Genomic DNA, 72,089 nt, shown 5'->3' with positions numbered 1-72,089 from the left:
GTCACACATGTAATCACGCAATGTTTGAACTTCTCGACCTCTCATTCGCTCACACTTCTTGATAATTCAGGCACTTATCTGTAATGCCTCTAGACGTCAAGCAAAGAGTTCACAGGGAGGTTATTAAGATAAAGACAGTCTTCAATGACACTGGGATGATTTGCGGGCACAATCTGTTTGAGTTCCACAATACACCAATATCACTCGCAGTCACGTTGTATTGTCGCAAACTCCAAGAACTACTTTAAGTAATATCCAGCTATACATCACGCTTTCTTGAGTAGAGTAATAGCATATAGGGAACAAGGTCAACAGAGAAAGTACTCACGATGTATGCAGGAATCCGTTTGAAGAATAATTCAATTAGCTTGTAATGGGTACTTGCTTTATTCCTTTAGTAGAGAATTCATCCGGGGTGGAGGTATTGGTTATCTGCCCCTGCGCAGATCAAGACCAGTAAGTACAGGTACCTCCAGCTCAGCTTCACAGCTCTCAGTAATTGCAATCCCTTTCAAAGAATAACATTGCAACCTAGCAACATAGTCAACATTCTAACATAAACAGAAAACTCCACAAAGAGCAGGATGCTGTAGCAGAAAACTGCCAGTCTGCCTGTTCCTTTGTTGTGCAGGTTCTTCTGTCCTGGGAGTGAAAATACTGGATTTTGTTTTCTGTATCCTGCTTCCAAGGTTCTCAAAGGGCTTGCATGTTCTTGCGTCCTGATATAAAGTCTCAGGGACATCAAAGACTTCACCTACCAGTGCCTGGACTCTTATGCTGAGAGTCCTGACTTACCAAGTGGTGCAAAATCCAGTTCCTGGGCCCTTGAAAGTAAAATCTGGTGATCTAAGAAGAAAATCCACGCATCGGCTCCCAGCGCCTCTTTTATAGACGCACCGCGACCCAAGATTGACGCATCGCCGCTGCCTGAACAAAGCAAGGTTCCTAATTGGCGCATCACCCACGGCTTCACCGCAGGCCCCAGTTTGTCATCACACTGCATCAGAAAAATCGTGGCAGCGTGAGTCCTGAGCCCTGTGTAAACGACGTCCGTGGCACCCACTCCGATTCCGACGCATCCCCTGTTTGCAGCTGTGAAAATGATGCAGCGCCTACTTGGCGGCTGCTGCATCGACGCAGCGCATCCAGATTTTGAACAGATCGTCTCTGGGCACCAATTCTTCATCGACACGACAGTAAGGAACTGAGGCTGCATGTCTGGACCCACACGTATCACCTCCCCTACCAACAAGAAGTCAACGCATCACCTCCCCTATAAGCAAGGAGTCAACGCATCACCTCCCCTATAAGCAAGGAATCAACGCATCACCCCCACCCTACCTAGCAGCAAGGAACTAATGCAACACCTCCTCTGCCAGTAAGAAATCAACGCATAACCTCATCTGCCAGTAAGGAATCAGCGCATCACCTCCTCTGTGTAGTAAGGAACCATGCATTACTGTGTTTTCCGGCGTCTCACCTACCCTGTATGCTGCATCTTCTTCGTTTTTGAAGCATCTGTGCTAAAACACCCACATCTATTGATTTCTATGGATTAAGACTTATGGAACAGTTTGTAAGTGATATCTTTACTCATTTATGTTGGATTTTTTGTAGTTTTGTTCTCGTTTCATTCAGATAAAAATTGCCTATTTTTCTAAACTGGTGTGGACTAATTTTGTAGTGTTTTCACAGTGTTACTGTGCGTGTATGTACAAATGCTTTACACAGTGCCTCTGAGATAAGCCTCACTGCTCGTGCCAAGCTACCAAGGGGGTGAGAAGGGGATATCTTAGCTGTGTGACTCCCTTACCCAGACTAGAGTGAGGTTCTCTACTTCGACAGGGTGCATACGGACTGCCAATTAGAGACCCCATTTCTAACACCCCTATATTCTCTTCTTTCATGCGTTCATTGTCATGCTTGTGCCAAGTCAAACCCTAACAAATTAAGGAACAAATAACTGGGTCTATTTTTAACATCTCTACTTTTCAACAAGTATATTCCTCTGCTCAGATTTTTTCAGTTTATGTGTCGGCACAGACAGTGAACTAACCCCCTTGAATTACCATCCCACACATCCACAAGGCCCACAATTCATGGTGGTTTCTCCATTCGTGCCTATCAGTTCTTGTGAGAAAGCAGATTATTAGATATTTCTAAGTCTCCAGCCTTGTAGTTTTTGATGGGGAAACACCAGCCAAAAGTCCTGGGCTTTTTTGTCAGAATGTGTTTATTGAAACGTTTATCACAAAGTACAAACAGTGCTTAATGATTACATCTCACAATGCGTTTCAAAAGATTCAACGGGTACAAATACCATGTTATAGGTGGGTAAAGTTAAGAGCACAGTTTCTAAATAACTTGGTAAGTTCGTCCCCCGCCATGGCATCTCAGGAATCGGCACAGTATAACAAGAAGGAGCAACCAAAGGCCCGGTAGCTGCCGGGCCCAATTTTACATATAGCGCCAATACAGGTGTACGCCCTTCAGAGATGAATAATGCGCATCCAATGCAAACGTGCTGGATGCCTGCTGCAAGCAATCTTCGGCTTGTAGTAAAGCGAAAAACATAGTGCAAGAACAAAAGGAAAAGTAAAAAAAAAAAAGAAAAATGACAAATAAGAACAGCCAAACTGTGGTGATACCTAGGGAAGTTAGTGCTGTGACATTATGTGCTGTGGAGAGGGGGGAAAGGGGAGGGGAGGCAAAGCCCCGATGAGGGCCACCCAGCATCCGAACAGGTCGTTGTCGCCGTTATGCCCACGTCATCAGTGCTGTTGTCCCGATGAGGGGCAGCACCCAACTAAATCAAAAAGAGGTGAAGCGCCCTCAATCTAAGACTACACGCAAAAAGGGGAAGGCCCTCTGAAAGGTAGCTAACCAGGGGGGGACCAGATATAGTCAAATCCCTTCCTGGAATCTTCTGCTATGTCAGCGAGTCTTTCCATTGCTATGGCCTTCCACAGTCGGGCATGCTATTGAGAGGCCTCAGGTTTTTTCCAGGCTCCTGCTATGGCCATTTTCGCAGCCCCCAGGCATACCCACAACATAGATTTATCAGCATGTGTTTGATATTTGAGCAGTGGGTCGCGGAGACCTAGTAGCACCTGTTCCATGGAGTAACCAATAGGATAGCCCACTATGATCTTAATTTGGGATAGAACCTCCTTCCAAAGATTTTAATGACCGGACAGTCCCACCAGATATGTTTAAAATCACCCAGTGACCCACAACCCTGCCAACAACGATTGGAGGTGCTTGGGAAGATAGAGTGTAGTTTGTGGGGGTGAAGGTACCAGTCATATAGCGTTTTGGAATGGGCTTCCCTGAGGTGCATGGATCGATTGAATTTTGCGATGTCCCTATAGAGGTATTCCCAGTGCTTGTCCAAGGGCGGTGTCCGGAGCATATCTCCCCAAATACTCTGACGCTGGGTACGCTGTGGCGATAGTGTGAGAAGTAGATTATAGAGGAAGGAGATACATCCCTTGCCCGTGCTGCCAATCTGTACACATTTCTCTATTGGGGAATAGTCTCTGGTGGCAGCTTGGCGTATCTGTGGCTGCTGGACCCAGTGTATTAGCTGTGTATAGTGGTAGCGTTCAGTAAGTGGAAGGCGAAACTTGTTCATACAGTCATGGAAGGACCATATCTTGGTACCTTGAATGAGGTCACAGATCATGAGGCACCCCCTCTCCCTCCATAAGTCAAAGGGCCCCTCTAGGTGTGCAGGAGGGAAGGGGAGGGGAATGTAGTCAATGGCAACGATTTGGTTATTGCATCCCACACGTGGAGGGTGGTGGAGGTAGGGACACTGAGGTAAGCATTGGGAGACCTGTCCTCTCTGGCCCGCCAGGGTAAGTTCCAAATCGTCCTCCCCGTCACCTGTCTGTCTATATGGAGCCATAATTTGTCAAATTCTCGTAGTGACCATTCGCTCAGTACCCTTAATTAGGCCGCCCTATAATATGTCAGGAAGTCGGGCAGGGCCAGGCCACCTTTCAACCGCAAAAACAACAGTGGCCTTGTTAGTAAAGGATAGGAAAGCTGTGCGCGTTTCCCTTGCCACACAAATTTAAGTAGCAAGGTTTTAAGTTCGCGGAAGAGTGTCCTGTCTGGTTGGATAGGGAGACCTTGAAAGGGGTAAAGCAGGCAAGGTAGTACGTTCATTGATCCTCCCGATCCATGAGATATAGGATATGCTCCATTGTTTGCAGTCTGCTCCTAGTCGACGGAGAAGGGGTGGGAAATTGGCCTTGTAGATGTCCGTGAGTTTGGGAGTAATTTGAACTCCGAGATAGGTAATATCCCTACGGGCCCACTGGAAGGGGGATGTCTCCTCCAGAGTGGTTTGAGTGTCTAAGGGTAGGGTAAGATTTAAAATGGATCATTTAGATTTTGACTGATTCACTTTAAAGCCGGAGACAGCCTCAAATTGCTCAAGTTCCTGACAAATGGCAGGTAGGGAGGTAGACGGGTTGGTGACTGGTAGAAGGATGTCATCTGCGAACAGAGCGATCTTATGGTCATCCTGTCCAAAGCGGATTCCCGTAATCTGTTGGTTAGCGCGAATCCGGGCAGCAAAAGGTTAAATTCTGAGAGCAAAAAGGAGCAGAGACAGGGGACATCCCCGTCTAGTCCCTCTCGCCAAGTTGAAAATTTTTGAGGCCACCCCATTCACCAGTACCCGGGACTTAGGGGCACTGAAGTTAGCACAAACCATCCCGATAAAGGCGTCACAGAGGCCGAATCGGCGCAGAGAAAGCTCCAGAAACTTCCAGTCAACACGGTCAAAAGCTTTCTTCGCGTCAAGCGATAAGAGTGCGGCCGGGATCTTCTTCTTTTGGGATTGGTCTATTAAATGAAAGATGTGTCTGAGATTGTCGTGAGTTTGTCGCCCTTTGATAAACCCCGACTGATCGGGATGGATAAGATCGGGGAGAAATTTCTCAAGTCAGGTAGCCAGGATTTTGGAATATAATTTGGTGTCGAGGTTAAGAAGGGCAATGGGGCGATATGATGAGCATTTCTGTGGGTCTTGCCTAGGCTTCGGAATGATAGAAATCAGGGCTTCGCCCATGGAGGGTGTCACTGCTTGTCGGGTGGCAATGACGTTGACTAGTGTGGTAAGGTGTGGACCTAAGTCAGCCGAGAAGGTGCGATAAAATTTAGCGGTAAAGCCATTAGGCCCTGGGGCCTTGTGACGTTTTAGGGAGTCAATTGCGGCCTGTACCTCCTCCAGAGTAATATTCCCCCCTAGGCTATCATTGGCAGAAGCCAGAGGTTGGGGTAAGTCGAGGGTAGCTAGATATTGTTCTTGGTCAGATTCCCTAAGAGCATCAGCTCGGTATAGGTGTTGGTTAAAGTCATGAACCTGTGCTTTCTCTTTCTCTTGGACGTGGGTCGTGCCCTGGTCATCTATGATTTGTTTTACAAAAGCTTTTTCCTGCTTGATCCTCAGCTGTTTGGCTAGTAAGGTACCCACCTTATCTTTCCCTTTGTAACCTCTAGCCTGAAGTCTCAGGACTGTCTTCTCCGCTCTATTTGTATATATTGCGTTAAGTTTCCCTTTGAGGGTTGTAACTTTCCACAGTGATGGGGCTGAGGGAGCAGTCTTATGCGGTCCCTACGCCACCACCAACTCTCGCTCCAAATCCAGACGTTCCTTGGTCTGGAGTCTTTTAAGGGAGGAGGCAAGGGAGATACAGTGACCCCTAATGTGTGCTTTAAATGTGTCCCAATTGTTTGCTAAAGAAGTGTCAGTAGGGTCATTAAGGAGAAAGAAATCACGGATCGCCTTACGAAGGTCATCTCGGTGTAGGCGATCCCTGTAGAGGAACTCCGGGAAATACCATCTTGTAAGTTTAGAGTGTGGGACCTGCCAGTCCAAAAGGCAAGTCAGAGGAGCATGGTCAGAGAGTGCAATAGGGAGAATGAGTGAAGTCGTGGCTGCGGGAGTGAGCGATTGACTAATAAAAATATGGTCAATACGGGAGTACGATTTGTGGACATGAGAAAAGAAGGTCAAATCCCTCGTGGTCGGGTTAAGGTGGTGCCAAACATCTATGAGCCCCGATAGTTGTAATGCTTGCTTAAGTGATGTGGAAAATAAACCCCCTCCTGTTCTGTGGGTGTGCGAGGAATCCAATTGAGGGTCCCAGACGAGGTTGAAGTCCCCCATGATAATAAGGTTCCTGTTGCAAAGCCCATTAGGGAATCTAGGAAGGAAGAAATAAATTCAGCCTGGCCAGTATTGGGCGCGTATATAGAGGCAATAGTGCAGGGTCTACCCAGCAGGGACCCTTTAACCATGACGAATCTACCCTCCCTATCCTTTTGTGTAGCCTCATGAATAAAATGGGCGGAGGAGTGAAATATCAGGGCGACCCCATTTTGCTTTTTTGTACTAGTGGCTTGGTAAATCTGGGGATAGCACCTGTGCTTGAGACTGGTTTCTACTATACGTTTTATGTGGGTTTCCTGAATTGCCACAAGCAGCGGACCCTGATCTCCGATGTATTTCCAGAATTTATGCCTTTTACTAGGGGAGTTGAGGCCCCTAACTTTACAAGATAAGAGCTTAGCCCCCATCCCCTCTGTAGAAATTGGACCGGCAGTTATAGGAGCCTCCCTCCACCCCCATCGTGTCCCCCCCAATCCCTGTATAGTCGTCCCTGAGTAGAGCACCTAAGAAGAAAAAAACGCAAACAAACAATAGAACCTGATTAGAAGTCATCGCAAACCTCCGGGTCTGCATTGTCGAGAGTCCATTTTCGCATCAAATAGCCCGTAGATTGTGGCGAGTGTCCCTTGCTAGAGAGTCTCATAACTGGTTGCAGAGTTAAAGGGTTGTCGCTGTATCATCTGAGGGACTAGAGGAAGCCCCGTAGGGCCTCTTCTAGTGAGTAGATGTGAATGTCCATTCCACTCGCAAAGGCAAGGCATCCCCGGTAATCTCTGGATCTCGCATGGCAAAGAGTGGTCAGGGGGTCTTCCTAACGTTAGCCGGAACCTTGTGCCATCCTCCATCGGTGTCAGTGCCTCCTCCCTGCACCCAGGGACCTTCTGAGGGGGTAGGGTGTGCCTGTGTCGAAGCACCATCGAGGTCAAGTAGAGTCACGGCGCCTTCAACCTCGGTGAAATGGTATTGTTTGTTGTTGAGAGTAAAGGCAAGGCCGAAGTGGTAGGTCCTCCTGTATTGAATTGGCTGGTCTCGAAGGATGGTGGTGACGAGGCGGAACTGTTGTCGCCTCATTAGTGTGGCCTGAGCAACATCTTGATACAGCGTGCACGTCCCCCCTTGATAGTTAATCGATTCTTGTCCTCATGCCTTCCTTAGCACCCGTTCTTTTGTCCTGAAGGAGGCAAACTTGGCTAGAAGGTCTCGAGGCCGCTGATGCTTCCCCTGCTGGGCCGGGCCCACTCTGTGAACATGTTTCAGCTGGACAGGCGGGCTGACATCTCCTATTATGTTAGTGAAAAGACCAACTATGAACTGCTCCAGATCAGCCCCTTCTCGTCCTTCCTCCAGGCCCGCGCTCTAATGTTTTCCCGTCTAGAGTGATTCGCTAGATCTTCGCACTTGAGCAGCGCTGAATTCAGTTGTGCTGTGAGGGCTTCGGCACCATCTTCTAGTGGCTGAACGCGTTTTTCTAGCATCTGACATTTCGTCTCCAAGTCAAGAGTGCGGGTTCCCACAGAGTCCACATCGGTGTGCAGGTCGCAAATTTTAGAAGCCGTATCTGACTTGAAGGCGTCGAGAGAGGCAGTGATGGCTGCCTTAATGTCGTCACGTAATTCACGTTTAAAGTCTCGGAGCGTGGCAAGGAGTTATTCTCGGGATAATGCCATAGTGAGCTCCGTCTGGTTGTGCGCTGCTTCTGACCCTCTCCTCGTGGTGGGGGTACCAAAGAAATTGGAGACCTTATTAGATTGCGTTTTCTTGGGAGGCATATGGGCTATGTCAAGGTCAGGTCGCCCGTTTGGGCACTTGTGTGGTTTCTGCCCTCTTAGCCACGTGGGCTGATCTCGTGAAACCCCAGGTATGTTGCAGGATAGGGTGCCTCTGTTCCACTATTGATCTTGCCTCTCAGGGCTACCAAGCAGCGTCTCGTGTAGGATCACAGAATATCATTGCACGAGGGAGCGGGCGCCATCGTCAGACCTCTCTCCCACACACCAACCTCGGCCTCCAGCCCCGTCGTAGTTGGGCCCATTCAGCGCTATGCGCCGGGGAACAGAAGTTGTGCAACTCAAGGAGTTTGGGGACGAGTCTCGGGGCAGCAAGGAAGTAGCACCGCTGCTCACCTTCGGGTAACAGCGTAGCGGTCTCCGCGATCCGAGGTGCTGTGGAATCGGATGCACCACTGGTGGTGGCAGACACTCAGGGCACCCCTCCTCGTGCTCGTCCCAAGTAGGCTCATGCATCCGCACTGATCGGTCATGTCACGCAGATTCTCCCCTCCTCGCCAGCCGCCATCTTATCACCGCTGCCGGAATCTGTCACCAATCCGCTCCAAAGTGAGCGCTATACCTGCCGTTGGTGAGCCATTAGATTAGCGCCACTTCAGCAGGGGGCAATCACCGCAGTGGCAGCTTCGTCTGCATCAGAGAGCGCAGCCCAGCCCCGAGGACACATCCGCAGCAGAGCCCGGTCGCCATTTTGAACAAGCAGCCGCGCTCAGTCACGCTTGCGGATTCACGGCTAGGGCACCCCCAGGGCTCAGCTAGGACTTCAAAGTATTCTCTGCGTGTTAATTAGTCATCATCTGCTTCCTTCCTATAGTTTTGGCGAGAGTAAAGTCCCGATGCAAGCTATGGATCGGACTTTTAAGCGGGAGCCGAGCAGGATCACGTCCGCGCGGCCATGATGGTTGGCCACGCCCCCCTGTCCTGGGCCTTTTGAGTTCCACTTGGGGGTTAAGACTCAATCTTCCAGGAGCCACCAGTAGTATCCAGGGTAAATTCAGTTGGAACCGGTCTGCTGGACTCAGCAGAGACGTGGGCTTCTTGCTCCTTTTGGGTTAATGGAGCTGAACAGGAGGTTCCGTGGATACCGAAGTACCCAAGTTACCTATCCCGGGGAAGCCGGGTGCATAGGGATGAAGTGGTGTCGAAACTGCCGTCAAACTCAATGGAGGACTTCGAGAAAGCGCTGCTGCTGGAAGGGAGAAGAATGTCCGGTGGAATCCAAACGTGGATTCTTGTCAAAGAGTACCTGAAAGCAGAGGCGACAGAGTCTGGGTCACTTAGGAGTGACCAGGGGCTCGATCGACGAATGCCCACCGATGTCGGGTGCTTCAGGTTAGTTGACGGTGCTCTTGACTCTGCAGCTGAGGGGACCAGGTGATGCTGAGGACGACCAGGAGCCGGATGTGAGCTGTCCCACAAAGGATGTCAAGTGCTGAGGGGGTCGGTGTCCGGCGGGAGCACCAACAAGCCTTGGCAACAGCAACCCATGCAGAAAGTCAGGAAAGTGTACGGTTCAGACCAGCAAGATCCAGGAGACTCACCACAGCAAGGGGAGTCAGGGCAGGCTAGAGCAACCAGGGGAGACCAAGCAAAGTTGACCCTCAAATGGACTCACAGGCCGGAGGCACAGGAGTCGTGAGAGGACCTCAAGCAGCTTCACAAAACAGGAAGCCACAGAGCACTCTGTGCGAGGTGGATGAAGATCTTTGTGGAGAAAGTCGCCAGAGGTTGGGGCTACTCAGAAATACACGCGCTGCACATGGGTTTGGGTATTGCAACCCCCACGAGTGATACTGGCCTCAAACTTGGTGAGAGGGCCGCTCGGAGCTGGAGAGACGTAGAAACCCACCTCCTGTGTTGCTGGACCTTTCGTAGTCCGTAGGAGCTTGGGATCAGCAGACCGGTCAGCAGTGTTGAGGTGCCTGAAAATGCAGGGGAGTGACTCCTTCACTCCAAGGAAGATTATCTTTAGTTGGCTTTGATGCTCCACAGGTCCTGCATGGATCCTATATGGTGCACAGGCAAAGAAAATGCAGGCAGCAGACTGAGACAAAATCAGGCCCAAACGAAGTCCAGATTGCCCAGATATTCGAAGTGCAGTGGTTTCAGTTCTGAATCTTGACCACGATGAATCTGAGGTCCTACAGCCAGGTAGGCACTTAAGTACCCACGGGAGAGGATTGGAAGGATTCAGGGGACCCTCCCAGGGGAGGATCTAGACAGGGGGAGGTTACTCCCATGTCCTTTGTCCAGTTTTGCACCAGAGCGGGAGCCAACGGCTCTCAGGAGTGTTTTGAACTGGACTATGCACAGGGACACCAAATGTGCCCCTCATGCAGACTTACAGTCGCTGGCAAGTGCACCCACCCTGCCCTAATACACTAAATCTGGTCTGGGAGGTGGTCACACCTCCCTGTGACAGGATGCCTACTGCCTTCCCCTGCTCAAGCTTGGCTCAGGAGCAGGAGGGCAGAAATGTGTCTCTGGTTGGCAGCAATAATTTTGAGTTGTTAGGAGTTAGAAGACTGGTACCGAGAACACCAAAGACCCCACCACGTTCGCGTCTGAGGGGTAGAATCATACCTCCCACATCAGTTACCAGTGGGGGGTATGATTCCAACTTGTTTGACACCAAACACGATGGGGTTTGTTTCAGACATTTTAAAGTTGTGTCATCACGTGGTCTGGTAATGCCCCTCTATATATTGTATATGGCTGCTTCACTGACAGCCCGAGAGAGTGGACTCTGTAGGCTGCAGGGGTGTCCTGCTTATGCAGGGGCACCCTCTCACTTAGAACCAAGCACCCTGCCTTCAGTATTGTAAAGTGCTATGCAGACAAATGATGGATGGAATGCTGAATAAATCATACATTCACCCCCAGTCAAGAGATCTGGGTTAAATCCATCATTGTTTTGCTCACCATGCCACCCCAGCAAATCAGTCTTGGCCCTGTGCCTCATGGGAACAGGCCAGACTGAACTGCCAAGCCAGGTCCTCCTTGGACCGGAAACATGCATCCTGGGACCGGTTTCTGGGTATTACCCTTCATCAGCCAAGCTAGCTTGAATCCAGTGGCACAGTGAGCAAGGGACCCACATCTGGGCATACCCATACCACTTAGGGTGAACAGTGCCACGCAAACAAATGATGGACGGAATGCTGAATAAATCATACAGTCACCCCCAGTCAAGAGATCTGGGTTAAATCCATCTTTCTTTTGCTCACCATGCCACCCCAGTTTAGACCCAGCCATATGCAAATCAGTCGACCCTGTGCCTCATGGGAACAGTCCAGACCGAACTGCCAAGCCAGGACCGGAAACAAGTATCCTGGGACCGGATTCTGGGTATTACGCTTCATCAGCCAAGCTAGCTTGAATCCAGTGGCACAGTGAGCAAGGGACCCATGTCTGGGCAGGGTCAAGACTGATTTGCATATGGCTGGGTCCAAACTGGAATGGCATGGTGAGCAATAAAACGATAGATTTAGGCCCAGATCTCTGTACTGGGGTGAATGTATGACATTGTTCTGCATTCTGTATTGTAAAGGCCTGCTTTAGGGGTGACTTATAGGTTTTAAGTGCAGTGACCCTTAGATATAGTAAACCTATATCGTTAGTAAGTGGTGCATGCACAAACTTACACAGGCTGCAATGGCAGGCTTGTAGTTCCATTTCGCATGTCCTCTCATGGGTGGCATAATACATGTTTCAGCCATGGGAAGCCTCTCGGGTACCTATGCCCTGGGTACATGTATACAATATACTAGGGACTGACAAGGGTACCCCAGTATCCAATCTGATGTGTATCTAAGTACATAACAGTTTAGGGAGAAAGCAGATAGACTGGGGTCCTGATTAGAGGGATCCCAGTCGGACTTGTAAAAAATAGTGTTACATCAAACAAAAAGTGGGGGTAATTATAAGAAGCAGATCCTACTTTCCTACATGGCATTTAAAAAAATGTGATTTACAATCCGATTTGATTATCAGATTGGATTTTAAATTACTATTAATTTGAGCCATTGAACCATGGTTGTAGCTATTCCCAAACTGAAGGCATGCACTATAAGGTGTCATAATGTAACCCAGTGCTTTTCCATGGGAGAGCCACCCTTGCCACAGTGAAAAACAATTTTGGGTATCTTCCACTGCCAGGACATGTAAAACCTAAATAAGTTAATTTTTTACCATGCACCCTGCCCTTTGGCATTTAGGGGACTACCTTAGGGGTGACTAATTATTAAAAAAGAATGTTTAGGCCTGGCAAAATGTTTATTTTGCCAGGTGGAATTTTCCAGTTCTGACACTGCACAATCAAACTGCAGGGGCATATCTGAAAAGACATGATTGGCCTTGTTGCTCTAGTGGTGGCACAATAGGTGCCGCAGGCCACTAGTGACATTTAACTTACAGGCCCTGGGTACCATATAGTATGGGCTTTTAAATGTGCCAATTAGGATTTTGAACCAATTCGACACGTTTTGTTGGGGCCAGAGTACATACACTGGGACATGGTTAGCAGGATTCCAGTGTACAGAGTCTAAAATCCAATAGCATCAGATTAGAAAAATGAGGGTGTAAATGCAAAAAGATGTCATCCCATGCTTAAGGCTTCACCTATATTTTATACCCCTTTTTGGCTTCCCAAGCGCTCCTGCCCTATGCGGACAGGTTACTACCCCTGCCAGCCGGGCTTACATGGTCAGCTTGCTGGCCCTGCACTAGCCCCCTCCACCCTGCCCTTCATTCTCTGTGTGCAAGCCCTTAACCCCTCCCTCTCTTCTTCCATGGTCTGTTGTGCTGCCCCCACCAAAGCAGCCCTTTCCTTCAGGGTCAACTTGCTGCCTCTGCCCTCCATTGCCTAGGTCCATGCCCCTTCCCCCCGGCCCCATAAAGATCTTTTGCTGCCGCTGCCCTTCCAGCCTGTCCTGGATGGTTAGCTTGCAGCCCCTATTCACCTCCTCCCTGCCCTATGTGTTAAAGTCCATACCCCTGGCCCCTCACTCCTGCATGGTCTTATGTGCTGCCACTGCCCCACCCGCTTGACATTCGTGGTTGGCCTGCTGTCCCTGCCCCCTCCTTTCCATTGTCAGAGTCTATGCCCACTACCAATGCCATCCGGTTTGGCCTCTGTTCTTAACTTTCTACCACTACCTTGCTTCACTCTGCCCTCTATGTCCATGTTCATGTTCATGCACCTGCCCCTCCCGCCCTCCATGTTCCATTGAGCTACCCTTCCTGCCTGCCTAGCATAGTCAGCTTGCTGCCCCTGCCTTCCATTGTCCAAATCCCTATCCTCCTGCCCTCCAAAGTCCATTGTGCTGCTCTCCCTTCATGGGCTATTATGCTGCCAATTCCCACCCTGCATGGTCTGTTGTGCTGTCACTGCTTCCCCCTTCCCCTCTGTTGTCTGAGCCCAGCCCCTACCTTCTGCCCTCCATGGTCCTTTGTACATGCTCCTGTCCCTCCCTCTTGCTTACCATAGTCAGCTGTGCTAATAACCATCTCACCTGCCATGCATGGTCCGTTGTGCTTCCACTGAACCTCCTGGGAGCTGTGCATGGTCAACTTGCAGGTCCTGACTTGCACCCTCTGTCCTGCCCTCCCCTCCATGGTCATTGTGCCGATACTGGCCCTTTTGCTCGCTCTGTATTGTCAGCTTGCTGTCCTTGTCCCCTCCCCCACCATGTGTTGTTCAAGTCCATCCCTCTACCCTCCATTGTCCACTGTATTGCCACTGCCCCTCCCTCCTGCTCTGCATGATCCGTTGACTGTTGCTGCACTTCCTACCTTCGCTGTGGGGCTAACTTGTTGCCCCTACTGCCCTCCATTTTCTGAGTTAGTGCCCCAATTCCCTCACTCTTGCCTTCAATGGTCTGTTGGTCTCTGCATCCTCCGCCGACCCTCCATGGTCCATTGTGCTGCCACTGCCGCTCATGCATGGTCCGCTTGCATCTCTCATCTATCTCTCCCCTACGCTCTGTTAGTGTGCGTGCCCGTCCCCTCGTTATTGCTCTCCATGTCCCATTGTGCTGCAACTGCCCCTTCCACTTGCCTTGCTTGGTTCGCTTGCTGCTCCTGCCCCCTCACCATGCCCCGTCCTCTTGCCATAAATGGTGGTTTGTGCTGCCACTGCCCTCTTACATGCCCCGTTAGGTCATTTTTGCTGCCATTACCTTTACCGCCTGCCCTGCACGGACCACTTGCTGTCCTTGCCACATCCCTCCTGTCCCCCATTGTCCGGGTCTGTTCCCTTACCCCATTCCTTCGGACCTGTATGGTCCATTGTGCTCCTCCTGCACCCTTCCCTCCATGGTCAGTTGTGCTACCACAGCCTCTCTCACCTGTCTTGCCCCTTTTCTGCCTGTCCTCCGTGGTCTGTTTTTCTGCCATTGCCCCTCCCACCTTCCCAGTGTGGTCTGTTGTGTTGCCACTGCCTGCCCACCTGCCTGGCATGGTCAAGTTACTGCCTCTACCCCTACTCCCTCCCCTCAACTGTTTGAGTTTGTGTCTTTGCGCCCTCTCTCACCAGTGTTCTAAAGACCATACAGAATGCTAACATTCATTATTTATTACAAAAGCATGGCACACCTGGCGTCATCTTGATGGAATCAAAACTGTGAAACCTAAAGCATTTCCTTTAGAAATGAACAAAATCAGTTGGGGAGTTCTCGTAGAAATAATGGTTATTGCTGTAAAAATCTAGAGGAGACATTTTCTGAGTTCTAAAATAGCGACAATGGAATTTTAAACTAGTTGCTATTTATATGTTTTTTTTTATCTAATTGATCATTTGTTGCACAAGTAACGTTTCGCAAACTCTGCCACTGGGCTACATTGGGGGTGTTATATTTGGGCTTCTTTTTCACTGGCAGCTACTTTCAGAGACTTTTTTTGTTTGTAATCAAGCTCCCTCGTTTACTGCAGTATCCTCTGTAGGAAATTACCTCAGTTTTACAGCTTTGATTTCATCAAGATTGTATTTAGGTGTGCCAGACTTTTGTCATAAATTCAGAATGCTAATCACTCTTCTGCTGTTGATCACCAGGGAGTTAACTGGTAGGCTGCTGCTGAAAGTACGTTTCAGTCTGCAAGTCCGAATGTTTTACTGAAATGGATGAATAAGATATTGGAGAACTCTTACAAAATATGTCATCATTTTGCTTTCTATAGCACTAACCATAATTTCTCTTAGAAAACTTCCCCACCCCATTTTGTTAATTTCTAGTACGTTTAAGGAACTGGTTTAAGTTTTATAGCTTTGTTTCAATCAAGATGGCTTCAGGTCTGCCACACTGGTCATAAGTAAGAACGTTAGTGATCTGGTTGTTCATCACAACACTTTGGGAGGCTGCAGGAGAAAACAGGGGAATAGACCGACAGGCTGCTTTTAGTACATGTTCCACTCAGTACGTCAAACCTTATTCTCACATTGGCTGAGGAAGACGGTGTGAATTTACTGAAAATATGCTTTCATTTTAGATTCTGTAACACCTTTAATAACCTCTAAGAGGTTATAATGACAAAAAACTGTTTTCTCTCAGACATGGTTCATCAAATGCCAGCAAAGGATCAGCATTTTACATAGAATCACCTCAGAATACACCACAATTCCAAAACATTAATATGGTACCTCCAACATATGATTTATAATGTGATTAAACTCTTCTTATCACACTTCATATGTGCTTTTTTTTGTGAACCTCAAAACCTGGCATTCACCACAATGCATTTCAATAGAAACCGTGTCCGAGTCTAGTAATGACTGACATCTTGTCCATGTTGCTGCTAGCCAATGCTGCGGGGGGTCCTCTCTGGACACCCCGCCTCTTCTGCCTCCCCAGTGCTGTTTGGGGGTCAAGGTATGCTTACACTTACATATTTTATTAATTCATTTCCAGGACAAATCAGACCATGTCACCAAGTCCTGTAATGGCTGCCACAACATATTGTACAGGTGGTGACCAGCCAATCAAGACTGACTAGTCTCCCTTAAATTAGTCAATAAGAGCATACACAGACACCAATAGTGTAGATATCCATATATTTTGAACAGTAACTTCTATTTAAAAAAAAAAACTAGAGATTTACACCAAATTAATGAAAGCACAGGGTAAAAATCTTGACTTTTGCTAAATTTGGTATAATTCCATTTAGCCTGTAGCGCTGTTCAAATTTCCAGAAGGAAATTGCATTTTGGGGCACCCCTTTTTCCTTAGCTCCCACTTAATGGATCACTCCAAAGGTTTCCAGGAAAGAGCTGAGCTAGATGATTTTTTTTTAAAGTTTTGTGAAGATTCGTCAAACAGCCCCAAAATTATCAGCAAAACAATAAATCAATTTCCTATGGTAACGTGGTCCTAAGTAGAACTACACATTTTAAGACTAGGATAAGTCCACTATCATCTTCGTTGAGCAAGAAAATTTACAAAAGTGTATTTTATACATATATATAAATGGATATATTTATTTAATGTAAGGCAGTGAAAATAAATGTGGTCCAATAACATGTTTAGAGCAACTTTACTAATAAAAGAACATACATTCAATACTTTACAACATAACAAACATGAGTAAAACACTTTGTACTGCCTCACTGGTTGTTGCATGTAATTACTTTTATATGGGGAAACACCTCTTAATAGTCGTAATGTCTCTTCAGTGTGGTTTACCATACAGCACATATTTTACCTCTTACATCCCAATTTTTGGGGGGGAAACAATGGTATAAACTATATATGCAAAGTGCAATATGCTTCCCACACTCAACAATAGTGATAAATAGCAAACTATACTGTTCGTATGCGGTTGCCAGTGGGTAGTGTTTCTTTTTTTGAAAATTCTTTTTAGCTATATAAACGTACATTTATCACGTTTCACATCAATGGCTGCAACATATACGCAGCGGGGTAGACCAGCCAGTGGGTAGTGTTTCTATAGGAAATGCCTTTTCTGTGTTGCTAATAAATTCAACACTGTTTGATAAAGCTGAACAAAACTTACCAAAAAGTGCTACTATACTAGTTTGCGCATGGATTAGTCAAGCAAGAGACGAAAAAGGGGGATGGAGGTGGTCCTAAAACGGGTTTTCCCCATTTATTTTTCCATAGGAAATTTAGATGCAACTACAGCTACAGCCACAACCGCTGTACAGATGTTCACCAAATTTCGCACAAAGCTAGATCTTGGTCCAGAAAGAGTGTTTTATTTTGGCCTAAATCCAGTCAGTAGTTTTAGAGCAATTAAGGTTAAAAAAAAAAAATTGTACAGAAAAAAAAAAAATATATATATATATATATATATATATATATATATATCTATATCCAAAAACCACCTTCTTCAGTCGAAGTAGATCAGGAGACACAGCGGGGCTTGTGAAGACCATTTATTTAAACAGGCATGACGCGTTTCGGTATTACACCTTTCTCAAATGCCTTTCGTTTTAAAAGTGCCTCTGGTGCTGACAGTTCCTGAGTGAGTCTGTTATATAGCCCCAATGCCTAAAGTTGTATGGAGCACACCTGAGTCACGTTATACGGAATCACTCGAGCAATGCATTGTTATGAGACTACAATACCCAGAATGCAGTTTGTCCATCGTGCTGGTGAGTGGTTCCGTTTAGCCGGTATTTTCTTTGCGTTCTGAAGTAGGAAACTGACTTAAAACGTGACCAGGTAGGATCTGTGGCGCTGTGCTGGGCAAGAACAGTCTTTACATTATATATATATATATAAGGGGTATCAATGGCCTAGGTGGTGGAGTCCCATCCCAGAGGAACCCCTGCCTTGGGCCAAACAAAAATGTGTCTCCCCCCACCCCCCCATTTTGCCCAAAATTTGCAGAGAATCCATGGCAATTTTCTTTTCACAAAAAAAAAAGTGCAGACTTGCGCGCCTTTCCTATAAATACTTATTGAGGTGTGCCAGTGCCCGGAGAGCTTCACGGATGGCATTTAAAAGGAGGGGGCATGTGACCCTCCCTGAGCCTAAAAAGGCCCCTGGACCCCCCATCCCCCCCCCCCCCCCCAGGGCCTGGACCCAGCCCTGGTCGTATGGCCATACCCCACGCTGCACACAGCCAAAGGCAGAGCACCGTGTGGAGTTGGCTGCCTGTGGAATTTGGAAGCAGGGCCTGTCCGTGTCCTAAGGTAACTTTGCACTGTTAATTACCCCCCATATTATATCACTCATGACATTTTTTTTATATCATTGATGTCACAGCAACATTTACAATGAAATTATAGATGAGAATACTGTGCATGGCTGGGGCGAGAGTTATAGTTACCTTGGGGCACAAGATATAGTTACTTGAGATAACTATAACTGGTGAATTTCTGGTGGTTTGTAGAGTTTAAAATGTTAAGTTGATATTGACATTTCACCTAACTATGTTACTTTAGCCATTGATTTTTCAATGAATCTATATGTGAGGGTCAAATACTTAATGTTAATATTTACTTACCGAGGTGTAATGTCTCCTGTGATACAGTGACTCTTGACCTTGTACCCTCGAAGTAGTAGGGGCATGTTAGCTCAAATTCTTAAAGACCATTTATAAATATAGCCCAGTTCTGCAGGAAGCCCCTGAAATACCATAAATGGATACCTATGGAAAACTGCACTAGAGCAATTTCACCCCAACGACAAATATATACATGATCGTGTAACAAAAGACATAAGGCAGGAGTTTATCTGGCAACTGGCTTAAAAAAAAAAAAGAGGAGAATCTTACTTGCTGCCTCAGGATATCTAGGAAACTTGAATTCATTGATAAATATCTTTTGAGGCTGAATCTGGAATGCACTTTTCCTAGTCCAGATCACTTCTTAAGGTCCATTTATTTCAAACCCAAAAACCTCCACAGTGATGTGGCAATTGGTGGAAAACCACCCCAAACAGTCCATTCCACTGAAAGATCTAGAAAGTGTTTTCACTCACTCACACAAAATGAAGTATTCTTTGAAAGGATAGGGAAAATATGCATCATTTGGTCCCTTAAAGAAGTATTTGGTACCAGAGTAAATAACACAATTTGTTCTCAAAAATGTCCTTCTGCAAAGGGATTGCAATGATGTGGTGTTTTTGGAAGAAAAAAAGGCAAGGCCAGTAATAAGGGAAAATAATTTATTACATAAAAAAATAAATAAATCTGCCCACAGTCCATCTTTCATCAAAAATAAAGAAATACAGGGTTTTAATCTTTATTTTCTTTCCTCTTTTCTTTCATCCATGAAGGTGTTCTGAAAAACTTCACCTGTGAAATAAGAATGAAAAAAAAAACTAAACAATTTAATTATAAAATTCAAGCAGGTTTTTTCCAAAGTACAAATATTTTAATGTGCTATCCATAATTCAGTCCAACTTAAAGTAGTGACTACTGAACTATAAACCCTACAGCCCTTCAGACTACTGAGGAATCGCTCACTATGAGAGGCAACCAGAGCACTTTGCACAGTACCGGCTAACAGCAGCAGGGTACCTGAACGCAGAAGTTCCAGTCTCCACCAAGGCCCTACCCCAACATGATATCGGTCTTCCTTTTTTCCTATCTACATCATGTTTACTAATATCCACATCCAAAATGATGGGTCATCTGAAGAAAGAAAAGATTATGAAGAATGACTTTGATAAATTATTTGTACATCCAAACTCGGTTCATTGTGAGAAAAGTATAAAGCATTTGCTATGGCAACAAGACAACCCTACTTGAGGGTGTCCGCTAAATCTGTTGCTGAGCACACCTTATCTGAACTAGCCATCTCCTTTGGGTTGCAGGTGAAAAAAGTACTATTAATCCACTAAAATGTTACTCTGTCCCTTGTACCAGGAGCATGGACACCATCTACGGTAGGAGCCATGCTGATTTTACAGCAACCCAGAATACACATCTTAGAAGCATATTTGCCAAGTGTAAGGTTAACATGTAGGGTGTAGAGCCTTGCGATTTTATATAGGAGTTTGAGTGATATGAAGGCTCTCCAAACATTCAGACTGTGGTAGACCATTTCAAGGGATCAAGAGAAGGGTTTGAAAAGGTTGAAACAACAGAAGTCATCCAAACTGCAGTTATCCTGCTAGAAGTTGAGGTTTCCAATGGATGAACACTGGCATAAAACCGGAATTACATACAAATTGGTAAGACATGGAGGAATAAATGAACCACTTTTTGTATTATCTATGCAAAGATGCTCCATCCAATCGATTTTTGGTTGTTGTAAATCTTTACTGTTCAACATTTGGTTCAACCTCTTGGGGGTGACCAGTCATCCTGGGATACTAATCAGCATACAATTAGATGTCTATTGTAACCTCAGTACAAAATAAAGTCAGGAAAATTGAAACAAATAATGCCCCATTGTCTGATATAAGCGAAGGGCAGATAATACAATAAGACAACTTACTATAAGGCTTCGTGTCAAATGTCGGGACTCTGAGTGGCTGATTTTAGCAAACAAATCTACCACCACTAATAGGCGAAGAAAACCCAGAGTTTTGGGCAAGCTGACAACAAAAGAGAGAGTTGTACCTCCACACCACAAATATTTGAGCAGCATGGCCCTAGAAATCAGGGTTAATGTGTAGGCTTTTACAGTAACAGGACTGCTTGGCAGCCATTTTGTGCATCAGGCAGGAGCATCGGTTTAGGGTCCCCTGCCTCTCTGCACTCACCCACATTTTCTCTCTTCCCCTCTTTATAATGGACTGGCCTGGTTGCAGCAAAGATATCATACCTGCAGCTTGCACTCTACTGACAGCAGCCTGTTGCAGGAGTGCTTAAAGGGGTCCCTGGGTCTTATACTTGGGTGTTCCTAATTCTGATGCAGTAGCTCAGCAATAGTCACCAGATCACAAAATATCATCTGCAACTGGGGAGGGTGTCCCACTGACTCCTGGTTTGCCTACCCTTGGAACCTTCCTTCTTCTAATTACTTGCAGTATGGTGTACTGTGGTTGTTCTTTGTAGGCACAATGAAGGAAAAATCCAGTGTCCTCTTTAATCAAGATACAATGGACAAATTCACCACGTCCAACAGCACTGTTCATATCTCACCTGTGGACCACAGCCCAGCTTCTACGGTCTCGGATGCAGCACCATCGGTTAACTTCAAGGCTATGGCCTCTAGCCACGGTGTGCTAGAGTTGAAAACTGGCAAATTGGGGATGGACATGGCTTGCTGAATTAGGTAGGACCTTTGTTATATGTCTAAGCTAAAAGATATGGGTAAGAAGCCACTGTCATTCACCTAGCAGGTACTTCCAAGACTCTTATGGCTAGGGAGGGAGGGCACAGTACAACACTCTTTAATTGGTAGGCATCCCAGAGGGCTCAGAGAACAGTAAACCAGAAAAATTGCTAGAACGTGGATCCTATCAAGGGCGTTTGAATAATCCTTATCCTTGTGCTTTGTAGTTGAGAAAGTGCACCACTCTTAAAGTAGCAGGCACCTCCCTGGGCTCTGCAGCAGCAGATATTAGCACAGATTCTGAACTACAAGGTCAGCGACACAAAGGTTACCCCTACCCGGAGTTCAGTTATGATAGAGTTGGTTTATGTTTTGAATTCCCAGATTACACCAGGATGCTACTACAACACCGAATAAAATTGAGGGTGCCAAGCAAATGTGTGTCTTTTCCCCAAATGGGTAATGGCAGGGCCGGCTCTAGGGCGGTGCGATTGGTGCCACCGCACCGGGTGCTGGCTTCCAGGGGGCACAGTGTTTTCAAGTTTATTTTAAAGCACCTGCTGCTCCCGCGCTCGTTTCCTCCAGCAATTTCCTGGCAACAAAAATATGTCAGGATAAATCCTGTGATTAATGTTCTTCCTGAAGAGAGATCGGAGTTTTGTTTAATTGGGGTTTTGACCCACTATAAAAGTAGTGCAGAGGGTTAATATGCCTGTTGCAGAAAACAAGTACAGAGCAGATTACAAGTGCATAGAATAGGTCAGTGGGTTACTCGTTTTAAAAGAGACATCATTTTGTTACTTGCAGTGTATAGGTTAAAATCCTAATATAGGATTTGAATTTATAAATTACAAGAAACAAAAGGAGGCCTCTTTTAAAAGCAGGAACCCATTGACCTATTTACATTCTATGCACTTTGTAATTGTACTGAACTATTAATTTTGATCAAAGAACTGCATGCACCCTGCAAAGTATGGATTTGAGCAAAGATTAGGGTTGCAAAAAGGATTAATGTAGGCAGACATCTATTCTCATTATTAAAGAGAACCCCCAAATATGGTGTTCCTTTTTAAATTCTGAGTTTGTGCTTCTCCAGACCAAGCACTATTAAGCCTACCAGTATGGATGACATGTGGCACCTACACCTTGTAGACCTCTGTATTATATAACATTTCCTATACGCTGAGTTACACACGTATGATTAATTGTCTTTGTGTAATGTGTGTGTGATGCAAAGTGCTCTGACACCCTACACTGGTATGAGTGGCGCTATATATGTATCTGAGAGACAGTGGTTATGGAGACATGGGCACTGTTAAAGGGTGGCGCTCAGGGAAATTGGTGGTGGAGTTGGTCATTGGGAGGCGCCAACAAACATTGTTGCACCGGGCACCGCCAGTTCTAAAGCCGGCCCTGGGTAACGGTTAAAATGAACTCCACCTCAAATTTCTTTGAGATTGCTGAATTTGTGTGGAACTGGATTGCTGAACAGAAGGAACAAAGCCATCATCTTCTCGTCTTCTCCAGAATCAAAGTCATGCTCCAAAACCCAAACACGCCAGAGTCCAGTCCAAGGAAAAGAAGCTGAAAAACAGGAGGTGCCACCATTTGGACTTGCAGAGTCTTGGTCCCAAGGAGAACACCTACACCAAACCAGCTATGACCTCTTTTAAAAGGAGCACACTTGAAAGCAGCTAAAGGTCACTCATGTAACATCCTATTACCACAAGAAGTGCACTTCCTGGGTGTCCCAGCGTAACTTTGATGGTAGGTATGGGTTTGCAATTTTCCTCCTGTGCTGGATTTACAAAAGGAGTGCAAGGTGGGCCCATCCTCCTCAAGGAAAACCACCCCTTCAATGTTTACCAGACCTGGTGAGAACAGGACTGCGCGTAAATGAGGAAAACATGCTGTAATGTCCAAGCCCAACGCTAGTTGGTGGGGGAAGGGGGCAGAACATGTGCACATACAGCCATACAGGACACGAGCATTTATTTTTCGCTCACCTCTCGATTCCTCTCTTTTATCCTCAATATGCATGAGTGCAAAAGGACGCTCCGTGATTACTCAAAGGAGAGCTAATATACTCACCTAATTGAATAAGAGTTAATTATTTAATTGAACAAGGGTTGATTGCTTCCTTTCGTATTCATTTAACCTGTGGTCTTTGTGTTGAACTAATTAAGTAGTTTGTTCCTAGATAGCATTCCAGTGCATTATTCCGCTTAACATTTCATTGATGTCTTCCAACACACTAATAAAAATTACTGCTCGCTTGGCCCCTGGCCACTGGGAAACGAAAATGAATCAATGTTGCCGTATGGAAAAACACTTCTGCTTCGATGTCATATCATCAAACTCAGGACTGAAAGTGCCAAATACATCAGATCAGTTACATCTGTGGAAAATTCAAAGCGGAAAGGGAGTTTATTTTGGGGAATGAAAACCCCAAAAGTAGTCCTATTTTTGGGAACTCCGAACACACTTTAGGACAATGTTCTCAGTTGCACAAAGGCTTTTTGCCTAGTGAGAAAATGTCGCACGATATTAGAGTGGGAGGTCTTCAAATGAAAAAGAAAAAAAAATTGAAAGAGGAAAATCTCGCAGCTATACTGAGGCAGGGGTAAGGTCCTGGATGCATTTATTCAGAGTTCCAAGTTATTTTTTTTTTGCTTGTGCTGTGCAAAATCTCTGGTCTCCTTACATACTGTGTGATGTAACACGTCTCAAGGAAAGGGGGCAAGGGTTTGTACATATGTTATAACAGTTAGGTTGAAACACTAATGTTAGTGAGACAACCATTCAATTCATTAATATTCCTTCAAACAGAGTTAACAAGGTTGTATCATAGATAATGAAACAGAATTGATGTTTTGTACAACACTGTCCAAGGACCATGACTTTCATACTCATTGTATACAAGTGTGCCATTACGGTCAATTTAGTATTACTGTGTGGTCAAGACATGCACTATGAGTACTTCAGACTTTTAAAATACATTATATTTATCCTATAATACTTAAAATACAATTATACACCGCATTCTCCTACTATTGAATGATTGTGATCACTTATATAAAGCACACAGCAAGTAAACTATGCCTGCTGCTGTAAGAATCCCACCAGCAGCCACATTTGAGACATTTAGGAACGTGTTTTTGGTGCTCTATTTAAAACGTACGATGTTGACCTGGATACTGGTGTGAAGTGACAGACCGTTTCAGAGTTTTGGGTCCAAACCTCAAAAGGCATTTCTGACCTGTGGTACAAAGAGTCTGTGGAACACCCATCTTAAGGCAAATACAGGGGGATGGGCTGGGATTGCGTATGTGATAAGGTAATCTTTGCTTGGATATATTCATGCATTAAAAGTTATGAATTAGGATTCTTTAACAATATTATTTGTTTTAAAACTCAATAGCTATGTAGGTAGAAGGCTTTACCAAATCTTCACATCACCTTTAAGGATTAACATTCTTAATGTAATTCTGTTGGCAATCAGTAGACAAGCAAAATCTTGAATTTGGAAGAAAATATGATATCCTTGTTTCAAGTCAAGTGACGTTTTGTTTTGAAGTTTTGGAAGCAGATATGTTGTGGGATTAAATGAATCATGGTGGCAATGGGCTTTATAAAAGAGCAATGCATCACTGCACTGAACACATTGATGAGGATAAATTTGGTCGAATTGCAATCTTATGCGACAAGCACAATCAGTTGAATTTGACAAGTGTTTAAACTTAGCTCCCACTTTAATAGCTATGTAGTTTGTAAACTTTAGTGCTCATAACCAACCATATGTACAATGCCGAGTAGTGTTGTGATTCAGACATGATCCATATGTGTACACACTAAAATGATACACGAGGAATTTAAACATTTATTTTTATCTTTTTCCTCAGCTAATAGGTGTTTTGCTCGTCAAAGCACAAATTTTCAAGCCACAAATGTAACCAAATATTTATCTCACTGTAATGATGAAGCAGATAAGCCATTTGGGGACAGAGAGAGACTCGTTGTGCGCCCTATGTCATAAGTCTGGTTTGAAGCACCTGTGTGCATGTGGCCCTCCAAGTGTGTCTTATGTTTTGGTGACCGGCTGACTAGCCGCCTCTCGAAGAGAGGACACCTAGTAACCATGCTAAAGGTGTTGGTCATCAGACAGAAGGAAGCAACATGTCTGGCCGGTCCCAGAGGGGAATAGAAAACAATTCGAACAGTAATAATGGTGGACTGTTTAAATGCTCTGGAGCAGTGGCCAGCGTTGTGGCACCAAACTAGGTAGTAACCATCCCATGATATCTCTTTTGATAAGAAAAATTGGCTAGGAGAGATGTGCAGAGTCGTACCTTTCTATCCCGCAAACACGCTCCTGCATACGTAGTTAACAGCAACACTCACAAGACTATATATGGCTAAACCAAGCTGGAGGATACAAGATGTCCCTGAATTTGATAAACTTACCCTATCACAAGAGGCTATGAAGACTGCGGAGATTAAGCCACATCCAAGTAACAACCATCTTGGGGGCAGTAGGCAGGTGAATCAATGTCCAGAATTACATCCTGGATGGTAGTGCAAGGAATAACTTAAGCCATTTCTTGTTTAGGTGTCCGCAATGGATTTTGGCAGGCTACAATCATCATGGATTGGCAATAGAGTGAGGACACTAGTATTGTTTGCAGCTTTGGTCCGTCACAGAGGTAACCTCACCATCTTGTTTACATGGACTCAATTCATAGCTAGGGAAACACAGCACCTAATACGATATGAAATTAGGCTACGTCTGCTAGGCTCTTCGGACCTTACAACTATGTATTTTTGAACCTTTATGTTTCATACTCCACTTAGTGGTAGTTTTTATACTGAAAACAGAGAAGACTAAGTTTTTGATTGGTTAACTGAAGGATGATACATTGAATTAAATAGTGATTTCATGAAATAGGTTGCAAGTTTAAGCAAGCTAATTTATTGTGTGATTATGTAACATAAATCATAGAACCTTTGATTTGGAATTATTGCTAAACCATAATTTCATGTGATGCACATACCGATTTCCAAATAAATGCAGATTTTTGTTTTACTAGTACTTAAATAAAATGCAGGGGGGGGGGGGAAGATGTCAGATAGCCTCAGCCTAAACCAGCAAATCTGGACAAAAGTTAGCACTGTACCGGACAATTACGGTGGCCAGTAAGTCTTGGGTTGAAAACCAACCAAATTCCTAACATAGGACGCAGCAATGCAGGCTAAGAAACAAGAGCCATGCACACTTACGGAATATCAGAACTACATACATTAACTAGAAAAAAACGACAAATGGAGTAGTCCGAGCTGGAAAACAAACGAGGGAATAGGAGCAGTGAAAGTGGTGTAGCATAATGCCCCATCAAACAAATGGGGTAGCCATAGAGCTCACTAAAAAATAAAAATGGAGAAAAGCATGTCATTCCAAAAGTGGAACAACCAAAATATTCAACAACCAAGAGTCGTCTATGTTGTGTTGCACTGTATTACGCTCTTCCCATTAGCGTGTCCCTCCTAGGCTCCCGTCCCCCTCCTCGCGCTGGCATTGTTATGACATCAGCTAGCATTCTAGAATGCCAACTGATAATTCCACCGTTGACAGTTATTCTCGCCCTGACCTTCAGCTGACGCGAACCCTCCGGTCATGCAGGTGTGTTGTTTATGAATTCCACTACTCAAACTTGTGTAAGGAGCCTTCTTAACAGTCTAGTAAGACCCCTACATTATGGTTATGCCTTAACCCATTTTACTCAGGGTCTTCTTGGAACGGTTTACAGCACATCTGTGCAGCTGTCAAGATAATGGTCTCTTTATTCAAATATGAGCTTTGACATATCGCTAAATATTCAAGAGGAGTGCATTTTGTGAGTTTCCAAGGTAACCGCTCCACACTCATGGCCTCTCACAGGATCATAGACTGACATAATCCATATGCCATTTACCGGGATGAGGAGTTATATTCCTTGTCGTCTTTGTTACCAATGGGTTCTCGACACACATGCATTTTGTGACACTGGTAATCCCACGGAGGCTACTGCCGATTTGCGAACTTTTTCATTTTTTTTATTGAGGTGATCCTCTTGATTGATGGCAACTTATTCACAGCAGGTACTAAGATGCATGACCACGTCTACATTGATAGAACGAGCGCACACATTTAGACGTATTAGCACTCCGCTATATGTTATTCACCATAATCTGTATACTCACAGTTTTTTTTAAAAACTGTGCATCGGATTGCGGAACCACTTGAAAATTGTTTAAATATTTGGTTTCAAAAGTTGAGATTCTTGCTCACTTATCTACTTTTTCACGTATCCCCCATGCGCCCACACACACACACTTAGGTACGGTTTGTTGGCTTTTATCCAAACATCTGATGAACTGCTTAGAGGTCTAATGATCCGGTTTAGATCTATTGTATTGCTTATAACATCATTTTGCCTTCCCTATGGTGCATTAATCTTCTAAACAAGTATGATCATTTATATTGCATCCTGTGTATACAGCACGCACCTATAAACACAATGGGTGATACTGGTGTGTGGAAACTCACCTTAATTCAATTGTTGTTGCTTTCACCGTAAGACCTATGTGTTCAAGCTGGAGTGACTCGTGTATATTTTATGCTCTCCATGCCACTGGAATCAAGCTATCCTGGCTGAAGAGGGGTGAAACCCCGAAACCGGTCCTAGGATGCTTGGTTCCAGTCCAGGGAGGACCTGGCTTGGCAGTTCGGGCTGGACTGTTCCCATGAGGCACAGGTGCAAGACTGATTTGCAGATGGCTGGGTTCAAACTGGAATGGCATGGTGAGCAAAAAAACAATGGATTTAGGCCCAGATCTCTGTACTGGGGTGAGTGTACGACATTGTTCTGCATTCGGTCCATCAACCATTGTTTTTGCATATATTTTTTCTAACCCCGACAGTCATTGGTTATTACTTTGTGATGAAACACATGTTGGCTGTCTTGAAAACGAGTGAAAAAACATTGCCAATAAAGAAGAATCGATTTTGACTTGGACTACTTTCTGGTGATTTCTGAAGGAGTGCTCGCGATTGCAGTTGAACCTGGGGGACTTTCACTTGTTTACTTGAGGAGCATTTGAAGTGGCTGCTCCTTCCCTTTGCTGAACACCTTATCAAGGACATTAAAGACTCTTGGACACTTACTTTAATTTGGGCGGGAGTGTGCTGACATTACTCTAGCCACTCAACTGTACAAAATAAATGGTAGCAGTCAACTCTATAAAACAGCACAGAACAAAGTGGAGGACGAGAAACGGAATCTAGTTAGAGAAGGTGCAACAAATGTTAAGGAAAAATTGAAATGAACATGAGGCAGGTTTCCATATGATAGCTACATCATAGAGACCGCCTACAAAGATCCAAGTGTCCACATTGTCAAAAACCACAGAATGATCCACGGGATAGAGACCACCAGAATTACAGACCCGTATAATCCTCATATACTCCTAGTAGCCCAATTCCTATGTCATACTTAGGCCCTTAACCAGAGAAGAAAGTATCTAACAGCCTTTACCTAGCATTTTACCACAATCTCGTAGTTGGAAAATAACTGTTTTCATCAAATATATGAAAAGGCGTGGCAAATTAATAGTAGAATTACAGTTAATGTTGTCTGTTTAGGCCACCAATTTTTCGCTTGAAGCTTTTATGTCATATTTACTTTTTGGGTTCAGGTTGTACATTATACACTGGGAAATGGAAAACTTATCTGGAAAAAAAAAGACCACAATCAGAAACTAGAGGATACTACAATAGGACAATCATGCTAGAGAGGGCTAGTTTCAAAACACTGCTTATTTTGGAGCGGGGGGCGAGGGTGCTGGCCAAATTGTTTCCGGTTTGAAAGTTGGGGTTTGATAATGTGCGTTTCTGGGAAGACCATGATCACTCTGGTAGACGTGAGACACCCAGATGTGTGATGGAAAGAGAGGGCAACCAGTTTAGCAATTGACTAACATATGTACTACACTCTCCACTATAAACATTTCATAGCACTTAGTTGATTATACTGCACAATACTTATAATTCTCTACACTATACTGAACTACTCTGTACTTACTAGAACTCAAAATTGTCTGTTGCCCTCAAGATCAAAATGTCCACTCCTTCAGTCTACAAAAAGAAATACATATATAGTACACATGTAATATCCACACTGCAAAAACGAATTCACTTGTGTACCAGAAATTAGTCATGAAATGAACATTGTTTTTCAATTCTGACATTTCATAAATTGCATGTTTGTGATTAATATTGCCACATAGTAACATTTTCCAAAATTCATTACATTTCCAAGAGCCCCTTTTACCCTCTGGTAGGACACAGTATCCCAAAAACGGCTCGTCACTGAGCGGTACCTCCCATCAGGGTACCGCTGGTACATCACATCCAACGTAATTCCCTGAAGTGGAGGCACCGCCAGCCTTCCTGGCTGCAGAGCTGCTGCAGTGCCTTCGTTCGTCTGGGTGCAGAAGTGAGCAACCACCGCCCCTTGCTCATCCTATAAAAAACAAAAATATTCAGGTTTAAATAATAGCTCAATTATTTAACTGTATATCTGAAAAGTTTGAATGATGATAGTATATTGAATAAATGTGTGGCATTCTAAAACAATGATAACAACAATAGGAGTAATTCCAATAAGAAGCGAATGAAAGCAAATAAATTAAAAATATTTTTTTTTTTTTAAAAAGAACCCTCACTCACCAATCTAGTTGGTGACATGCTTATTCATAGGGTTCCCACCAGAGCGGCCGAATGTCTCTCGGGTGTGCCACGACGCCCGATTACAGTGGAGCAGGTTTGGTTTGTGCAAGGTGAGTGAATGGTGAGGAAGTGAATTAAGATTGCCTTTATTATTCCCTGAAACGTTATGCTGGAATAATAAGGCAAGATTAAAACAAAAGGGGATGTCCTATTAGGTTCAATTGGCCTTTGCCATCCATTGGTGTATTTAAGTGACAAAGTCAGGTCTACAGGTTTCAGCCTCAGGGTGTAGAATTGCAAGGCTTTCTTCAGGACCAATACTGACACAAGAGGTATACACTCACTAAGGTGCACCCGTCACTGTGTCATAGATAAACCGCAAACTTACAGTTCAGTTCTCAGCATTTTCTGAAAGGTATTAAATCTGTAAGAGAAAACAACATATCACAGTATACAGTTTATTCTATTACTCAAGGACGTCTCTCAGCAAAGTAGGTATACCCGTGCTTTCATCCGTGCCGTTCAGAACGTGCGATAAGCTATCTAGACTATAGTGCCTATGTTCTCAAGTGTCGTACATACGTGTTGCACACCCAAGCCTTTGGACTGATTCCGTGGTAATTATCTTTAGAGAGGGAAATTATGAACAATGCGACCCCTTTCATTTGTCAACCACACTAAACAATACAGTGTGGAGGAATCACTGAGTTAAGGCAAAAGACTAACTTTCGGATTCGCCTTATTTAAAATGACCTAAAGATCGTGAATTAAAGGAAACATAAGTGGAGCAACACGCACCCGTGGTGCTTCCCATCATACAAACATGGAGGAGAACTAATTTCGAGGCTTACATGGGACATTAATTAGTCATACCCCCTGGATCCCGTCGGGGACGTTGGCTATAGTCACACTCTGATATTGGATAAACTTCAAAAGAGCATTGTAAGGCATCAGGCTCGTTTTAGAGAATCAGATAGCCAGTGTTAGCTATAAGCCTGCCAATATTCCTTACTTCGTCAAGCTCAAACGCCCGGCTCTCGCACCGGATGTGTGCCTGGCCCGGGATCCCGAGGAAAAGTGAGTCCCAGGACCGGGCGTATTTGAATGTTGCTGCTAGCGCTGTAGCGTGCACGTGTCATCACGCAGGGCATGTCCGCATCATCCTGCAGGGCGTGGTGACGTATTGAAACCTTCCAGCATGTAGACGCAAGGTTAACCCTTAAGGTAATCCGGCATTCAACATAAATGCAACTTTATTAGTTGCCGTTTTAGGGCAAAGTTGAAATGTCAGTGTTTAGTTTAAGTAAGCAAAACATGCATGTAAGTATCTGTATAAAGCAGTACATATGTGCTCGACATTATGCCCTGGCTTGATAAATATGTCTGTGCATGCATATGTGTGTAAGCGTGCTGCTTTTGGGGAACAATAAAATGTATGTCTCATATGAGGGAGATCATCTTTTGGGTTGGGTACACCAAGGCAATTTGGGAGTTATCTTGAATCCCAACAAGATTCCCCAAGTAAAAACTGAAGAAGTGTCTCAAAAAACGTAATGAGTTTGTAGATAAATTCAGCAGCTTATTTGAGAACAGACTTGGAAAACTTGTTAGATATAAACATAAAATCAGATTGAAAGAGTGAGATAGCTGTAGTACCAGTGGTAGTGAAAGTGAGGCATGTTCAATTAAGCATGCAAGATGCAGTGAATCATGAGATGGAGTCATTGAGTACCGTAGAGACCACAGAATTGTTGTCACCCATTGTGGAAGCACGGAAAGAGAATGGGGATGTTTGCCTTTGTGTTGTTCGGAGTGCTTTAAACACAAACATAGTAGTGGACAGGTTTCTTTTACCAAATATAGAAGATCTCCATGTTTGCAGATGCAAAAATATTCACTGCACTAGATTTGATATCAGCATTAAATCAAACAGAATTGGAGGAGTCTTCTCAAGAGCGATTGGTGTTTGTGACCCCAATGGGCGTGTTCAAATTTAAGAGAATGTCCTTTGTTTTTACCTCAGCGGCAACTGTTTTTCAGAGGGCCATGCAAAAGATTCTGATGGATATTTCAGGGGTCAAATGTTACCAGGACGATAACAATCTTTGGATCGTCCACAAGGGAACATAATTAGAGGGTCTGTGAAGTACTTGGGAGGCAGCAAGCAGCGGGGCTTACATTTAAAGTAGATAAGTGTTGGCTTGGTGCGTCTGAAGTCAATTATCTGGGTTACAGACTTTCACTAGAAGGTATTTGTCCCAAACAGGAGCTAGTTAATACTACCATAGCATCGAAAGACCCTTCTACCAAAGAAGAGTTATCATCCTTTCTGGGCATGATAGAACACTAATAGTTTGTACAGAAATTTGTGAGTAAAACATTTCACAAGGAGTCTTCTCAAGAAGAAAGCTGAATTTCAATGTAGTAGGTAGTGCATGGAGGAGTTGCTGAAAAAGGATCCAAGTTTAGCTCCTTCACTGCAGTCGTTTTATCCACAGTGCCTTCTAAAGTGATTTGTGATGCAAGTGCAAAAGGTGTGGGACCTTTACTGGTACAAGAGAGGAATGGTTGCAAGAATTTGATGGCATGTGTTTCAAGACCTCTGAAAGATTCCGAATATAATTATTTGGTTATTGTAAGGAAATCATTAGCCGTGTTTTGGGCAGTAAATCGGTTTAAGCAGTTTTTGTGAGGATTGGAATTCAGTGTAAAGTGATCACAAACCATTAGTGGCAGTCTTCTTTTTTTTTTAAAGTGCTTGATTGCATCTGTGCAAGGATAAGCAGATGGGTAGTGGATCTGCAAGAGTAGAATTTTTCTGTACAATACAGAAAAGGGGTAGGTAACTATTTAGCAGATTGCTGAATAATATCGGTGAATCGGGAAGAGTCAAGTAAGATGGGGGTGGAAAAGAATTTTGATGAATCAGTCAGTGTGTGTGAAGTTACCCAAGGAAGTGTTAGTGAGGAGGAATAGTTATCAAAACAGGAAAAGGATTTAGAGGTAGAGAAAGTGATGGAGTTGATAATAAAGGAGGTACCTGATGACAAGGAATTTAAGAAGTGCGGAGGGTGTTGGTGGATGGTAAGACATGAACTATCCGTTGACAGATATTTTCCGTTGAGACAAACAATTGGTTCCAGCGCAAGGCTTAGGGCAAAGACTGTTACATTCTGGGTATAGTGAAGACTAAAGAAGAATCAGCAGGGTCTTCTGGTGGCCTGTACTGGATCATGATGTTGAACACATGGTAAGAATTGAAGTATTGAGACAAGCAATGTACTAATAGTGTGCAGAGACTTACTTTCTCATTCTTGAGAAGAGGTAACCATAGATATTTTGGGAATAATAAGAGGTGAACATGCTACTCCTTATGTAATTGTTTTGATGTACTTGTACTTAAGGTGGGTTGAAGTTTCACATGTGGCAGATAGATCTTTGACAGCGGTTAACAGATTTCTGAATAATATTTTCAGAAGAGAACGTTTTCCAAGTTTCGTACTATCTGACAATGGAGTGCAATTTTGCTGTGCTCAAATGGAAGCCTATTTGAGAGAATGTGGGTTAACCCACAAAACCTCAACACTGTATCTCCCCCATACTAATGGCGCTGTAGAGCGAGTGATCAAAACATTAAAAGAATGCAAGATGCAAATAGCAAGAGTGAATGGTCTTGATTAGAAGGCGGAATTATCTGGGAGTAAAGCAGGCTTATCAAATGTCTCTACATTTGACAACTAGAAAGTCTCCATTTGTAGAAACAGCTCTGCCCTTGAAAAAATCAAAGGTTTGTCCTCCTTGGATGCTTTGGAAGAAAAGTTGTGTAAACAATAACATAACATGTATATTTGTAAAGCGCACGTTCACCCAGAGGTCTCTTGGCGCTGAATAACAGATGTTCATTGTTACCCAACTCAATGGCCCTCATTTTATCGACCTCAGATGGATGAAAGGCTTTGTGGACCCGCCGGGATTTGAACCTGTGACCATGAGGTAGAACACAGGCCCCTGCAATGGACGCATTAGTCCACTGAGCCACCAGACCCGGCACCAACAATGTCCTAGGTGAGTGGAGAGAAAGAGATTAATTGACAGAAGAGAAAAACAAATTGTATGATCAAAACAGGAAAGTGAAGAATGTGTTGGTTAAACTAGGTGACTATGTGAGAGTGAGAGCGCTTAAGGGATGTCCTGAGTGGTCTAAATTCACAAGTAACTTGGAAGTAGTCAAGCTGTTCAAAAATACAAGAGTAGAATAGTTGTACATTTACCACAGGAAACAAAAGTACATAGCAATGGTCATTGTGTTGTCAACAAGAAAGGGTCCCGGGAGGAAGGTCCTGAATCTGTGGGCTCAAAAAAACGGTTTCACAGCAGGGAGTTTCAGACGGCGGAGCCAAAGTATATGCAAGAAGCACTCTTACTTACAGGATTTTGTGGACCACTGAAAAGACAATAATATTTAATTTGTATTTAATGTATTAACTATTTCTTAGTTGGCATATTTGTAGAAAGCATATAGTTAGATTCATGTTCTCCTTAAGTTGTGTGCTCAATTTTCTTTAACATGTTTTTCATTTTGAATTTGTCTAATGGGACATGTTGTGGTAGAGCGAGGTGTGGTGTTTTGCCATCCATTGCAGGGACAAATGCTTTAGAATGTAATGATTTAGAGTTCTTAGAATGTTGGAAATGGGCAGTTGGTAGTGGGTCAGTTGGTGGACTGAGGTGCTATAGTAAAGACCCACTTACTATTAAGAGCGTGTTACCAAGTCATTAAGAGTAATACTACACATTCAAAGGTGGGAATCCAGAGGCCCATCAAAACATGATGTGGTGGTAGGGATTTGTGCAAACTCCTGCCCCCTGTGTATATCCGATAATGCAGGTGTTCTGGTAGTGGGGAAAGGCTGCTGCAGTAGCACTTCACCTTCTTCGGTGCTACACCCATAGAGAGACAGAGGAGAAAAAGGACCAGCAACCACCCCCACACACCTGTATTGGCCTCCGCTCTGGAGAAGGGAGAAGAGACAGGCGCTGCTACATCAAAATGTCATGGCACCAATATGAAAAGTTCACAAAATCCTACCATGGTCATGTACATAAAGGGCGTGTTCAAAAAACTTTAAATACAGCAAATATCTCGGAAAATTAAAATTAAAACTCCTTTAGCAAAAAATACATGGAATGAGATTAGAACCCTGTTTCAGTACATATCATATTTGTGTGACATTCTTTGCGTTATTTTATAACTCCGAGCCAACTGTGAGATGATAAAAAAAAAAATGGAATGTTTTATTTTGGAATGATGCTCTGTTAACAATACCAAATTGAAACAAGGTGGGATGCATCAAAGTTTCCAACAGGAAACTTAATCTCCTAGGACTAAACTCTGAATAACTTCTGAACATTTCCCCAGCTGCCTTACCCTATTCCCTTGCTCCAAGATTCCTCTGAAGAAACCAACTGGCTGCACAAGCACACTATAGAAAACATATACATATACTTCTATCACATCAGAATTTTCCAAATTCTTAATTCATATATATATTTTTTGAACTGTATTCTATTGATTTTTCACTAACACCATCCGAAAGAGATTCTTTATCAGGCATATATTAAAAACATTTGCAATCCAACCAAATATACATTATATATGTGGAATATACATATATGTGAGGGTGTTCCAAGACAGCACGAGATAGAATCAAGACATCGAGCTCCAGAACACGCAGCTCCATATTAGTGCCCACTTGGGCGCCATAAACCCGACTGAGAAACAGACAATTCTATCACCCTTCAATCCTCCCATTCCGATCCATTCTGCATAGGATGGTCTCCATCCTCTTGGTACATACCCAACAGTTGTACGCACTGTAATATAGCTGCGGACGCCCAGTCAGTGCTCGAAAGGCGCACGTGTTGTTCTTCCGCAGTCCCCATCCACTCAATAGCCACTCACCTCTTCACCAAGAGCAGGGCCAGTTGGCCCAATCTATGGGGGATCTTATGACCTTTAGGGCGCACCACCACGCCTAATAGAGAGGCAAGCAGAGTCAATGGGACACTAATCCCCGTGGCTGCTTCTATGCGAGGTACCAGAAGTGTCCAGTAGGACTGAACCCGAGTACACTCCCAAGCTAAGTGTAGGAAGGTGGCACCAACCTTCCCACATCGCGCACAGGCAACATTCCTCATGGGGTCTATTCTGTTGATGCTGTATGGAGTGACATATGTGAGGTGTACGAAATAGAAATGTAATAGTTTGAAGCGACTATTACAGGATACAGTTCAAACAAGGCTCAAAGCCATCTCCCAGTCCGTATTGGAGAGGAGTGCCTCTATGTCCCCCCTCCCAGGCCCTTCACTCCGGGTACTGCCACAGCTGAAATGAACGATTAGATGGTGCCCCCCCACCCCCTCCAATGAGGCCTTTGAGGACCCCCGACGGCCACGGGGCCATCGGGAAGTCCACCCAGAGATCTTTAGCCACGCTCGCCATCTTGGCATAATGACGAAAATTAGCCAGTTCCACCCCAAGTCCTGCGCATCCTGGAACAATATGAAGGTGTCCCCAGGGTAGCGGTCACCCGCTTTCTGGCAAACACTACACCCCCCGCTCCATAGACATGGTGGAGTCAATGTTTCTGAAGCGTGCCAGATCCCACAGTTTCAGTTCCCTGCCAAAGGGAGCCCTACGAATAACCTTCTAAACCACCCTTTCCCAGATCCCGCAATGTGTGTAATCAAATATGGCAACGGGAACTCTGATCCCCCCCCCCCCCCCCCTCCGCATTAGCAGCTGAGGCAGGGTGTCTCCCCCCCACCTCCCCCCAAATTTGGTTCCCAGAAGCCGCTTCTCCCAGTTGTCAGACTCCGCAAGCCATCAGGCCACGTGCTGTAGGTGAGCAGCATAATAATAAAATTGTAAGTCCGGGACAGCCAAGCCACCGTCCTCCATGTCCCGTTTCAATGTAGCAAGTGCCACTCTACTGCGCCTACCCGCCCATAGAAGTGTCACTATTAGGCTGTCCAACTGTCGGAAAAAGCGATCCTTTAGCGGAAACAGAGAATTCTGTACAAGATACAGACATCTTGGTAGGAAGACCATCTTTGCATCCTACCCATTAGAGAGAGGGGGAGACGATTGCAGAAGGCTATGGAGTTCTCCAGACCGGAGAACACCCTGTCGACATTCTGACGCTGGTGCTGGGCCTCGATATGGGTAATACAGATCCCCAAATATCGGAACCGGTCCAATTCCCATTGGAGGCCCACAGCTGGCAGTTTATGTGGCTGTTTCCCAATCAGTCCCACAAGAGGAATACCAAGGACTTGCAAATGTTACATTTTAGTTCCGAAACATCACCAAAATCACCCAGATGCCTCAACAACTGGATAGACTCTCCCGGCTCACATACATCACCAGCGCATCGTTCGCGTAAAGCGAGACTACACGATTTTTGTAACCTACCCGAAAGCCCCAGGGGGCCATCTCTGCACGCGGCTCAATCGCCAATGCGAACAATTTATTTATATATTAAAAAAAGGGGAAGGGTAAATGGGGGACCAGGCCACTGCTCCCAGTGCCAGTTCTTGATAGGTAAGATTTGTAGTACTGCATTAAATGAGCAAAAATCACACTCAGTAAACCTAGGGAAAATGCCTCCGGTGTTTACTATCAATCTTCAGCTTCTTATGCCAGATGTGGTCAATGTTATACTCCACAATCACCCAAGCACAACCATCCACTCATAGGATTCAAGCAAAACAGTGCCCCAACTCCTCTGGTCGTGCAATTGACCTGAAACTCCAAGATGAAACTAAGATGCCTCACCTGGTTCCAGACTCTCCCTAAATCATCCCAACAACCACATGTGCGCGACCATGCGATTCACCTTTAGTGGAAAGCTAAACCGTACAGAAAGTTGCCCAGGTTGCACACTTCACTGTAATAAGTGATCTTCTTAAAACTTTAGTTTGAAGCCGCTTTCATTGAAACCGTTCTTTTTTATACTGCTATTATGCAGTAGCAGTTGGTTGCTGCATGAAATAACCATGTAATATGATCCTAGATTGCTTTCATGGGATCATCGGCTGAAGAAAGGCTGGTTTGTGGATGTCACCAGAACCACAAGATGGTAATACAGACCAGATTACACATGTTGCCCATTATGGTTTTTATATTCTATTTAATTTTGGGTATTTAGCTTAAACAATGTATTAGTTTATTTTAAACACGGAACAGACAGATGTAGAGTATGTTGGTGTGAGTATAGAAATGTGCTGTTGAAAGGCAGCACTTTTATAACTATATGGCTTTGGTGCCATGTTGCCTCCATATGGGCTTTCAATAGTTTTATCCAACGCATTCTGCTAGAGGGTGAAGCATGTTGCAAGTATGCTTGAAAGTAATAATTGGAACATATTGGTGACTGATACATGTTGTTGCAAGCCCAGGATTTTTGAACCAGTGCCACTTAGAAACGAGGGCAGAGAGCAAGCGTATAGTAGCAAATCAGATCAGATTGAGAAATTATTCAGTCTGGAATCTCTACTGCATGGTCTTGCTTTAGTAAACAGACACTATACTAACTCCAAGAGTTTACAATGTCACCTGAGGGCACTTTTCCCAAAGACTCCCCCAGGCTAAAGATTCCAAAATTACTGCAACATAATGCATAGCCGACTCAGCATGACAATATTTTATACTGCTGTATGCCAGCCTCAGAAGGTGTTGGGTCCTTCTGTTTTTTCCATTGCTCTTTATTTTAACTGCCTTGCTTTTCGTTCATGTTTTTAGTGAACGATTCTTTATCAACATTATAACCCAGATTGGACTTTTGAGTGAAATTACATGTCTCATACCTACCTGAAATTCACCCTTTACCACTTCCTGACCTCACTACTTGCTACCCTTCCAAAGACAAACATGTAGAGCGTGTATCTAGTTATCAGATTAGTGGGCAGCAGAATTTGAGGCCCCCAGACAATCCTGATCAAAGGCAGTACCAACTACAGATACCAAGTAACCACTGATTGTAGGGTAGCCATTTACCCTTAACAACATTCCAAAATCCTAGAACAGTCATAGTAAATATGGCTTGCTCACAGAATATTCCAAGTACCTCCCTATACAAGATCCTCATTCTCAGATTCACATCCATAAATCCTCCCACTCTCGAGCAAGCCATCTTATCCTAAACCTCTAGCCTTCCCATTAAATCACAACAAATCCAACATCACTTGACCACCTTTCAGACCCACTGCTCCTCATTAATATTAAAGTCTTTCTATATTTGCACTAGTGCACTATAACACAATCTCCGCATCCTTTGAGTCACCACCACCATGAACACCCTCAAAACAGCCCTCCAGCACCAAAGCACCCTTTTTCTATGGACAATGAGAGGTAGACCCTGTACTGTAATGAATACTATTTGATGTAACTGCTGTAGTTGTCATTTAAATGCAAAACACATTCTAAGAGCAAGACACTCGAGTAGAGACTTGCAAACGAAATATAACAAGCATTTACAATGCAATAGGTCTCGCAATTGCGAGATTTTGAGCTATTGGCATTATAAATGGTAATGCCTTTTATAATATTAAAAGGAATTGTCATTTACAATGCCAATTGTTCAAACTTTGGTAAAAGCAATACCTATTGTATTGCAGGGCGCAGTGTCCGTGAAGGGGGCACCGCGCTCAGCATGCAAGTAAAAAAAAATTGTTTTAAAAAAAAGAAACAGAGTGCGGTGTCCCTGAAGCGGGCGTCACGCTCAACACGAAAGTTAAAACCAAAAAATATATGAAATTGAGCGCTGTGTCCCTAAAGCAGGCGCCGCGCTCAGGATGCAAGTTAGAGCGGTATAGCGCTCCATGAGAAAAGCGGCTGCCATTGTCCCCATCAGTGTTCATAAACAAAATAGTGCTTACCGACTTATAATGCAGACTGTGTACCAAGCCAAGTAAAAGGTCTAATCGTTATAGGAGGTAACAAATGCAGACAAGGTAGTACCAAGGGGGGACTAACAAGCCTATTTGCAAATCAGAAGCCAGCATTTACGAAGGACAATGACACAAGCCAATGACAAATATGGGCAGGGAGCAGGCGGGGCTTCCAGTGAATACTCCAATACAGCATGCCTTGCAGAGCAAGCAGCGCATTCTCACTGCCGCTAGGCTCGACCTAAAAAAAACAGGCAAACAAAAGGGAAACACTTACCAATTGTAGGTCGCCTCTCCAAAATAATCCTGCCTCATCCCTGAACACAAGGGCGTTTGCATGGGTTGGATGGCGGTGGTGTACTCGCAGCTGATCTGGCTGGTCATGGAGTGCTGGCGGTGATTCAGAGGCTGCCATCTTTGCAGAGCTCAAGTTAGGGCTGATCACACGATGGGCATGGAGGTGCAGTAGGGACTGCAGAACCAGAAATACCACATGTACATTACTTTTTATTGGAACTAGACAACTCCCACAAATCTACAACTGTTTAAATGATTTACATCCTTATAAGCTTTCAGCATTCCTTCGGAACTCCTAGAATTGTATCTTTTGCGTACATTGTCACACGCTTTCGTCGTTCTATTTTTTCCTATAATGTACATCTCAAACATGGCAATCAGATGCATTTAAAAAGCTCCATACGTAAAGTCTCTGTTAAAGATAAACATTAAAAGATTAAAAAATAAAGTCTCCATAGTAAGCTACATTTCACCTACCTATTTCAATTCCCAAAAATCCGTTATTGTAGGTTATGGATCTGGTGGGTCCTTTATAATTAAAAAAAACAAGTACTTATTAACCTTCATAGTGTTATCATTTTATCACTTGATCACACTGTTTAGGCCCTTGATTAGAGCTTATAAATCAGTTCTCACTTATTTTTTTATGTAAAATGCAATGAGCGATACCATGCTGGGTAAAACCTGCCAGGCAACGTGTGGCACTTTTTATCTGCAGCCCACAGGCTTCAGGTTAGCTAATCTGGATTACTTTATTAGACTACTGTTGTGAAACCATCAAAATAAAGCCCACACTAAAACCAGCGATGGGCACCATTTTTGCATCTGGCTATAGCTAGCTAGTGCTGCAAGCACTACTATGATGGACAGGCAGCCGTGGCATTTGTCTCATGGTTACACTCTGCCAAGAACTTTACACACCTGCAGATCTTACATCAGCAGAAACAACTTCTCAGTGCTGGCAGAGGCTTCACCATAGAGGCTCGTCTAGAAACTACACTCGCCTAACCCTCTCCCTTTTACTGAAAGAGGGACTCCACAGAGCTCTTCAAACAGGGAGGACTTTGCCAATACCAATTTACGGGTTCGCCAAAACTAACTGAAGTCTAGGTAATAGGGATTTCTTATTCTCTGTCGGGCGCAATTAAGAAGCTATTTAGCAATGTTATAATGGAGGAGGATTATGCCAAACAAAGAGGAAGGTGGAGGGCACGATGAACTTTACAAGTCCCCGCCACTCACAGATAACTCTCAGAATAGGTACAGCCATGAGGCCAGCGGTCATTGTTTCAGTACAGCAGCCATGTTAGATGAGTGAACACCTCTCACAAAGCGATAAGAGTCTAACAAGCACGTTGTTCCCAGTGCAAGCGTTCAAACTCTGCCCAATCTCATTTTGTACTCAGAGTAACCAACAGGTGGGCAGAGCTAAAGACCCTCTCTTAGTATAGCTTCTTTAAGTATTTTCTGGCTAGTCCAAACCAGCACAGGAACAGAAAGCAACATGATATATAGAATGATGCACTTCAGGTGAAAGTCGACTTGAAATGTGTGCTTGTCATATGGTCATCCTGTTGATATAATCTTTATATGTTTTCTACTTTGGGTACTCCCCACTGCATTTCTTACATTTATTTATACAAATTATTTTTATTATAAATACACACACACACGTCATAATCAGTATGATCTGATTTTGATTTGCTAGTTATTTTTTCTAAACTGTAAACATAGGTTTACTGGAACATAAGTCGGCGAAAGGATATTGGAGCTTCTATATTGATTGTTTTACTAACATTCAAAGTCTAAAAGAAGAGTATAAGTTATATCCATACGCTATTACAGGAGAGAGGAATCGTTGCTCCCAGAGGACAGCACTTGGAGGGTCACATAGCCGAAAACCGTAAACACCATTTCCTTTCTGATGGCTAAATGAAGGCCCATCTAGCTATAGACAGGCTTATCCGCCTGCTTGAAGACAACACAGCTGCTGAGAGCAGAGACAGAGGCCACAGCAGTCTTCTTGGAGCGCAGTGCTTTTGTTGCTCCTAGTGAGCATTCTCGAATGCGTCTATGCATGGTGAAAGGAGGCTGGGAGTCCACCAAAAACGAATACTCCTCGGAGTCTCACATGGCTGAACGTTGCCTAATTGGAACCTCCCTCACGTAATGGTCAGTGGGGTGTTTAGGCTGCAGTCTACTAGATTCTCGGTCTCATGATGGTGTGTTGACTATTAATAGATATTTCCACATTTTGATTTGTTTTGATCTCATGTTTTGAATCTGTTTTACAATAATGCAAACCATTCAAATAGGAATAAATGATAAGACACCACTTGCGACACTTCATGGCTAGGGTACAGTAACTTTTGTTGTAAATGCACATACTGCATACCCTTTTGAGATATTTTACTCATGGGTGGAGTTGGATTCTGTAGATCCCAAAATGTGGGACTTTCTTGCATATAGAGCTACTGCATTATCTTATTATGAACCATATAGTGATTTAGAAATTCAAGAACATCAAACATGGTTTGGTTGACAATTATCTCAAGTGTTTCAGAATATCAGAAGGGTCCCTTGAGCAATGAGGGGGCTACCTGGCATGTACACACCATATCTATATGTAACAAATCTGCCTGCACTATATTAAATACAATTATAAAATCAGTTGTTGGTTATCTATAGGCGACTTAAAACTGTTCGTTTTACAATCAGAGACTGTGAGAATAGTGTCAGCCATGCACAACAAGTTCATCCCGCAGTGCAGGTAATTAGTTTACAGACTATTAATGCTATTATGGGAAAAGCACCTACAAAGCGAGACAAGATTCAATTTTGGTTTGCTCACAAAACAAAATCAATTAGAAGACATCTATCCTCACATGGCACTCCAGGATAACCATACAAAGCTGACTATGCGTGTTCCACTTAGTATGGTACCACCTGTAGTAGCATGTACTACATGCACAATAATCTGTGCAAGTATTTAGACTACTGTGGCATACGCTAATTTGCGGTTTATCAGAGCTGTTAATAATAAATAATACAGAAGGAGGATAGAGTTACACCAGCTCTTGATTAAGGAATTAAGTTGATAGGGAATTTTGAAACCGTTTCCTAGATAACATTCGAGGTGAAGCCACAATTATGGCAAAGCCCGAGCATTTGTTTGCTGTCACTGTACAAGTCTGTGAACTGGAGATTCCTTTGTAGGTCAGGATAGTTTATTTTCGAGCAGCAAAATGGCAACTCAAAAAGAAGAAAAAAAAAATGGATGGGCTGATTATGGCAGAAAAGGCAACTACCAACTACGTCAGATAGAAAAGAGAGCCAGTGCACGAGGTTGAAGTCAGTGTGAAGAAAGAAGAGAAAAGTTCGAACTCAAAAATCTATTTTAAGAAAAAGAAAGTAGCTGGTTTAGCATAAGCAAGCCCTGGAAATTACGAACAGCCTTCTGCTGCTGGCTGAAACCTAGTGCTTCAGGAGAAGACGAGGCTGGATCCTCCTACCAGTTGTACAGGCAGAAAGCATGGTGGAAAAGCATAGTTTGCAGATACTGCCTCAATCTTTGAATATCTGCTTGGTCCCTTTGTGGCTGTGCATATTTGCTCCATTTGCGCTTTCCTTCATGTACATGTTTGAATATTCAAGGCACTTTACGTCAGTCCACCACTGGCCATATATGCATTGGAATCTATAAAATAGGAGGGCCGTGATGAACTTTGAGAGAGAAAAACTAATCTCTTTGGTCTTTGTAGTTCCAAACGCATGATGCTCAGTGTAAATGAGAAAGCAACGGAAGAAGACTGGATTTTTGGCTCCAAGATCCTTGGTTATGGCTCATTCATTTCTTCCCAGTCGCCTCGTTATTTAGTCTGGCCTTGTCTTTAGTTTGATGAGTCGGTGTATATTATCCAACAAGAGAGCAGAAAACCTCAAACCAGACAGTCTGAGGACATTCTGGATCACTTTAGCAGTGAAAAAACAATTGTGGTTTTAAATATAAAAAGGTGTGTCTTTGATAATTGAGGATGTATACTTACATGTACTATTAAAATAAAGTTAAACACCCCCCCCCCACCCAACCCAGAACAACTAATTTTGCCCGACCAACAAAATTATCTTGCATTGCTCAATAAGAGAGGTTATCGTGTTTAAATTCAAAGGTGCTCGTGTTTACAACCAAGGAAGAATGATGCCATTGGCAAGCTCAATGAAAATTCGAGGCTGTGATCATGAAAGTTACACCGATATTTTTGAATAGAGTGGGCCCTCTTCTGGGTTATCTTTACCAGAAAGAAAGACATGTTTCAACTCTGAAGACAAATATACTTTAAGTGCTTTAGGTATCTCAGTAGTCAAGACGCTGATTGCATTGTATTATAACTGCATTTATATAGACCTTGATAACCCTGATAAGGCACATAAGCACTTTACACCAGGCAAATAATAATGGCTAAACACTTATAAGGTCCCAAAGGCGAGACCGCAACAGTTGATGTTGTTGCACCAAGGATATTGTGCTAGATAACTAAACACTTATAAGGTCCCAAAGGCGAGACCTATTGGCTATGCCAATGCTTGTTTTTCTTGTTTAAACTACAACTGTAATTCTGCTCCATGTCCTGCCGTTCATCCTGGCCGCTGGCTCTGACAGCAGGTATTGTGGTGTCAGAACTCTTAATGACCTATTACGGTTGAGCAGCAAGGTAATTTCTTTATTACAAGTGACTAGAGGCTTCACAAGTGACCTGTAATAAGGAAATGAAAGATGGGCTTTTATGAAGGGCTTGCATAGTAAATACTGATGATTCTATAAACATGGCGCTGGCAGTTCAGTCAATCGAAAAGCCAAACATTCCAATTCCTGCATCACATCCCATACTGAATAAGTTTCATACGTTGCAATGTCCATATATGTCCAAAAAGACGGTTCAAATAAATTTAATTCCTCTGTTGTGTTGTTCTACCAACTTTTTATTGATTTTTTTGTATCAAAACAAATTGCAATCAGCCCAACTAACGCATTTCGTCCCTTAGTACTTCATCAGGGCTGAATAATTAAAAGAATCACTTATCACCACTTTGTATATGGTGTTGTCCCATGCCAATGTCCTCCTAGAGTCAGATCAATTATGTTGGGTGGTGTAGTGCCCCCAATTTCATCTTCTTCATCTGTGTCCAAGCCCTAATCCACGGGCTATAGGCCTACCCAGAGCCAAGACTAAACAAGCATTGTCAAAGCCAACGGGTCTGGGCTGCGGCCGACAGTCTTTTGTCCTTGAGTTAGTGTTTTGGTTTGTCACTTTCTTTGTAAAACACAAAAAGTATATGCATTGTTGTAATAAAATCAAACCGTCTTGGTTAATGCCAGACCTAAAAAGAGAAGAGCAAAGTCCAGAGAGAGGGTTGTTTTTTGTAGGTCTAGAGTTACCCATTAAACAAAATGCCATGCCATGCCTGAAGAGCGAGCTGCATGCGAACCAGCATCAGCTCATCTGAATAGCATGCAAGTTCATACGCCTGGTATTTCCAGGGAAAGGGTCACTTTCTGAGGCGGTTCACTTCAATATAGTGAATCTGCTATGGCAAATTCGTGTTCTAACAGCTCAGCTGTGGAAGCAGGACTGACAGACACCCTTGGACCCACAGGTGACCAAATTGTGTGATGCTAAAGCAGACGCCAGAGCTCTGCCTGGCTGTAAGGCCGTATCCAAAGAAACCTAGGAGTGCTTAGAAACCAGCTAAATCAGAGTGCAAAGCGCTGTAAAACAATGCAAATATTTATGGTGTGTATCGTAGAGTTTGCTGCGACAGCACCGTAGCTCTTTTACTGACAGTTACTTCGATAACACAATTGAGTTGCACTCGTTGTAATGGCTTTGCAAGGATAACAGACCGAGTTAGCAGGACGGCATTTAAGCATGTAGCCTGCAGGATGCAGTCATTTTGGCAGGAGATGTGTTAGACCAATGGGGCAATGTGACCGGTTCCATTGGTCGTCGGTTGCCTCCTGCCATCAAACAATTAATCACGTATTTTCGCAAGGAATTGGACCACTAGGCGCGGATGCGAAAGCCTTTCTGTTGCAATGCCTTCTGAAATCTGTTTTTTGTTAAGGTGCAATGTTAAAATGAAATCACAAAGGGCCATTCATTGTGCATTCCTTTTTGATTAAAAAATAAAACACAAATGTCCGTTCTGCTACAAAATGGCTTTTTCCCATAATTCATGAGATGGACTCCAACAAAAGAAATGGCTTCACGTGATCAGTGTGTGCTTGGCAGTGCCTCACAGCCAGCCAGGTGTGGGAGTTTATGAAGTTACAATGTATGTTGCTCACAGCTACACAACAGACAGAAACTTGGGGTGAAAGATGGCTTTATTCTAATTACATGGAACTGGGACCACGAACATCAATTTGATTCGTGTGTGTGGGAACGGGGTGAATAGTCCTCTCTCTATTGTAATATATAACAAAAACACCACTAAAATGAAACACGCAAGCACTTCATGATAAGTTAATGCGTCACTCTGCATGTTTCCCAGTGCATTGTCACTGCGCAGGAGGCAAGCCCCATGCTCAAAATGCATTTGTGTCGGATAGAAACACTGGATGCATCGTGTCAAGTTTTAAACATGGCATTTGGTTAAGAGTTACACATTTACAAATAAAACACTGTACCGTCAATTATACCGTTTGTTGTCCTTTGTGCACCAATCTAACTTGCTTCACTGCGTTGTGCGGACGGCGCTGGCAGCAGTCTGCCTGCTGCTGGAATACTCAACCCCCACCCTTCTTTGTTTTATTTTACCCCTTCACATAGATGACACAGTCTTGATATGGGGATTAAAGTGCACGAGCTGCCTTAACTTGGTGGGGAAGGGACTATTTTAAAACAGATCGTGAAGTAAGTTTTGTATCTTCGATTTTGGTGTAAAAGCCTATGGGTCGTTGTGTAAACAAGACTAAGTGTGGCTTTAAAAATGGCAGGCATGCTAATTTATGGAGACTATGGCATTAGCGGCGAAAATTAAAACAACTTAATTCTCCGTGAATGCACTGTTATCGGATGAAAAGCTAATAAACAACAAGCGCAGGCGCATCGCGCTAACAGTTGGAGGGTTGAGGGGAGTGCGGCCCAGAGCAACCAAAGCGTTTCCCTTGCCGGAGCAAGCCAGGGGCACCATGTGTTTGCGATAATTACTAACACATGGCGTCGCTCGCCCCCGCAAGGGAATCACCACACGTGCACGCGTTGCCAACCGATGGCTACAGGTCTCTTTCCTATGCACAGCGCATGCGCACTGCGTAGGCGAGACCTAAAAATGTTCCACACAACAGCGGGTGGATATAGTAATTCAGCACCAGGAACTGATAAGAGCCCCCTTTTAAGATATATTAAATAAAAGACATTTCACAAGCACAGCTCAAGCGATGAGCAGGAGAAACCTAAAAAGTACAAAATAATGAAGAAATACTATCAGAAAATGTGATGCATTACATCGCATAATTTGCCTTTTCTGGCTGCATAATTTACACAACAATGCCACACAATTTGGCCCTAGCTTGCCACATAATTCTAGTAGCCCTGGCAATAATTTACAGATTAACTGCTTGAACTGACCAACGATCTTAGTTCAGGTGTTGCCACAACTGCTACTACTGCATTACAGTTTGTGAAGTGAATACAAATAAGTGTCCCACAACAACTCCTATTGGCTGGTAAAAGTGGTCATAACAAACATACACTAAAGTGATCTGTGGCGTTATGTTGAAAGCCGACAGAGCATGGTAGGCCTCTTTGTTAGGATGGTAACCGAGTACCATTTAGTAGGCTAATGCGAACGTGGATTGTATAGAATGCTATGAAGTGGCAAACCTATTTTAAAACACAATTTATTGGGTATAAAATCTAAGTGCACTGAGTACCTACAATATAAACTAAGCTGGAAACGAACGTGCTATCCCCTTGGTATTTTCTATACATTACTCTCGTGTGTGTGGTTTTTTTTTACCGTTGATTCTGCAAATTTTGAGGCCAAATTACCCGCCGGGGTTAAAAGATTAACATAGTTTGGGGACCATTTTAATAGAGAGAAAATCTTGTAGTGAAATTTTGCACCAGCACTTTAAGATGGTGCTTCATACTGCATGCCCGTAGTTTTGAAGCGCTGTAAATGACATATTTTACAGTAATATAATGGTTCTGAATAGGGTGACATTGAAAGAATGGAAGGCTAGGCTGGTCTTGCCAGAATTCGGACTAAAATCTGCAGGTCACAGGGAGTTGGCAGCAAAGTGTGGTTAACTGAATGAGCCATTTTACCTGGTTAAACATTTCCACCGACCTAGAGTGCAACAAGTATGTTTTTCTTTCGATAAGTCCAATGTGTTTTGCTTTGCCTGCTGCACAAAAATACTTTCAAAGTGTATATGGTAATGCAGTATTGAATTTCTGTTTATTTCGAAAATTATCTTTTATATCACAGGCCCATTAAATGAAACGCGAGTTCAGCTTAAACATAAAATATATATCTCCCTAGTCATCTTTGAAAGTAGATAAGAAATGCTTGTAAATCAATCTGCCCCGCAAATGCTAGTTTAGGATGGCTTCCAGCACCAGACAGGTGCAGTTCTAGATACAATTTCCTGCATCTAATTTAAACTTTACAAGGCACTGCACTGTATAGCATTCCCGTAAAGAACCTGTCTGAATTCTCACTTCAGTTCCTCCTAAATTTCTGCCTGTTATTACTTTGTCAAGACTGGGTGTAAAATTTCTCTTAAAATATTATTTTCTACAATTAAATAATAACATAATTGTCGGGGGAATTTGTCCTACCTGTACCGTTGTGAACGCCGCCACCGCCACGAGTCAAGGGGCATAAATCCTTGCGTGTTCAGCTGCTCCCTGGTTGCCGGTCCATCGCCAAGAGTCAAAGGGTGACACGGAAGGAGTATCCAATACCGCCGTTCTGGGACTACAATTCCCGGTTGTCCCTGCGGCGGCGCGGAGCTTGGACGCCACATGTGCGCCAGGAGGCGCGTATAACCGACGTCGCGGCCGGCGGAGCGGCGGGAATTTGTCCTACCTGTACCGTTGTGAACGCCGCCACCGCCACGAGTCAAGGGGCATAAATCCTTGCGTGTTCAGCTGCTCCCTGGTTGCCGGTCCATCGCCAAGAGTCAAAGGGCGACACGGAAGGAGTATCCAATACCGCCGTTCTGGGACTACAATTCCCGGTTGTCCCTGCGGCGGCGCGGAGCTTGGACGCCACATTTGCGCCAGGAGGCGCGTATAACAGACGTCGCGGGGGGAATTTGTCCTACCTGCACCGTTGTGAACGCCGCCACGAGTCAAGGGGCATAAATCCTTGCATGTTCAGCTGCTCCCTGGTTGCCGGTCCATCGCCAAGAGTCAAAGGGCGACACGGAAGGAGTATCCAATACCGCCGTTCTGGGACTACAATTCCCGGTTGTCCCTGCGGCGGCGCGGAGCTTGGACGCCACATTTGCGCCAGGAGGCGTGTATAACCGACGCCGCGGCCCGCTTCGCGGGACGCGCGCGGGCGGCGCCGGGCAGAGGGCGGGCCGTCTGTGGCCGTCCGGGGCCAGAGGAGGCCGGGTCGGGACACCCCCCTTGGTCCATCATCTGCAAGTAACCGGAGTACCAGGTGACTTTGTTGAACATTGCCGCATAAGCCACTGTATTATATGTGCTTTAGTGGTGTGTAGGGGCACATTATTGGTTCATCGTGAGTAAACGCAAGGGCGCGGCTGGGACATTGGACGCTTTCATGATCAGGGCTGAGAGCTTACTGACACATGAGATTGAGCTAACTGAGCGACGTCTATCTTTAGACTTAATGGCGGCTCAGCGACGCTCATCTCTTGGAGCCGCGACACAGGGCGTTACTGTTTGCCACCGCCTCTCCGTGTCACCAACTCTGCCCCGGATGCCCGCGACACCCGCTCAGCAACTGTCCCCGTCACACGTCTCAGCTACATCTTCAGATATTTGTCCCAGTGGCCAACAAACTCGCACCAGATCTCACGCCCCTAAATTAATTGGCGTAAATAAATCAAGTGGCCCACCGGCCAAACGGAAAAGGGGGGCCCACAATAAACCTAACACTCTTGGCCGCCCCGCCAAATGTAATAAAATGGCATTGCAGACAATTGTCGTTCCTAATTTTGTGTCGGTGGGCACCCAAACTGACGAGCCCACTTCCACCTCTCATAGCAAGGATGACATTATGTCAGCTCTGGAGTCGGGTTTAAAAGCCATAGTTAGCCACTCTAAGGCCCTCTTTGACGCAAATATTGTCCCTTTAAACGAGAGACTCCTACGTATGGAACAATTGTTAACTCGGGAGTCAGCGTCTGTTGCATCGGCTGTTGATTGTACCTCCCTACCTATCACGACGTGCCTGTTGGGGGCCGCTGATAAATTAGATAACGGACCAGCCAATCCCAACAATAGTACTCAGCGCTTAACCAACGGTCTAACACAACCTCCACCGGCGATGATCCCTACTTTTTCATCAGACATTGAAGTTATACCACGGCCCACTATACCAGTTCCACTGAAGTCTTTGCCCAGTACTGCGACTTTAAACCTCCCCCCGCATCATATCCTTATGTTATAATTCTAGCCGGAGTCCCCTGTTTGCCCGAGAATAAGAAGGAATCTTGGGTGGACCTTCGCAATAAATGCGTGGACTGGTTAAGGAAACACAAGGGTTTTGAACCGGCCAGATTGCATGAAATTTTAATGGTGCGGAGAGTGGGATGGGTGGGCACATCGGCAAAAAACATTAGTGGGGATTGCATTGTCATACATTTTTGCAGACCCCACACTGTTCAATCGCTAATGCGCACCCGTGAGTTATTGCCAGGGCTTATGACGAACATATGTATGTTTTCCCTTGGCTATTTTTATAAACCCATCCCTAATAATTGTGTGCCCACGCCTACGGCCCTCCCTCTGGCCAATCGTTTCTTGGGTTTGTCTGACTTAGATGTTCCTGATTGACAACCAAGCTTGAGTAACGGACTCCTTGCCCTACCGTTGATAGAGGATCCTATCCTGCCGTCAGCACCTGTACCTATGACTTCTGATAATTCTGCTAACTCCTTAGAGTGTATAGCATCAAGGATAGGTAACTTAAATGTTATAAGTTGGAATATAGCAGGTCTCCAACAAAGGCTCCTCGACCCTGGGTGGGTCAATTTCATTCAGAGTCAAGATATAATTATGTTACAGGAGACGTGGGCAACGGTTAATTTACATGCTAATGGGTTTCAGTGCCATAATATTCTTGCCGCAAAATCTAGAATGGGCCGCCCTTCCGGAGGTTTATCCATCTGGATTAACATCTCTGCTGGAGGCTCTTCCAGGGTCATACCGACCAATAAGCAGAACTTCCAGGCTATATTATTCAAACAGAAAACTAGTCTTTTCCTGGTAAATTTTTATAATAATGATTTTAGCTCACTACCTAATACACATTTTAGGAATGTTTTTAATTTTATCACCACTCTGGAGGCTAGGGATGATTTTAATGATACCTCCGGCCTTGTATTGGGTGGTGACTTTAATGCTAAATTAAATGGTGATTGCTCAATTTTTAAGGATTGTAACTCAGGTCTGGGGTGCCAAAGGTGTGTAATTAACTACTCTTTTGAGTACACATAATTTGGAGAATGTTATGGACCGCTTTCCCACTATCCCCCTAGTGCCAACATTCAGAGGTAGAGATTGTTCTTCAATAATTGATTACATTTTTATATCCCCTGGCCTGACAGACCGCATCAGTGAGGCCAAGGTAATTCCAATGTCCCAAGGGGACCATAATCCTATCAAGATCAGTTTAAACATTATCCATCGACCGGTCTACAATAAGGAATGCGGCGCTAGGAACCTTTCCTTAAGCTCAAACAATCTCAGATTAAAATGGAGGGGTATTAATGTGATGACGACTGTACAGACCCTGGTCAGAGATAACCTTCCTCTTTTCCTCTCATGTTTGTCCGATTTAAGTCCTAACACTGGGGTAGTAGACGACTTTGTCAAGATCTGCTTAGCCCTTCGTGCACAGCTCATGATTCCTTTGCGCGCCATGACGGATGACCAGGGATGGTTTGATCATGAGTGTTCCCTGGCCAACCGCGAATTGCGACTAGCCTTATCTGTTAGCCCGAGGAATCAGACTGATGTAAAAAACGCTAGGTCACGATATAAATTGGCCATTAGGAGAAGGAAGGAGGAGATTCTCGAGGAGCGCTGGGAGGTGCTAGTACAAACTGCTGCCCGTGGTAGGGGAGATATTTTTTGGGCCGCGGTCAAAGACCTGCGTTGCGCGGGCCAGGTCGCGACCCCAATAGATTGTACCATCCCTGGAGCTGCATGTGTGGACCACTTTTCTAAGATCTATGCGGTTCCACCTTCTGCGGCGGCCATCCCAATATTTAACAGCCCCCCACGGGCTGATATATTACTATCTGAGGTAATGGAGGCCATCGCACAGAGCGCGGGGAATAAAGCCCCTGGCCCAGATGGCCTCCCAATTGACATTATTAAGACCCACCCTGATTTATGGGCCCCACTCTTATTGAATGTTTTTAAGAATTTAAATTTTACCTCTTTACCACCTCCAACCTGGTCATCTAGTATTATAGTGCCTATTTTTAAGAAGGGTGACCGTTCACAACCATCATGCTATAGGCCTATCTCCCTTATTGACAATACTCTAAAGATTTTAGGGAGAGTACTGTATAATAAAATCCTGTTATGGGCCGAGGACAACCATATTCTAGAGAGTTGTCAGTTGGGTTTCCGCAATAAAGTGGGAACTGCGGAGCAATGCCTTAATCTGAACCTTATTTTGGGCAAGTACACCGTAGCACGTAATTGCCCAATTTATCTGGCCTTCATGGACTTATCCACCGCCTTTGACCTTGTCAATAGGTCATTACTCTGGAAGGCCTTATTGGATTACGGCTTGGATGAATCGTTGGTACATTTTTTGGCCTATTTGCATAGGGATTTGAAGGCCTGTGTCAGGACTGGCACTGGGGGTGAGGTTTCTGAGCCTGTTACAGTCAATAGAGGGGTCAGACAGGGATGTGTCCTAGCCCCCCTTTTATTTATAATATACATTAACGGCCTACACAGATATTTGGTCTCTTTAACCGGTGATGTCCCGTTTATAAAAGATAACCATCTCCCCGCACTGCTATATGCAGACGATGCGGTCCTTATGGGACGCACCCCAAACGCACTACGCATATTGGTGAATGGCTTTGTTGCACATATGGACTCCCTAGATTTGAAGACCAATTTCAAAAAGTCTTTTGTAATGTCTTGCGGCCCGAAGAGGCATCACATTGGCAGCATAGTAGTGGGGGCAGAAAGACTGGGGTCAACTGGCAGTTTCCCGTATTTGGGAGTGGTCTGTGCTGCGAACAACTCCTGGAGTGGGCATATTGCCCACGCCAGGAGTAAGTTCTCAAAGTCCATTAATTCAATTTTGAGCCTCCCCCGTCCAAAACTGACCGGGGCATTGCCTGCTATCCTAAAAATATACAAAACTCAATGCGTCCCGGTTGCTACTTATGGCGCTGAGGTTTGGGGTATTGCCAGTTGCTCTGATATAATTACCGAGGAACATAGATTTTGTAGGAAACTTCTCTGTGTTCCCATTACTTCCCCACATTTTATATGCCATAGGGAATTGGGTTTGCATTTTATAGGGGATTTTATTCGTGCTCGTCCAGCCCTTTTTTGGCTGTCGATCTGGAAAAATCCCGCTGCCAAACTGACTAGGAACATCATTGAGGATTGTCTCCGCTGCGACAGGGGCATGACCATTCCCTGGCTATCAGGGGTGCATAGCATTCTTCGCAGCGTGAATTTTGAAGACATTTTCCTGATACCCTCCACCACTAAGCACCCCACTAAATGTGAACTTAAAAAAGCACTTTATACGTTATTTGATATCGAAAGGGTAGCAAGGGAGTCCTTGAAATCTAGTGTTTCTGGTTACTTAGCCCGTAATTTTATAATACATCCCACACCCAGACATTTAACTCTTCCGTTGAGCCATTGGGAGCGAGGCCTTATATTTCGCCTTAGGGCAGGCACCATCAAACATGCACTTAGCTTCCCTTTATGGAATTTCAATGACCAATGTGTTGAGCCATGCCCCTGTGACTCCCAGAGTAGGCAAACAACTCTACATTTTTTATTCTTTTGTAAATTTTATATGAAGTATATCAAATGGTTTTTAACTCCGTATTTTAAAAAATCAAAACCAATTAGCCTGGAACTTGCATTTTCAATGATTTTGTCCCTGGACGATGATGAACTTGTCTTTCGTGTGAGCTCTTTTTTAAAAATTGCGGTTCGTGCCCGGTCTACAATGTCTTAAAGTTTAGATGGACTATTCCCCATGTGTAAACAGTATTTTATTTTATTGTATGATTTTATAATTGTTTCTCTTGTACTTTTATGGATTGTTAATGATCCGAATAAAGTTTTCACTGACAATTGTCGTGTTTCTTGATTTTCTGTGCACAGGACATACACGTTCAGCACACATAAAAAGTAATAATTGTAGAATGACGATAAGGAACTATTTCCTTTTATTTTCTGTGCCAGTTTAATTTTTTTCCAATGTGTAAAGTAGTACTGATAAACTTTTTTCCTACTTTACTACCGCAATACACAATCAGGTGGTCTATAAGTATGCCAAATAACAATTCACTGTGGAAGCACAGTGAGTTTTCAAGGTGTGAGTGTACGTACGCCTTCATGCTTGAAGGTCACATTGACGAAACAAATCTTTAAAGCCTAGATTTATTAAGGATTGCACGATTGCTCGGCCGGTATTGCACAGCTTTGCTCCAACTGTGGGCTTTCATAAGGATTAGTAAATTGATGCAATGCATTGTGTCCCGCGAGCACAAAACATTAGTAAATTCCCCTAAGTGTCTTTGTCAACTACACACCAGACATGTTGGCTTGGCATCACTGCAAACATCGATTCATGCTCTTGCCAAACAGGCCCTCCTTCCATGCCATGTTTTAGATGAGGCATTGAGGGAATGAAAGCTGTAGTTCTTCAGCCACAACATGAGTACTTGAAGGGGCTAAACTCAGGATTAGTGCGTTTAAAGCCTAGATTCTGTAAAGGTCAAGGTGTCTGACCTTTTCATTCTCATACAAAGATCTTCTTTAAGACTCATCCAAGGAAAGGCAGAAAAGTGAAAAAGCAGCACTGTGGATGCAAGTGCGCTTCCTCTGATGCCTGCTGCTCTCAGGAAGCGCTATTGCAATTCTGAGGAATCTGAGCAGCAGGGCAAGTTATCGGGAGCTTGTGTGAGAAGCCTCCACACCCCATGCTAGAAAGAAAACCATTCTGAGCAGTAAATATCCCCTGCCACCAGAGATACATTTTTAAACAACAACTCAACAGCTCGATACTGGATAACTTTACCAATTTGACAGTGGCAGTGTAAGCAGCTCAGTGAAAACGGAGTTAAGAATGCGGCTTCACCCGGAAAGCATGTACCCCGGGGGGGGGGGGGGGGGGGGGGGGGGGGGGAACAGTGGCAGAGCTCAAACGGGAAAATGCTAGGGTGCCAAAACATCACCGTAAAGAAGCAGGAAGAGAAACAAGTAGGGTGGCCAGAGCGGTCGACCTCGAAGCTTGGAAACCGGGTTCGAGTCTCGGCAGGGATGCTCCAACATCGTGTTATTCAATGCAAATCACTTAATCTCCTCATGTCTAACAAAATGAGTCTTTCTGTAACAACTGATGCTCATCTAAAGCGCTCCGATTACTCCGTTCGGGATCAAGTTTGTGCTATTGAAAACTCAGAACTAAAAATTATAAATTGCAAATCATTGAGGCTTTGCTAAGGGCTGACAGCGCGGCTTGGAGCAGATGCGTTGCGTTTCAAGCCTTGTGTAATAATAAATGAAAGAAAAAAAAACAGCACGCATGCACACTTGAAATGCTGCAGCCAGGGTGAGAAGAATTACGTAAATGCACTGAGAATGAATGAAAAAGAAGTGGGCGAAAGGAAAACCAGTGCAAGAGCAATAGAGGAAAGGGGAATTATGGCTCGATGGCAATGAAAATGGTTCCAGAAACATGAAAGGAAACAGTACTTTGGAGATGGGAAAGGATTAGAGAAGCACAAGAGGAACCAGCATTGGTTAGTGCACGAAACAGCATGCTACAGCAAATAGAAATTGAGGAAAAGTAAGTGCCAAGCACATGAAGCAAGGGGGTGGGATATAAGCCCCATTTAAGATATTATATTAAATACAATAGATTTCACAAACTGAGCAAGCGCTGTGTAGGTGAAACCTGAAAAGGAGAGGTTGCGATTTTTTTCAATTAGTTGAGGAAAATGTGCAGAAATACATTACTAGATGTTAAGGTTAACGCAGCAAATTAATTTGAAGCACTGGTGGCACTCCGTAAAACAAAACAAATGGTTGCTGGTAAAACTAAATAATCTATTGCACAGAAATAAAGGTTCCAGTGGCATAAACAGGGTTGGAGACTGGTATCTGCAATGGGATAAGATCAGAAATGTCAAATCACCCTGTTATGTGTGCAGGATTTCATCCAAAATCAGGTTTCTGCATGCATCGTGCAATGCAGAACATAAAAGCAGTACGAGAGCTCTGCAGAGGACTTTTTACTCGAGTACTTTCAATAAAGAATTGCAAGACCACTTTAGCTCTGCAAGTATGTGAAACACCCACTCAGTTTTTCTGCAGTTTATATAACGCAAGCTCGACCCGAATTATTGGAGCACTTCACATGAGCACCAATTACATTATGCAAGGTCACATTCCATTTTTCAGGTCTTGGCTAGACAGCACATGCGCTGTCTCGAAGAGACAGGTTGTATACAATTCAATAGGCTTCAGATCGCCCATAGACTTACCATTTGTTCGCTCCATCATCGCTCTTGTATCCTTCATTCCCGGTTGTCCAAGGCATGCATGTGCCATGCCTCTTCTTATGTTTAGCCCTCCCTCAGAGCATGGACGAAGTACTTGTGTTTATCCACTGCTCACCGTTTCAGAAGCTACTTTTTCCTTTGTGTTTAAGCACTCCACATGAATGTTTGAGTTTTCACTTGCTCCCTCCTCTGTTTCCTGTTGCCACTTTCCCATGCGCCCGATCCCAACCCCTGTCAAATTGCTTTCACATTCGAACATAGTCCAACTCTTTAGACAAGGTTCATGATTATAAAACTATTAATGTTAGGGTGAGAAGTAAACAGTAGCACATTGATCACTATGCATAACTGACAACAGTGACACACAAACTTGAATATAAATGTATGTAGCCACATATTACTTTACTTTTTTTTTCTATTCCTACATTCAAACAATAATCCTTACCTATATGCAAAGAGCTGTGCGCGCCCTCATCAGAGGTTTTGGATACCCTCCATTCGCCCGCCCCTTTCATTTGTGCTCCTCCATTACGGTTTTATTTCGTCTTTCACTCCGAGGATGTGGAAACGCTGCTTTACCTGGGTTTATACATGCAAGTCGCACAGAAAAATCTATCATAAAGCAATAAAGAGGACTCCTGTTTTCCTCCCCTTGTAGGATCTTGTAAAGCCTTACCGCTTCTCACTCAGGCAATCCATTTTGCTTTGGAATGAAATTGCAGCTGATTTTTATTTTCCATTGAATTGCATTATTCTCTTCTTTAACCCGGTGTGGTGAAGCTTCTGGCACACGAACAGAAGATGGTACAGCACAGGTATCTTTCTGTCACAGTAACAGGTGGTGTCCAGGGTAGAGGTAGGGATCAGAGATCCGAAGCAGTCACAGGTATCTGCAAGATGTCTCTGTGTCAGCTATAACAAGCAGCCAGGCTCCGCTTCCTCCACACATTTTCTGTTTCTTTCTGATAAAAAAAAAAAAAAACACATGGGCGAGCACCGGGAAGTTCTACACAATCTGGCTCCGGCTGCAACTTGGGGACTTCGCTCCCATCTGCCATAAATCTTTCCAGGGTTCTGAAGTGAGCTGAGACCCGATTTCACCACTGAGTGCTGCCCAAGAAAAAGTAGAGTGGTTTCATCCAGCAAATGAAAAAGAAATAAAGGCACCGCGAAACCAACTGACTTAATTTCTGCTATAACTTTTCACGCTCTTTGTTGAAGATCAGTTTCCCGCAAATATTAGTTTTGAACTACAACAGAAAAATAAGTGCACCATGGATCAAAACATGTTGCTTTGATTGGATGACAGCAGCAACAACCTCTCAGCACTATGTTAGCATCCTGCTTAGTTATTTATTTATGCATTTTGGTGATGTTTAGGTCTCGGCTAGCGAAGGCTGCGCTTGCGCAGTCTCGCTCGCGAGATTTAATGTTTTAGGAGTGGGGCTTTAACCCGCCCCTTTTTTTCCCCTCTTCTCTATTGGCTGGCCTCTTAAATGCTGGTCAGCCATTGGAGAAGAGCCTTGTCTCTCCAAACAAGCCCCATCTTTTTCGGATTCGGGGGCGTGTTTTTTCGATTCTTTCGGTCCTCTGGAATGTAAACATTCCAGCCAATGGCAAAAGGAGAGAAAGAAAAACACGCCCCCGAATCCGAAAACGCCGCTGCGTTTCTCCGAGGCATTTCTGCTTGACCCCGGAGAAAGGCGGCGGTGTTCATGGCTTAGCTTAGGGAATTTGTGATGTTTCGGGTTTTTCCATGCCTATTCTATTAACGCGGCCTTTTACCGTTATAATAGTGCACCGTCTTGCCCGATTCAAAGTCCAGTTAACTGCAGTTGTATTTAATTAATATTTAGATCATGAAAGCTGTTCTAGAATGTTGAATGCGAAAAAGATGTTCGCCAAATAACATGCAAACGTCAGCCTGCGAATAACATATTGGCTGAATGAGATGCTGTCAGCATTACTTAATAAGGTGGGAAATTTGTGAGTCTGGCACATTTCATGTTCCAGTTTGCAAAATATTTAATCCTGAATTGAAGAGCACTCACTAGCTTGTGTCGTGGAGCTGTTGTTGCACTCGTGCCACCTATAGCAGCCCTGGTCCGGATGCGAGTTTACACTGCAACCCGTCCACGCATCTCGCGAGAACCGCTCTTCCTGTCGCTGAGCGCTGTAGGCTGCCCACACAGCTCTCGCGAGATCAGCCCGGACCCATCATGGCAGAAGGTATTGCTTGCTTGTTCAGTGTGCGCCAGAGCCGGGTTTCAGGGGGGTGGTGAGAGGGTGCCTGTGGTCCTGTACATGCACCCAACCTCCTGGGGTCACCCGCGTACCATTCCACGGGTGAGCGGCTGGGTTAAAAGCCAACTATTTTACGTGTACTGGTCCACGCCCTGCTGAGGCTGGAGCCGGCTAAGCTGTCATCTCATAAATAGTGCTGCTGAAATTTGTTATCGATATGTCTCTCTCCCAACTTTTACACTTGTGCTTGCATCCTCTCTCCTAGCAAAATACAACTACTTTGCCTTCAGCAAAACCTGAACTTGCCAGTTACAAACCCTGTAGTCTCAGGAGATGATAGTATGGCTTTATTCTTCGTGGTCCGCATTCCGATATTACTATATTTTTGTAAAATCCAAGAGGCATGTTTTGCCTCTGGCAGAATAAACATTGCAGTGTCTCTCACAACAGACTTGTGCACAATGTTTCAGTTGTTTTCGCGTGGCCTTTATTACCTAGGAGGATCACTAAGTGTATTTTTCTAAAACTGTATACTTATGATTGATGTTTAATGTTCTTCCTAGAGAGAGAGATCGGAGTTTTGTCTAGTGGAAGTTTTGTCTCCTGGAAAGGTAGCACATAGGGTTAATGTGCCTGCAGCAAAGAACATGTACCATGCAGATCACAAAGTGCACATAATGTAAATAGGTCAGTGGGCTACTGCGTGTGTGTGTGTAGGTGGCTCTATTTGTGTGTGGGTTGCTCTATGCGAGTGGCTCTGTGGGTGGCTCTGTGTGTGGGGGTGGCTTTGTGTGTGTGGGTGCAAATGCAATAGTTCTCGCATTTGAGAGTGATTAAGCTATTGACATTGTAAATAACAATGCCGTTTCTTTAAATGTTTTAAAAACAAAAATAATGTCATGAGCAATGCCAATAGCTCTAACTTTAACAATGCTGAGACCGTTGCATTGTAAATGCTTGTTTTACAACTCCCTTAATGCGCTTTGTATGAAACAGAAAGTAGACAAAAATAAAGGGAGAAGACCAGAAAACGAGGATAAATTAAGACTTCCCTGCTTAAATTGTGTGCTCTTGGGCTACATGGCTGAAAGTCATTAACATGTATAAAGCCAATAACTCTTGCATCGCCAATGCTTGTGTTTTTTTAAGGTGAGGGAAAGGGAGATTAAGTGATTTGCCCAGAATAACAGGACGTTAAGCCGAAACACGAACCTGGTTGCCCTGTGCCAAAGTGTGCAGCTCTGACAATAATGCCACATCATCTCCCCACCTCAGTGGTTGAAGTGGGCGGGATCGCAGGGCACAGCGTATTCCTACTTTTTCAATTTAATAGAATCCATTCCCCTACTTTTTTATTTTAAAAATATGTCTCAGGATGGCAGAAATAGCCAAGGCCTATAGATATTGCTCGGCTGTTTGGGGCTGGGCAGGGAAGGAAAAGGACTCGGTCTCTTCTTTCTTGCCCAAAGAAGACAAGTACAGTGTCCACTTCTGCTCTGCCACTGTCAGCTGCCCTCCCCCTCTCTTTCTTCCTCTTCTCTCTCTTTCTGTCCCTGTCTCACTCCTACTCAGTTGCTGAATGAAAACCGTGACTTCAAGAAATGCCTCTTACCCTCCCTTTCCTACATACGTTCCCCTGTGAAATAGATCCAAAAATGAAAGACACTTTTGCTGGAAATGTCATCTTTTTCTGACATTTTTCTATTCCAAAGTCCAGCCTCGGGACGGAGAGGAAAAAAAAGGTTAAAAATAGGAAAAATAGCGTAATAAAGCAAGACAGAGTGGTCACACAGTGGCCAGATTGATATTCACCCCAAGCACGTTGGTGTCATTTTACAGAATTTGGCAGTGAAGCGCTACTTTCGTTTTCTCGCCTTTCTTTGAACAACATTCTTTTTCCCTGGGTAAGTTGATGGGGGGGTGAGGGGGGCAACAGCATTTCTGGAGGTACTGTAATACCTGGTTGATGCAGAAGTTGAAAAACTTTAATGTGATTCCGATCAGCTATTTTCCTCATTTTAGTTTATAAAATGTGTACTGCAGCTGTGTTCAGGGATGTGGTCCTTTTAAACCATATTGATTACGTTTTATAAAAATATAAGCATTGGACATTGAAACGGGCCCCTTCCAGGCCCTGTAGTCCAGTCCTTAACTTTTCAGGCAAAAAACACTCATTGATTTCTGAATAATGAGTGTAAAAGCGTTAAGGTAACTATGTTGTTCCTGCCTACATTTCACATGCTTTGCTTACACCTGCTTTTTCCAGGATGTTATTACTTTTTCTTCAGGCAGCATATTCCTCATGTCTAGTGCATCATTTAAATTGAGTCGTAGCCAGGTGTTTATAACAGAGCAAAATTGGATTGTAGCTGAAGGCAGTGCGAGTGTCTCTAAGTCGGGCAGTGCGAGTGTCTCTCAGTGGGGCAGTGTGGTGTTCAGTGGGGAGAGGATGTGGCTCCATGGCCAGAGCAGACGAATTTGTAACTGGGGAACCAGGTTCAGCCTTCATGGCCAGTCCAGTCTCCTGAGGAAGCATATTCCCATGCTAGACCTTAGAAGGCCCACTAGACTTTAGAGGCCTTGGTGTCTTAGCACCAGCAGTTGGACCCTAGCGGTGGCAGGTGTGGGTTAAACTTGAAGACCTGTCCACCACAATCCATACTGAAGTTCACCTCCAGGCTTGCGGGCAGGTCTACGAAGAAGCACACCCTAGAGCAACAGTGACTCTGTCACTGAGGTACAGGACCCTTGAGGCCAGTCCGCTTCATCCATTGGTACCTCCCCATTGGCCTTATTTCAGCGGTAGTAGTAGTAGTAGTAATGCAACTTACCAGGGATCGGCAGTGCAGGATATGCACACACACCAAACTAAGTTCGCAAACTTCACGGTCTCTCTGCTTCACGCACTTTCAACATGTGCTGCTTGCTTTGGGGCCACTCGAAGTATGCAGCAATTGAGGACAAAATTATGTTTCAGTGTTGACTAAATCCTGCAGCAAAAAAACAAAACAAAAAAAACAGCATTAGAAATGTAATAGGTCTCGCATTTTTTTTTAGTTAGAGCTCTTGGCATAGCTCAGCAGCTACCGGACAGAAATTGCCACTTTGCAGGTGCCGAGCAGATCATTGCTCGGTAAACGACCTGAAATCCTAAAACAATGTTGATAGCCTACAAAATAAAAAGGCAGATCAGGATGACCAGGAGGAACCGCAGACGTAATTGGATGGCCAACGCAAGCAAACAATGAGTGAAATCTCCTGGGCGTGACCCAAGCACGCAAAGGCGGGAGACTCAGACCCACTGCACCAATAAAAACCTTGAATTTCTAAAAGGTACCACAACGAACAAATGCCAATTCACGGGCATGCCAAACGCCAATAGAGGAGATAACAGGTCTTGCAGACAGCGCATGCACGCTGCCTAGGCTGGACCTAAAAAAAAAAAAAAAAGGCCGCAGCATAATGCGGTACATTTTCTGATACTTTTATTTTTACACATACTAAGAGTCTCTGCAAAGATTTTGCCTCATTAGTACCAATGTACTATACAAATGCAGCAGCGAGAATGGTGACAAGTCAACCTTTACAAAGGTCCCTCCACTTCGCAGCAACACAAGTCACTTTTTTTTGCAACTTTTGATGCGTTTGAGCTACGAAAAATTTTTGGGGGGTTTAAATCAACCGATTATGCTGCAGATGATGTATTATGTGGCAAATATGAAAGAGCCATAATTGTGTGGAAAAAATTTGCAACCTAGAATATTTTGCCATTCATGTTTGAACTGCTCTTGTGGAAAAGAGAAGTGCTGATGACAGAAACTGCATGGCTCGTAGACAAATGGCTTGTGATTCCACTTTTAAACGTATTTGGGACATTCTGTGATTGGAAACATATCCCACTTTTTCCATGTCAATAACTCATATTTAACCTTAAATAAACATGTGTATCCATTGGTTGAATTTAATAACGTAATAAGCAGTAACTGGTCAATGAAATGCCAATCAAATACTAAATAATGAGAGGTTTTGCTCTTTCTGGCCGCAACTCTGACTCCGCCCACTGACCCAATCTTCAGGTTATTCCTTCACTCTTGTTCTCAGCCCACAGTTCCTCTACTTTTTGATCCCCACTTCGACCACTGCACCACATAAGGAAAGGTATATTTTGAAAGCGTTGTCTTCTACTCGGTACTGGGAGCACTGCGTGGCGTGGAATAGATCTGCATTCACTGTTTTATCTCTGTGAATCGTTCAGGACTAGGAAAGAGGCTCTTTGCCTGTACCTGAGCTATGATGATGCTGCACAATTTTCAATGCAGGCCAGGTTACTTACCTTCTTTGGCAATTCCTCTAGACCGTTACGTCAACGACGAATCTACTAGTGAGTGGTTAAACAGCCGTGCCCCCATCGATGATTCCGGACAGGTAGTAGGAGAACGCTACAAACGCGTTAGGGTAGCCACCTGCCCTGTGCTTGCAGGTACCGTCCGTACCGTTGAATTCAGCTTAATATCCGTTGTTTTTCTCGGAGTCTATCATGTGCCCGTAATATTAGCACTTCCGGGTCGTGGAGCAACCAATCCAAGCCTGAGTATATTCTGGGATCTGCCTATGAGTGCGGTGGACTGTTAAATGTCTAAAATTACCTAAATTTTGAAGCATCGGCGGCTCTCTTCCAATCCAACCGCGCCGCACACAATCGCGAGTGGTGACTGGCTGTGGACTCAACACTTGGCTCTGTCCGCGTTATCCTACCACAAGGCGCGTGCAACCCGGTTTGGAGAAGCAGGGACTTGGCTGGTGGTGGGGCCAGGTGTTGGCTACCTGTCCCGCCACAGGCTGCTGCCGCACGTGGAACTGAAAGAGAGGCTGGAGTGGGATGACCCGTGGTGGTCCTCGTGGATCTTGAAACCGCCCCTCCCTCGTCGGCAGGGCGAATGACGGACAGATCTATTCTTGACTGCAGTGCTTGAAATTGAAAAATAGAAGTGAAGAGTGACGTTTTACTTTTAATTGGACTTTTAATTGGAGAGTACCGGCACTTCTCAGAGAGAAGGAGGTACTCCGGTACTCTCCAATCAAAAGTATAACGCCACTCTTGAGAAGTGCAGGTACTCTCCCTATCAAAATTAACAAGCATTGGCATAGCCAATAGGTCTCGCCTTTGGGACCTTATAAGTGTTTAGCCATGCAACAGTTGCATAACTAAATACTTATAAGGTCCCAAAAGCGAGACCTATTGGCTATGCCAAGCGGCCGTGAAAGTGATCGCGATCAAACATCAAAGCGGCCGCGAAAGTGAAAGTAATCGCGGTAAAGCGCGCGCCCGCGTACATACACTGTAGCTCTAGGCTGGCCTGGTAGCACTTTTTGGAGCCCTCTCAATAAGTCTCGCCAGACCAGCGCATGCGCTGGGTCAGTCGAGACCTAAAAAGTGCCGGTACTCAGTACAGGCCCATTTAAAGCACTGCTTAACTGCCATTGCCAACCGGCTAGCGACTAGCTGGACAGTCCCTGCGTGCTTCAGCGTACGTTGCTGGGATTCTATGTCAGTCCACGGAGGCTCTGATTATGCTTCTCAATCTTTACTGACACCAACAGCAGCCAATAAACAAACTTTAAACTGGCATGACCCCGGAAGGTAAACCCCCTCCTGTCTCTGCACCAATTAGCATACAGTCCACCACATAAGTGTCTCTGACATCGCCATAACTTCCTCTTTCTTTGCTGCTGCAGCAGCAGATAAGTGCCCTTTCCCTTCATTTTATATATGTACTGTATAAACGTTGGGGGAGGCTGATTTTCAAATATGTTGTATGTTTAAAGATTTATTTCTCTAGCGGTGACTCGCTCGAGCGCGACAGCGAGTATCGGGTTTCTACGGAGCGCGCGTAGCGGTAGGGGGCGGTGGAGTAGGAGGAGGCAGACGCGAGACCCTCGTGCACAGAGAGCAGTCTCGTCGTTGTCCCAGACACTGCGCGCGAGCGCGAAGAGCCGTTTTCTTTGAATTGTGAGGGACTGGCTCTTCGCGTGTAGCGCTGGAAAGCAGGACAGCATAAATCTCTGGCCTCTGTGAACGCTGACCGGAGCAGTTTCCGGATAAGAGCTTGGCTCTAGGGGAGTGTAGGGGTCTCCTTCCACCTGGATATTACGCCTCTAAGCCCAGTAGTATAGTTTTGATTCAGTGTTTTTGTGGATTTGTAATGCTCTGAGGCACCCCTGGGTTGCTCCCCCCATTGTGAAAGTTCCTCCAATCCTCTCTGCTTTGCGGCAATGGCGTACTACGCTGAAGAGGAAGACCAGTGGGTTGAATGTAATCAGTTTGAAGAGTATCAGGAGCCAGATGAAGAACTGTTGGAGGAAAACCTTGAGGAAGCCTTGGACACCCACGTCCAGGGCTCTGTAAATAAAGCCCTGATCAAGGCTTTGAAGCCTTTTACTAAACCCCTTCATAATTTTGGGAAAAGGAAGATGAAATCTTCTCATAAGAGCGCAGAACACACGCAGTCATCGGCCCAAGTGTTAGCGCGCATGGCCAGGAATGTTATGAAGGATCATGGCTCCATGGCTAATTACTCTACCTAGGATTCTTTCCCGTCTACACCGGCTACCTCAGATTCCGAGGTAGAATCGGTGCTGCCTAAAATGAAGGCAAAGAAGTCTAAGCACACAGCATATAAGCCAGATGACAGTCACGCGCCTAAAAATTTGTTGTTTGATCCTCAAACCTTGATTCATCCTAGGTCCACTGAGTGGGTACCCTGTCCAGAAGTGGCACATTATGTGGCTAATAATTTGCGGCAAGATTTTGAGAAGGAAGTGCGGGCCACTTTGCGATCTGAATGCCCAAGGCCCTCCCTGACCGGGAAGGTGGCGGATTCACCAGAGTTAGATCCAAATATGGCGACATTCATGAGGAAGTTCGCAAAGGACCCTAAGAAGGGCTTAGATAGGGCTTGGCGGGGATGCCAGGACAAGTTGTTAGATGTCTCTGGACCCCTCACAAAGATACTAGAAGCGGCAGTCAACGCGAAGGATCAAAACGTTCCGATGAACACATCGGATGTAATGGAATGGGCCCAAAGAGCTTTGTGCTTTCTTGGCAATGCCAATGTCGCTCTCTCCACGGAGAGGAGACGGTCCTTTTTGATGCGGATTGATTCCCAGTTGGCGGAGATGGCCACTACAGAACCGGGTTCCCTCGTCAATGGCATGCTTTTCGGAGACAAGTTCGTTAAGGAGATGGGAAAATACGTAGCTACCTTTTCAGCGTTAGACAAGGCTCAGGCCAATATTAAAAAAGTGTTTCACACAGGTGTTTTTGACAGGGCCGGCCGCTCACGAGGTCGAGGGTTGGGCCGAGGTTTTAGTCAGACCTCACGAGGAGCGGAACAACGAGGCAGAGGTTACCAAAGACCACAATTCTATCCCTCCCGTAATAGGGGAGGAAGAGGTAGAGGCCAGAGAGGAGGTTATCGAGGACAACAAAACACGGCAGGAGATGTTCCCTATTCAGGTACGGATCTTAAGTCCCCAGGAGTGTATGGTGGGAGGTCAGATAGCATTGTTTGTCCACAGGTGGCAAGGTCTCACGTCCGATCCCTGGATTTTACAGACGGTGCAGGGTTTTCACATAGAGTTTTATGCCTCTCCAGAGCAGAGTCAGGTGCCCGGTCCTCTACATTTTTCCCTACCAGAACAGAGTTTCATCGACAGGGAAGTAGACGCGCTGCTCCAGAAGGGGGCAATCGTAACAACCTCCCCACACACACAGGGTTTTGTGGGCACCGTTTTTGTGGTCCCCAAGAAGGGTCAGGGCTTTCGCCTGGTGTTAAACCTTAAGGAGTTCAACGCATGGGTCGTGTATCGCCATTTCAAAATGGAGGGCATACACCTCCTGCGGGATATCCTTCTAGAGCCCGATTGGCTGGTTCGCTTGGACCTAAAAGACGCCTATCTCGCGGTCCCTATATTCCCTCCGCACAGACGTTTCCTTCAGTTTCTTTTGCGAGATCAGTGGTTCGAATTTTCCGCCATGCCTTTCGGCCTTTCGTCCGCCCCTTGATGTTTCACCAAACTGATGAAAACTGTAGTACAGTGGTTGAGAGAAAGAGGAGTGCGGTTGATCATTTATCTCGACGACATATTAATTATGGCGCAGTCGCGAGACCTTCTATTGGTCCATCTTTCATGGACAATACAACTCCTGCAGGAGTTAGGATTCATTCTGAATCTGGAGAAATCAGTTTTGGTACCATCACAGGTAATGGATTTTCTGGGCTTCCAGATCAATTCAATTACGACACAGCTGCTTCTGCCTCTCAAAAGAGAGTGGCGATCAGGAAGGAGTTGAGGAGAGCGCTTGTCTCTCCGACAATATCATTTAGGACTTTGGCTCGCCTGGTTGGTCTGTTGGCATCTTCCATTCAGGCGATTTTTCCGGGTCCTTTACACTACAGGGCCCTACAGAGACAAAAAATATTACATCTGCGCAAGGGTCTGTCGTACGCGCAACAGATTGTACTGTCGTCAGAGGCACGTACGGAGATGAATTGGTGGTTAGATCATATGGATGCCTGGAATGGCAGAGCCATTTTCTCAACCAGCCCGGACGTGTTGATAGAGTCGGATGCCAGCCGCTGGGGCTGGGGAGCACGTTGTGGGACTCTGGAGACAGGGGGTCGGTGGTCCCGGGAGGAGTTGCAGCTGCATATCAATTGTTTGGAGCTTCTAGCAGGCTCATCTGCGATTCGCACTCTTGCCCCTCATCGGGTTTCTTGCTGCATTCTTCTCCGCATGGACAATGTGTCCGCGGTCCGTTACATAAATCGCCTGGGAGGTACCAGGTCTCGTCTCCTGGCGGAAATGGCCAAGTACTTTTGGCATTATTGGCTGGACCATCGCATTGTGGTCACAGCGGAGTATTTTCCAGGGTCGACCAATGTGATAGCGGATTGGAACTCGCGGTATTTGAGGGATGCCAGCGATTTGAAACTGCATCCCAGGATTTTCAGAGCCTTGGACCTCAAATGGGGACCTTGTGTGATGGACCTGTTTGCGTCCAGACTCAATCGACAGGTTCCCCTGTTTTTCAGCTGGCGACCAGATCCTCTAGCGGTCAGCTCGGATGCCTTCCTTCAGTCATGGACGATGGGCATTCTATATGCATTTCCACCGTTTGTCATGATCCCCAGGGTTCTGGCGCAGGTTCGCAGACAGAAGGCGGAGGTCATACTGATTTCACCATGTTGGAAGGCACAGGCGTGGTTTCCAAGCGCGCTAGCGTTAACCTGTGCGCCTCCGGTTCGAATTCGGTTGTTCCCGGATATACTCATAGACCCTCAAGGGCTTCGACATCCTTTCGTTTTACAAGACCAGTTGACCCTCATGGCTTGGAGACTTTCTGGCATCGTTGGCAAGTGCCGGGAGTTTCACAGGACACTCTCTTTTTCTTGTCGCAGGCCTGGGCACCCTCCACACATAAACGATACGAATCAGCCTGGAGACGATGGGTCGGTTGGTGTAGTGAACGACAGAGTGATCCCATGGGATCCGATATACATATGATTGTAAACTGCTTGTCGGAGATAGCCAAATCTGGGTTAGCGTATAGGACCGTGAATAACTTCAGGTCAGCGATCTCTGCGGGACACCCGCACGTGGAGGGCAAACCGGTGGGGGAGCATCCCCTGGTTTGCAAGGTGGTGCGAGGTATTCAATTGGTGAATCCTCCCCAACCCAGGTATATGGTTCTTTGGGACGTTACTGTGGTTCTACGTTTTCTGGTAAACTGGCCAAGTAATGAAGGTTTGTCAAGAAAGCAACTATCGGCGAAATTAACAATTTTGTTATGTCTGATCTCATGCAGACGAGTGTCTGATGTACGGGCCTTGGACTTGGCAGGTAGAGTATTTACTCCCTCGGGAGTTTCCTTTACGATTTCAAGACGTACTAAAACACAATCGCATTGTATATCTTACCCTGCTTTTCCACATCACAGCAAATTATGTGTAGTCAAATGTTTAAAAGTTTATGAGGATTGTACCAGGGAATTTAGGAATGATGTGTTAGGTCAAGTGTTGATTTCTCTTCAGAGACCTTTTCGCCCGGTCACTACTGCAACTCTGGCCAGGTGGGTTACTTGGTTATTGGGTCTTGCAGGGGTGGACACTTCCAAATTTGGAGCTCATTCGGTGGCTTCGGTGGTGGTGGAACAACTTTAAACTAGCATAATCAGAGCCTCCGTGGACTGACATAGAATGAAAAATTGTCTAGCAATCGTGACAAAGAATTTTCAATTCTATTAAGGACACGGAGGCGAGGATTATCCCACCCAAGCTACAATGTTAGTGACAATATTTTATATGTTATAATGCATTTTACCCGCCCTAGAGTTGATTCATGGTTATTGTCTTTCCATCGGTTTGGAATGGAAGTTACGATGTCAGTTTCCATTTCAGGTGACCAGAACAAGCAAGCCTGAGTCTGTGGGATTATTGCAACGGCAGGATGGAGTTCTGTGAAAGTTGAAGACAGCTTCGTTTGTGACAAGGATCTACATCACGTTGAGCTTCCAGTTGTTGTTGGACTGTTGGAAATGATCGCAAAGAAAGAGGAAGTTATGGCGATGTCAGAGACACTTATGTGGTGGACTGTATGCTAATTGGTGCAGAGACAGGAGGGGGTTTACCTTCCGGGGTCATGCCAGTTTAAAGTTTGTTTATTGGCTGCTGTTGGTGTCAGTAAAGATTGGGAAGCATAATCCTCGCCTCCGTGTCCTTAATAGAATTGAAAGTTCTTTGTCGCGATTGCTAGACAATTTTTCATTCAGACCGGTCCAGTGAGTGATTGACATCGGCCGTGGCTCGGCAGGATCCGGTGTGGCATGCCTAGAATTCACTGAAACTGGATAGTGTGCATACATGCCAACATTTAAACCTGCAAAGTGGGAGATTATGTAATTTCCCCATTGGCTTCTATTTAATCAGAGGCAATGTTAAGTGACAGAATGCTCAAATAAAACAATTTGTCTCTTCAACAGGCAGAATCAGGTCTTCTGGCATGTGTTAGTTTGTTATTTGGCATCGGTTCTATTTGCACGCTGCTTTACATGAATTGCCCATGGCCTGGTTTTCACATTGGGCAGGTCACATTCTGCACAACGCATGTCCTATTTAAAATGGCACCCATGACATTCAGCATTGAACCTGTACCTATGCCGCATTCTGCATGGCACTCATGCCTAGGTAACCTGCTTAGTACTGACACTCAAGTCGCATTATGTGTGAATCATAATCCCTTGCGTGCCTTAAAATTTTACATTCAAAAGAAGGAGTAGATCTGGACTGGTAACCTGTGTGTATTTTTCAGCCATCTTGTCTTTGCAACATCTGTAATAGAAGGGCATTTGTTTGCATGAACAAGTATAATGACAGAGCCCTGTTCTGCTCAGCTACTTCCCTTGCCAACATATGCCCATTTTGAATATGAAATCAGCTAATTGGGCATAGTATTTGAGTGATATTTTGACAGTTTAAAAAAAGTCTGCAGTTTCTTACCTGGCGTCGAACTGTGAGTATTTAGTAACAAGAATCTTGTGAAGATGCACATAATAAATAGACAGGAATTTTATATAGAGAATGCAATGGACCGCTGCATATAGGAGTAAAAAATGTTAGCAAAAGATTGAGAAAGAAGGACAACAGAGAAGGCTTCCTAAATCAAGAACACTTAAAAAAATGCAACACATAAAATTCCAGGGCTTTGTGAAAATCCAAAGTTAATACCTTATCAAAAGATGGATCTATCAACTGGACCCATGCCTACAACCTCACAACTTGCCTAGGCCTATCATTAACATTTCTGTAATTGTACATTGGTTATTACAGCAGTTACAAACCATTTTGGTCCAACCTTCATGGAGTAGATTTAATACAACTTTTGTTGATCACACTCAGATAATACATGGATGTACGGTAGACAATTTTTCTAGTGTTGCTGACTTTAGACTGCCAATTTCCTGTTGTGTTGTCAAGAGATTTTGTTTTATGATTTAGAATATCACAAAGGCATTGCCTTCTACAGTGGCCTCTTTATTGTGGGTGCACGTTCATCATGCCTAGTGATGGTAAATTGTCTAGTGCTATGGACCATCAGATCCTGCTTTCAATCAACCATCAATGTGCTTTCTGTGATGGGACTCTGAAGGGTATTTCTTTCAGAGCACACTTTGACAATGCGGTTACCTCCTGTCACATGACAGGCAGTTTCAGTGACATGGAGTTTGTTAAAGTTTTTCCGTTTTCTTTTTTATAATTCATGCATGTACCAACTCACCTCTCCTTTTCGATGATTTTACCTACTATTTCTGTACAAATGAGACACCCAATTTATGCTTCAACTTAAGGGTAATGGAGTGGAAACCATAAATAAGCTTGAGGCCTGTTTGGAGACGTCTGTGTTTCAATGGAAGCACATTATCTAAAACCTAGCTATAACAGTCACGATGATTGTACAACCAGGCAGAGATAACATGTTTACCATCATAGTGCACACCCTACTCCTGTCCATCAAGTGAAGGACCTGAGCGTTATGATTGAAAAGGAAATGCACTAATGGTCATGAGGTAAAAATCACCTAAGTGCTGTTTGTTTTGGTCACTGTGTTCAGAAGAATAGCAC

General features: G+C 44.5%; 1 protein-coding gene across 6 annotated transcripts; it reads right to left on the bottom strand.

Moving 5' to 3' along the window:
* Nucleotides 1-19,086: 19,086 nt before the first annotated feature.
* Nucleotides 19,087-63,976, bottom strand: TCL1A (TCL1 family AKT coactivator A). 6 transcript variants are annotated; one of them, XM_085640057.1, is made up of 6 exons: nt 63,743-63,976; nt 62,241-62,399; nt 40,650-40,700; nt 40,153-40,347; nt 29,527-29,718; nt 19,087-19,230 (listed from the first exon to the last, which is right to left on the bottom strand). In XM_085640057.1, the coding sequence occupies exons 4-6, from the start codon at nt 40,288-40,290 to the stop codon at nt 19,171-19,173; spliced, it is 390 nt and encodes a 129-aa protein (XP_085496183.1). In that variant the 5' UTR covers nt 40,291-40,347; nt 40,650-40,700; nt 62,241-62,399; nt 63,743-63,976; the 3' UTR covers nt 19,087-19,170. The 6 variants fall into 6 exon arrangements, with proteins under 6 accessions (XP_085496183.1, XP_085496184.1, XP_085496181.1 ...); XM_085640058.1 differs by lacking the exon at nt 40,650-40,700 and adding an exon at nt 29,278-29,330 and having other exon boundaries at nt 63,743-63,943; XM_085640055.1 differs by having other exon boundaries at nt 29,506-29,718; nt 63,743-63,923.
* Between the last annotated feature and the right edge of the window lie 8,113 nt (nt 63,977-72,089).

This window comes from Triturus cristatus, chromosome 12, assembly GCF_964204655.1.
Source record: "Triturus cristatus chromosome 12, aTriCri1.1, whole genome shotgun sequence".
NCBI classification, from domain to species: domain Eukaryota; kingdom Metazoa; phylum Chordata; class Amphibia; order Caudata; family Salamandridae; genus Triturus; species Triturus cristatus.
Note: the sequence above shows the minus strand (reverse complement) of the source record. Positions and strands in the feature narration are given on the sequence as shown.

Coding starts and splice junctions, on each gene's coding strand:
- TCL1A (XM_085640054.1), bottom strand. CDS start 40,290: ATGGCAGCCTCTGAATCACCGCCAGCACTCCATGACCAGCCAGATCAG. Junction 29,719..40,152: donor GGAGAGGCGACCTACAATTG/GTAAGTGTTTCC, acceptor TGTTTTTTATAG/GATGAGCAAGGGGCGGTGGT. Junction 19,231..29,505: donor TAAAAGGGGCTCTTGGAAAT/GTAATGAATTTT, acceptor CTTATTTCACAG/GTGAAGTTTTTCAGAACACC.